This window comes from Neovison vison, chromosome 2 (assembly GCF_020171115.1).
Source record: "Neovison vison isolate M4711 chromosome 2, ASM_NN_V1, whole genome shotgun sequence".
NCBI classification, from domain to species: domain Eukaryota; kingdom Metazoa; phylum Chordata; class Mammalia; order Carnivora; family Mustelidae; genus Neogale; species Neogale vison.
This window is the reverse complement of record NC_058092.1, coordinates 227,226,976-227,297,405: the sequence shown is the minus strand read 5'-3', so window position 1 is coordinate 227,297,405 and position 70,430 is coordinate 227,226,976. Positions and strand designations below refer to the sequence as shown.

General features: G+C 51.6%; 1 protein-coding gene and 1 long non-coding RNA gene across 3 annotated transcripts; one reads left to right on the top strand and one right to left on the bottom strand.

The window, feature by feature from the left end:
- Positions 1–30,043: 30,043 nt before the first annotated feature.
- EMX2 (empty spiracles homeobox 2) lies at positions 30,044–37,129 on the bottom strand. Of its 2 annotated transcripts, XM_044240608.1 has the most exons (3): positions 35,933–37,114; positions 33,799–33,983; positions 30,044–31,575 (listed from the first exon to the last, which is right to left on the bottom strand). In XM_044240608.1, the coding sequence occupies exons 1-3, from the start codon at positions 36,339–36,341 to the stop codon at positions 31,408–31,410; spliced, it is 762 nt and encodes a 253-aa protein (XP_044096543.1). In that variant the 5' UTR covers positions 36,342–37,114; the 3' UTR covers positions 30,044–31,407. The 2 variants fall into 2 exon arrangements, with proteins under 2 accessions (XP_044096543.1, XP_044096544.1); XM_044240609.1 differs by lacking the exon at positions 33,799–33,983 and having other exon boundaries at positions 31,472–31,575; positions 35,933–37,129.
- Positions 37,130–37,296: 167 nt separating this feature from the next.
- On the top strand, positions 37,297–67,344 carry LOC122901150. Its single transcript, XR_006383372.1, has 2 exons — positions 37,297–37,524; positions 66,299–67,344. It is a non-coding gene; the product is annotated as an uncharacterized LOC122901150 (long non-coding RNA).
- The last annotated feature ends 3,086 nt before the right edge of the window (positions 67,345–70,430 follow it).

Sequence of the window (70,430 nt, the reverse complement as noted above, 5' to 3'; positions counted from 1 at the left end):
TCAACTTCCCACTTTGGGGATCAGAACCTCAGTTAGACTTTCAGGAGGGGTCTGCCCAGCCCAGGTTAGGTACTCAACTCAAATAATCCCTGGAGATCCCACAACGTTGAGACTATGATTATCAACACAAGAATTTTCTGAAAAGGAGAAGAATTTGCTGAACCAATCCATAAACGAAAATTCTAGACATTCTACGGCTCAGTTACCTTGAATATAATCGTATCCACAAACTATGAATGATTTGCAGGGGATTCTTATATTGCCAATCCCCTCTCCCCCACTTGACCCTGGAATAGCTAAGTGAGGGGTGCATGGTGGTAGTTAGAAGCAAAGCTTTGAGAGGTATACACCTGGCCTCCATCTCACACTCCTTCACTGAGTGGCTGAGACCTTGAGCGAGTTATTTACTGTCTGAGCCTGTTTCCTCAACCATAAAATGGGGATAAGACCACCTACCTCCCAGGGTTGTCATGAAAGTTTCAGTGGAACCAAGTACCACTTGGCACATGACGTTATCAATAACTGACTGATGTTACTATTACTGTTAAATCTACCAGACTTTCTCATGGCCTTGAGATGCTCCTTTCGTCTGGCAGTGTGCGGAGTCTCCTACCGTTCTGTGGTCCTATTTGCCCTCAGATCCGTTCTACATCCACTCCCCGCTCTGTATCGCAGCAGGAATGACCCCGCAGGCTGCATTTCCGGGACTCCAGTGCCAGCCAATGGGAGGCACCGGTGAGGAATTGGAGGGCGGGGACAAGGAAGAAGCCCGGGTATTTCTCCGTCTACCTCTCCACCTGGGACGTCTTCTCTAGTAGCTGCTCTGCCATAGCTCTAGCTTTCACTGAACAGGGCTGCCTGATTCCAGATCGCACTGGGCTCCAGGAACAGGGTCTCTTCCCTTTGTCTCTCCAGCTTTCACATAGAAGTGGCTTCCAGCCCCGACTAATCTGAGTTTCTTTGCTGAACCCTGTTTGTTACAAATTCCTGTATTACATTCCCTCTGTTATAAATGCCTGACGTGGTTTCTGCTTTCCCCGTCAGCCCCTGACCGCACAGGTGGCTGGTCACCTGGTATGCGGTACCCTTGGGATTTGCAGAACATTAATTGTCTTTGCCTGCGTGCTCATTCAGAGTCCAGTGTAAGTGCCAGTTCTCTATCAATCGCTTTGCTGGGGAAACTTTGCGTTCCTCCGACCCTTCTGTAAAATACCTGCTGCTAATTACTTATTACCCAAGGGGATGGCTTCTCTCTGCTTTCAAGCTCTTATGGCCAGATGGCTGGCTCTGTGTATTAGTTTCTGGGGGTCACCTCTGGTAGAGGAATGGGGGGAATATTTGATCTCTTTCCTTTAGTTGAGAAGAGTGAATTCCTGATTGAGATCTCATTTAGTAGTGGAATTTTTTCTTCTTTGCCATTGATAGTAAACCAGATCCTTTCCTATGTGACACCTCCACAAATCTTTGCCCTGCCCAGGCCACACCCCTCTGACAATGCCTGGCAACTTAGGCCTGTCTCTGTTGAACGGTTTCACATACAACATGGTGCAGGGTGAATTGGCACTATGCTCGGTGCAGTCGGGGATCCACAGGTTTGTCAGACAAAGGTGACCCCCTCCAGAATCAGCTACAGAATTATCAAGGCCCAGTGCTAAATGAAAATGCAGGGTACCTTGGTCAAAGAATATTAAGACAATGGCAGCAGAGTGTTAAAACCATGCAAAAGGGTCATGTGGCCGAGTCCCCAGCTCTCTCCCACCTCCCTGAGCCCAGCCCCATGGGATGGCAGCCTGCATTAGGGAGACCAGATTAAGGGAGACCTAAAACAGTGCCAAACGAGATGGGGTAAATGGCCATGCATGTGCTGTGCACAGTCCCAGAAGGTGCCTGCTTGAGGGATAAAGAACTTTGCTCTACCAAATGACCATCGTGCAGGGAAGACAGTGAGGGAAGAAGAAGGAAGATGTGTTGACCCTGAAATTCAGCCAGGGTCAGCAAGCCTATATGTTTTACTGAATAATCCAGCTGTGAGTCTGATTTCTGCACAGTGCCCACATTGCCCACCCTGCCCACCCTGCCCCAGCACTGTTTTGGTTCCCAAACCTTCCACAACTCAGTCACGTTCTTCATGTCCTTGAGACATGTGACCTGTGTTGTCCAAAAGAAGCCACCTAAGACCAGACCAAGCTAAGAGGAAGGGGGAATCCTTTAACCCAAGCCAATAGCCTAAAAGTAATCACAACCTATCTATGTAGAAAAAAAAAAAAAAAACAGAGTGATCTCCATATAGAGACAAGAATTGACAAGTCTCCAGATTGCATATAGTGGGAAAGATGGGCCTGGGAGACAAACCCAGCTGAGGGTAGCACGTAGTACAGGAGCCATAGACATGGTCTGGATGAGGTGTGAATTAGACCTCCGCCACCTGCTATGTGATTTTGGGATCAAAGATTTCATGTCTCTGATCCTCAGTTCTATCATCTAAAAATTGGGACAGTATCTACCCTATTTGAGGATTAATGCTAATATAGGTAAACATGCCTAGCCTAGAGCATGTGTACTAATGGATTCTCAAAAAATGATAGTTTTTATATATGGACACAGGTGTTACATATATGGCTAAATCCGCATGTACATATATTGATATAAATCTGTGTTATATATGTATATTTCTGTAAACGCTTTCCTTCGTCTCTGTAAATGTGGTCATACAGTCATTATACTACAGTCATTATACTAAACAACTTTTCCAGCCTCCCCCCACCAAGTCCAACTGTCCCTTCAAACCAGCTCTGCAGGGTGTCCTCCCCTGCCCCTGGGATAAAATCTCTGGCAGATGCCATCTGTCTCTGGTCACTCTTCAAAAAGAACCTTGTAGGGGCACCTGGGTGGCTCAATGGGTTAAGCCTCTGCCTTCGGCTCAGGTTATGATCCCAGTGTCCTAGGATCGAGCCCTGCATCAGGCTCTCTGCTCAGCAGGGAGCCTGCTTCCCCCCTCTCTCTCTGCCTGCCTCTCTGCCTACTTGTGATCTCTTTCTGTTAAATAAATAAATAAGATCTTTAAAAAAAAGTCTTGTAGTCACTTTTGGTCCCAAGCACAATCCCATTTTAGTAATTAAACTGTCAGGCCCAGGGTCGTAATCACTCACTGCCTACCCTCACCAAGTGTAGCACCTCATTCTCCTCCCCCCACCATCTCAGGCCAGCTCTAGCCAGGGAGGCCTGCTGTGGGCAAAGAGTATGGGGTAGCCTTTCCATGCCCCAGCCTTGAGCATCTTTACCCCTAACCCTCACCTGCTCAGGAGCCCACCAGGTGTAGAGGAGAGGAGGGAGAAGATGACTTCCTTGTTCCGATGTACTCACGTGCTGCCGGATGTTCAAAAGTCCTTCATCCTCTTGAGAGGGCGGGGAGGAAGGTGCTTTTCCTGGATTTGTGTAAGATTCTCCTGCTAGAAATTTCTCTTTCTCCTGCAACTTAGCACATCCCAGCCCTTCAAAGTTCTCCCCCACTCTGATGTCCACAGTTGGGGTCTCGTGTCCCCCCTCCTCCAGCCAATAGCATGTCCCCTTGTCTCATGGGAAAGCTCATGCACCAAGGGTCCCAATTCTACGGGACATATGTCAAGGTTTCTGAGTGGTCCCTCATGAGCCTGTCTCCCTCAGCTTGAAGCGAGAAGGAAATACTACACGGGGAGCAGCCAGACAGGGACAGAAAAGGTTGTGAAATGGGAAAAGGTACAACATTCCAACTACTCCCTTCAAAGAAATGCTCTGTCTTGGCTTCTTTAGTTCAGTCCTTTGCTGGTGAGTAGCTAGCGTTCTATCACATGCAGACGAATTCCCAGATATGGAAGCTAGAGAAAGAGTCTTCATAAAGGTCACCTGTGCCTTATAATTTAAAACCCTCAATTTATGAGAAAAATAATCTGAGGAGATCATTTAAAGGAAAATTGAAAAGAATATGCCACATGGTTCATTTATTCCACAGTTTTTGAGCACATGCTGTAGTGGGCTAGATCCTGGCCCTCCAGGAACCCCTGCCTGATCAAGGAGGTGCCCACCAATAGACAGCCAGTGGGAAGTGGCAAGGCATAAAACTCGAAAGGGAGGATCAAGCCAAGTATGTGAACCTTATAAGGCTCCAGGATAAAAGGTTCGCATTTTTCCCCTAATCACATGGTTTCTCCATCAGGTATCCCTGAGAGTCTGAGCCAGCAGTGATGGGAAGGGGGTATCTGTGAGCCTTCTTCAACAGTTCTAGAAGTTTAGCAGAAAACACACACTTACCCAAGGCAAATCTGCATAGGTAAGTAAGTTTCTTTCTTTTGAGCTGAAATTTTATTAGCACTTCTTATCTCCTGCTAATCACGGGTCCGCTTGGCAGCCATGTGGCTTTGATTATTTGTAAATGATCATTTGTAAATGATTATTTGTAAATTCATAAGCTGTGGAGTTTAGTCTATACATGGTCCATAGGGGAAAATTACTAAGAGTACCATGTGAGAGGTTTTCAAAAGGGAAGTGAGCAGGTCAGACCTTCTCACAAAGGTGAGATGCACATCATCTTTGCTGGTGCAGTTGAGGGAAATGGATGGAAGGGGTCAAGAATGGAGGTGGGAAGGTCTGACTGCTGTAGTCACCTGGGAGAGGCTGGTGAGGGACCCAGGCAGACCCTTATGCCCGTGCGTTCACTCACCTATCCATTCAACAAGTTCACTGAGCCGCTACGATGTGCCAGGCACTGCCCTTCATGCTCGGACTCAGCAGGGATGAGTCAGAGAGACAGAGCCCATCCTAACCAAGCTTGCCATCCACAAGGAAGCAGCTGATACACCATGGCCCAGCTGGATGTGTGGCTAAGGGTCAGGATGGGCACCGGGAAGATGAAGTCGGGGTGCTGAGATGCGGTCTTGATGTTGATCACAGCATTATGTGCTTAAGGTCTGGGGAGATAGATGGTGTGCTGGAAGAATGCATTAGCAGCAACCAGAAAATTTGCCACTTTTCATCACAAAGCGAGATGGGGCTGGGTCTGCCTTCTGCACCCCTGTATGGTCGTATACTTATGAGGGTTCCAGCAGCGGGATGAGTGTCATTTAGTAATCACTGAGTGCATGAATGGATAGACACCTACAACCCAGATCAGTATTTTATCTGTTTGACACTTACATTATACAGATTAACCATGAGCCACACACTGCTCTAAGACCTTTACGAATATGGGGTGCCTGGGGGGCTCAGTCAGTTAAGCATCTGCTTTCGGCTCAGGTCAAGATCCCGGAGTCCTGGGATCGAGCCCCTCATCGGGCTCCCTGTTCGGCGGGGAGTCTCCTTCGCCTTCTGCCCCTCCCCCTAGTTGCTTGCTCTCTCTTGCACTCTCTCTCTCTCTCTTTCTCAAATGAAAAACTAAAATGATTTTTTAAAATTTTTTATTTAATTTTTTTTTTAATTTAAAAACTTTACAAATACAACTCAGTCAATCCTCATAACAACCCTTAGGGAGTACCACACTACAGACCCAAAGCCTCACTGCAGACAAAGACACTGAGGTTTAAACAGCCTCAGCCCACCTCCGGGGTCTGTTGACATGCACCCAGTGGCCCTCAACCCATTGTCTCCACACACCAGCAGTATCCACATCCCCCCGGGAGTTTGTTGGAAAATGCAAATTCTCAGGCCCAGATAAGAAGGTCAGGGCTCTGGCTGATTCTCATAGCTGCCCGCAGTGGGAGAAGCGCCCCCACCGCTCCTGCAGAGCAGAGCCCATCGCCAGAATAGCCTGCGATCTTGTTAAAAGGACAGTTTCTTAACACCACCCACCAGCCTACTAAATCAGATTGCAGAGGCCCTGGGAATCTGTATTTTTTGAACAAGTTCCCCCATCGGACAAGTTCCGGAAACATGCATCCAGGTTGTAACAAAGATTGGGCTGGACACAGAGGGTAGGTGTGGCCACCGGATGGCAGGGTTATCTTTCCAGAACGTCTGGTGAGACGGGGCAGCTGTTCCTCCCAGAGCTGGTCAGCTAAGTCACGGGTATAAATCTCCTGGCGGGACCCCGGGTGCGGGCTGCACACCGCTTCCTGATCGCACAGGAATGTGAGCGCCGCCCCAGTCAGGTGCTCTCAGACCAGGCTCACAAGCCCCATGCTCCGGGCAAAAGTGCCTTTATTGCTATTTCTTGGAGAAGCATAGATCATCCTTGCCAGGGATTTCCTGTAATAAATACCTTTGTCATCCTGACCAAAGAAGTTGTTTACCTGAAATGCCCTGGGCTGAAATATTGCCCTCACCTCACTGAGTGCGGTCACCTGAGCTCTTGCCGTGTCGGGGTTTTGGGGAGACCAGGAGGGGAACAAAGGAATCACCTATCCACAGTGTCATTCTCCACCGCCACCTCCCTAAGATTTCTCCCCATTTTCACATACTACTGCAAACCAAGAGAAGAATGATGGGAAAAAAATGGGTCTAAGTTGGCAGAAATTTGGGGGCACCTGGGTGGCTCAGGGACTTAAGCCTCTGCCTTCAGCTCAGGTCGTGATATCAGGGTGCTGGGATCAAGCCCCGCATCGGGCTCCCTGCTCAGTGGGGAGCCTGCTTCCTCCTCTTTATCTGCCTACCTTTCTGCCTACTTGTGATCCCTCTCTCTCTGTCAAATAAATAAATAAAATCTTTTTTTAAAAGTTAGCAGAACTTAAAATGAATATCTCTACATTAAAAGGATAAATCCGGCCATGGCGGCTTTTAACCCAACTTTTAATTTATGATGCATTCTGGAATGTTCATGACGCTCCATCTGCCCAAAACAGATGGAACTGTGCTAAGCTGGGCTGCAGAGGCCTGGGTTTTGGTCCTGCTCTGCCACCAGTTACCAGGGAGTGTGGCCTTGAGCAAGCCTTGGAAGCTCCCCAAACCCTGGACTATTTAACTGTCGGATGATGATAATCACACTCACACGGCCTATCTCAAGAGCTTGTTGGGGGGCTATGTGAGAAAATGGCAGTGAAAATCGCTTTGCAAACTGTAAAGTGCTATCCACATGTTATCATGGCACCAGAGCAGGGGTGGAGAGAATGGGGGGGATGGGCAGCAAAATGTCCCAGAGTGGGGGTGGGGAGAGGTCCGCTTTGTGGAAACACCTGATTCCACAATGAAATCCGTGTCCTCAGCTTATCAGTATGACCCCCACCGGGCCACAGCCAAATGGACCCAGGGAATCGTTTCTCTTCCCAGAACGAGTTGGACCTTTAGAGTCCCACTCTGGCAAGAGACCTATGACTCCCTACAAGAGCCACCTGGGGACCTCTTCCCAACTCTGCCACCAGTGACATCACTCCAGTAGCATGAGGTGGCCGCAGCAGAAATGTTTACGCCATAGAATTGGCAACCACTGCAAGTCAGGGTGTTTTGGTTTGGGGGGTTTTTGTTTTGTTTTGGTTTGGTTTGGTTTGGTTTGGTTTCGTCCCCAGAGAGCAAGTTGTTAAACACGGACCAGTGCATCGCTGGGTAGCAACAGAGATGGGATATAGCTGGGGGAACCCAGAGGCCACTGTAGGTGTTGAAGAGTGAACAGGAAAGTTCTTCCTCCACTCCTGAGTAGGGGAACCATGAACCCATTAAACTTCTGATTAATATAGGAAGATCTTTCAGAGGAAAAAGCATTTATTTCGTAAACCATTTGCACGATGAGAGACTGCCTTCTCTCTATAAGACAATGAAGCAAATCCCACTCCCTCACACACATGCTCCAATATCAGACCCAGTGCCACCGCCTCCAGGCAGTCTTCCAATATTCCTTACCATACTCTACAGGGAATTCCAGCATCTTCTCAGCTCCTACACAGACAATAGAAGGTGGTTTGTCGGAGATGGGGCTTTAGAGTCAGAATGCTTGAGGTAAAAATTCCCATTGGAAGGGCACCTGGATGGTTCAGTAGGAGGAGCATGTGACTCTTGATCTCAGGGTTGTGAGTTCAAGCCCCATGTTGGGTGTAGAGATTACTTAAATAAATAAATACACTGTAAAAAAAATTCTGATTTGACTACTTACGAGCTATTTATGCGACAGTCAATGAGCCCATTTGTGAAATGAGGCTAAGACTCAAGAATTGCTTTGAGAGAGTAAAGAAATGCTTAGAAAGTACTTAGCATCATGTCTGACACACAGTAAGCTCACTGATCTTGATGATGGCAGTTCCTCTGAACTGTCGTTTCACATTTTGCAGGAAAAAGCCATGTCTATGCAACTGGGTGGAAGTTTGATTAGGACAGGGACCTTGCTTTCTCCCTGTGTCAGTCCCCTACAGTGCCTATAAAGGCCCAACCCAAAGGAAGGGCTCTAGAAATCACGTGGGCTTCAGTGGAACAGAAAGCAGGCACGTTTCCTTCCTACAACGTCTCTACTCCAAAATCGGATGAACCAGCCATAAGAACCAGCCAATGCCCAGGGACCAGACTATATAGGTATCTATTTTTTTCTAAGATTTTATTTATTTATTTGACAGAGAGAGATCACAAGCAGGCAGAGAGGCAGGCAGAGAGCGAGGAGGAAGCAGGCTCCCTGCTGAGCAGAGAGCCCGATGTAGGGCTCTATCCCAGGACTCTGAGATCATGACCCGAGCCGAAGGCAGCGGCTTAACCCACTGAGACACCCAGGCGCCCCCTATATGGGTATCTAAAGACCCCACTCTCAGCCTTGATTCGGGCCACCTCGAAAGGACCAGCCCAGCTCCAGAGATCCCCATAGGATTGGCTGGGGACTCTGTTAGGATTGTAGCGCAGCTCGTCCCCTTTGCCCAATCCTGCCTTCCTCGCTCCTTTGCAGGTTTGGTTCCCAAAGCTCTCACAGTAGAGGTCTTGCTTGCCTCACCTCTGTTTCAGACCCAAGTCAATACCCAGATGTCTGTGCCCCGGTCCAAGCCAGGACCACCCCCCAGCTGCCCACCTCCGTCATTTGGAAGAGTGGATGAGATTTCAGTCCTCTAAGCTCACTGTCCATTCTCCAACAGATTCTAGCACATTCTCAGATGACCTCTTTGCTGGCCACAGCTTCACTAAGTGGCCCCCACGAAGGTTGGACATTAGCAAAGGAATATGCCACCCCCTCCCCTTCTTCCCTGGTCCCATTTCTTTCCCCAGTCTTGATCCGTGGTCTTGTTCAGACCTGTGTGAGGTCAGGTTCAGAAGGAGACCTTGAGATGAAAATTCATTTACAAGGGATTTACTAAGGAGGTCCTCCCGGGAGAAAGCGGAGGAAGCAGTAGGTGAGGCAGGATGGGGAAGAGAGGGAAGCTAGGCAAAGGTGCCATTCCAGGTGAAGTCCCCGCGCCAGCTCCATCCCACAGGAGCTCTGCAGAATGAAGCCTGCTTTGGAGTTTGTCCTCTCTCCAGGCGAGGGAGCTGGGCTTCCATCCTCCCGCTCTAGTCAAATACTGGCTATGGACCACCCAGGGGATGCTAACTCCCAGGCATTTTCAGCACTGTGCTTGGACAAATGGCTCTGGTGCCTAGAAGCAGGCAGGCGGTCAGACACAGAGCGTAAAGGGAGCCCCATGGGTCTGGGCAAAATGCCCGCAGCACTCCCTGCCGCTTCACCGCTGATCGCTAACTTGAGGATGGAAAACAGAGAATTCGGGGGGATCCTGTGTTACTGGAAATCTCAGCTCTACCTGCTCCTTTTGCTGTGTGATCTTGCAGACTTGGTACGTCTCTGAGCTTCAGAACATAAAAGCAGGATAATAAGGCAAACAAGCAATTGCTACCTCTCCATGTTGTTGTGTGGCTTGAGTAGAATTATGTGGAGCAAAGTGTGTTGCAAACCGCGGGGGCTAGATTCCTGTCCTGCAAAATGCAGCCTGCTGTCACCAACATAATCAAGCTCCGATCCAAAACTCAGCTTGGGATTTCCTCCCTTCTCCCCAGCGCGCTCCCCCTTGCTGACTTCATTTGCTCTCTCTCCTTAAAGGCTTCTATGTTTGCCCTGCAGGCTGTTAAAACTCCTAATTCAAAATAACCCGATAAAATGCTCTGGAGGGCTTGCTGGTTCCAAATAGAAATACAAGGAGAAGGTTGGCCTGAAACACAAAACTCAGAGCTCCAACTAGGACAGAGGCAGAAGGACAGCCCCAGATCGCTGACCTCTCTACAGCCAGCTCATTAAATCCTGATCGTGGGGACACCCAGCCCAGGGGAGGAGGGTGAAGCCTGCCTGTCCATGGTGGTGTGGGAGGTGCTCAGGAAGCAAACTCTGCACACCTGACCTGGAAGCCAGCCTAGACAGGAGCCCTCGCCTGAGGTCCGGCTGTCCCCCTCCATGTTGCCCATCCGGCAGCTAGGGACCTCCTCCCTCTTCCCTGGAGCCCTCCTAAAGCTGTCCCAGATATGTGGGGCGGTAACCCAATGCACTATCAACTCAAAGGGCTGCTTATGCCTTGCGATGGAAGAGGCACCAGCTCCCCAAAGCAGGTGAAGAGGACTGAGAAACCGCTGACTTGGTCCATTTTATCCCTCTGTCTGTCAGCCTGCTGACTCGGGAACAGCACCGCAGCACAAGGACTGGCCCCGGAGCCCAGATATTTGGCCTGAGGCCCTCCCTAGCTTTGCTGAGGACCACCCGTGTGGGTCACTTCCCGTCTCAGGGCCTCAGTGTTCTCACCTGCACAATGGGGGTGAGACGTCTCCTATCAGCACACGAGGGAAGAAGGAGACTGTCCGTGCAGGTGGAGGCGGGAGGAGGCTCAGCAGCAGCTTCCAGTCCAGAATCACCTGCCAAAGGTTCTGCACACATTCCCCCAGTGAGCCCCTTGGGATACATATCACCCCTCCGCCGATGAAAAGCAAGCCAGCTGGCTCCAAAATTCACGCTCTCTCTGCCTTAAAGGGAAGCCCCAGAGTGGGTGGGTGGCCCAGGTCTGGAGAAATCAACAGGCAAGCATTCCATCATTCATTCGTTCAGTATCACACTCTGGAGCACAGCCACACTGCGTGACGACCATAATGACACCCGCCACGACCCTCGGGGAGCTCTTTCCCTCCTGCTGCAGTTTGGCCTCCCTGTAGCCTGGGGTCTGCTCTGCAGGACCTCTACTATTTAGTCCTGGGCCACGGGACAGAGCCTGAGCAGAGCCACCCCTGGGGGTCCTCCACCCAACTGCTATGGGACTTTTGCGGGCCATCTCACCAAGACAGAGAGAGGAATTCGCAAGCTAACGGGCCGCACTGCAAATCAGCAGGTCCCAGCCTAATGACAATAATGACAAGGATGGCAGTAGGGAGCTGATACCAGGCACAGGGCTGGGTGCCTTCGGTCAAGAGCTCGATCCCCCGCTGCCATCCTGGAAGGCATTTGCTGTTCAAGTTCACGCAGCTGTTGAGGAGCTGTGCAAGGCTCAGAGGCTCGAAGCTTCGTCTTTCTGCCCACAGATCCCCTGACCTACCCCACAACTGCTCTGTCCCTGACATGCTTATGACTTTCAGCATATCCCCCTCCACTCCCTAGGCCTCAGTTTCCCCATGTGTAAATTGCTGGAGCAGGATTGGCTGAGATCTCTTCCAACTCTGACAGTCAAGGGTCTTGATCTGGGAGATGCAAGGCGGAGGTTGGCCGCCAGGACCCAGGAAGGACCAGAGAAGGAGACCCCAAACCTGGCTGGACCATGCCTCTGCCAAATGGAAGGGGAAGCCTCAGAATGGAGGTCAGTCTGGCCAGACGGCTTCTCTCTGGGAGCCAGATTTCTCCAGGACATCCAAGTTAAAGCTCCTTTGTGACATCCCCATGGCAAGCTGCTTGCTGTAAGGGACGCCTGCCCTAATGAGCTCAGAATGTCGAGTCCCATCAATCAGGCAGCATGGACAGGAAGCAAGGAAACATCCCGTTCAGGGAGAAGGTATTGCTCTCTTGCCTTAGTCTGTTTTTTAGTAACATTTGTCACTGCTACACATGAAAATAAAAACCAGATGGAATCCTGAGCTGAAGAGAGGGTCTTCCCCATCCCTGAGCAGTAGGACAAAGTCCAAGGCAGGCACAGAGGATCACTGTGGCCCAGGAGAGGCCGCCTGTCCTCTTCTCAGCAGGACGGCCTCCCAGCCAGGACCACCTGATGGCAAACACCCGGGTCTTACCTGCCTCCTCTCTGCTGGGCCTCAGGAGGTTGTAGAACAGCTGATGAGATGAAGTTTCCCCAGCTCTTCCAAACTCCATCCACACCATGAATGCTCCTGTCCCCTTTTCTCCTCCTGGGAGTCTCTTTAGCCTCTGTTCAGCGAGGGCCACTCACAAGAAGCACACTCCTGCGAGGCCTACCAGCAAGCACGGGGCACTGAACAGGACACACTGGACCGAGACCCATCCAGGACCACAGTCTGAACCTCACCTCCTCCAGGAAGTCTTCCCTGACTACCACAGTCTTCTCCTTCAGAGTCATTCCATACTTTAAGACCAAGCCACATGACTTCCCACTCCGCATCTATTTGTCCTGCTTGCTAAATATGTCGTGTGTGGTTTGCAAAGATCCTCACTCAGACTGTTGGCAACTCCTAAGAGAGGAGAAGCACTTGATACTTGCCTTGAGGACCCTCTTGGTCCTTAGCACAGTGCCTGGTTTATTAAAGCTGTTCTGTAGATATGTGAGAAGAATGCGGTTGTAGCATCACTTGGATAGGCTATAAGCATTTAGACAACATTTGATAAGCTCATCTTCCCCGCTATCTACTATGCGCTGTGCACAGGGTTGAGTATTTCTTTTTCTTTTTTTTTTTAAGATTTTATTTATTTATTTGACAGAGAGAAAGAGAGATCACAAATGGGCAGAGAGTCAGGCAGAGAGAGGGGGAAGCAGGCTCCCTGCTGAGCAGAGAGCCCGATGCAAGACTCGATCCCAGGACCCTGAGATCATGACCTGAGCTGAAGGCAGAGGCTTTAACCCACTGAGCTACCCAGGCACCCAGGGCCGAGCATTTCAACTGCATGAACTCAATCCCACAACAGCCCTATCAGGTGCAATTCCTCCCACCTAACAGGTTGGAGAAGAGAACTGTGACCTGCCCAAAGAAGGAAATAAAGCAGGAATTTGCAGCTAAATCTTCCAAAACACCACTTCCTATCTGTGTATGATTGGAGGCCTGCCATACCTCTGAGGTACCTTGTTGAGAACAGCCCCCTCTCTGTTCTGATCCAGAAGGATACAAGGGAGGATAGAGTAGAGGGTTGGCAGTGCTCCCTCCCCAGGCCTCAGTTTGCCACACAGCTCATTTTTATTTCCTGCACACAGTGGTGCCAACTCAGTGAAGCTCCCGCCCTCATGGGTAGGCTACAACCCCGCAGGAGAGGAGACGTCAGTGGCCCCATCCTTGTTCCCCAGCAAACATCCCAGAGGCCAGGGCAGAATCTCCCTGGGCCTCAATGAACTCACCTGCGAAGTGGGAGGGTCCGTGTGCATTCAGAGGGTTGATGAACAAAGAATGAGAAAGAGGGCTGATGCTAGCTTAGGCACCCATGGAGGCTGAGATGGGATCAAAACTGGGTCATCCCCACCATCCCTTCTTTCTCTATGTCTGTTCCACCCCGGAATAGCAGCAGCACCCAGGGCAGCCACTACCACAACAGCAGGCCAGCACAGTGGTGAGCAGGCGCTGGACATTGGTCAGGGAACCAGATCTCAGAAGACTGTGCAGCCAAGCTCCCCATTCCCCAAAAAGTGCTAAGCAATGCCCTAGATGGTTTCCTGTATTTTCTCCCTTTTCCCCCAAGCTCCCAGTCTCAGAACATTCCAGATGAACTGCTTCTCTCCAAGCCCGGAAGCTCTCCAGAGTCTTCAGTCCAATTCGTCTCAACCCTGGGGCCCCCAGGATAGGGTTGCCAGGTGCCCTGTATCTCCAGACCTCGTCCACCTGCTGAACACGCCCCACACCCTGCGTGGGCCCTCAGGATGTCCTCTGTGTCAGCATTTGGCTTTTATCAACTGATTACGAACATTCAGCCCTTTTAGAGCTCCGTTCCTAGTTTTCCTGGGCATCCTTTATTTTTATTTGCTAAATCCGGCAATGTTACCCTGGGAGCCAGGCATTCTGAGACCACGAACCACACTGCACCACACCCTAGGTGAGGGCAAAGAGGATGGTTTATTTTCTTTTTTTCTTTTCTTTCTTTTTTTTTTTTTTAAGAGATTTTATTTATTTATTTGACAGAGAGAGACACAGCGAGAGAGGGAACACAAGCAAAGGGGGTGAGAGAGGGAGAAGCAGGCGTCCCACCTAGCAGGGAGCCCGATGCGGGGCTCGATCCCAGGACCCTGGGATCATGACTCAAGCTGAAGGTAGATGCTTAATGACTGAGCCACCCAGGTGCCCCAAAGGGGGTGGTTTCTACACAGAGCATGTGAACAGCTCTGTGTGTGTGTGTGCGTGCCCCAAGCCCACTGGGAATGTGCTGTCTGTGTGGGCTGGTATGAGCCTGTTCAACTTGGGGGTGTGGAGGGGACCATCTCCACCCATCTCTGAACAAAGCATGGGGGAGAGGGGAAGACTCCCCAGAACTTTCCTATCCCCTTTCACATGGACTTGAACCTCGAAGCTGAGGATCGCTCCCACGATCATGCTCCTCCCTCCACCTCAGAGGGCTGCTCAGGAGCTCCTCCCCAGCTGCTCTACACTTGCTGGCCAAGGAGCATCCCAGGCCTGTCAGGCTGAGGAGACCCTTTGGTCCAGCTCTTTCACAGCCCAGGCAAGAAAACTGAAGCCCAGAGAGAGGAAGGGACTTGCCCAAAGCTACACACAGCCATCAGAGAAAGAGCTGGGACTTGAGTCAGGGCTCCCAGGTTCAAGCCCAGGCTCCTTCCGCTGCATACACTGACTCTCTGACAGCCAGACTCGGTCACGGGAAAGCTGAGTTCTTGAGTAATCAACAGCAGCCACTCAATCCCCAAACCACGGAAATGACCCGAATAGTGGCTGGCATTCACGGAGCTCTGCTCGTACTGCGTGCTGGGCTCATTTAATGTCCACGGCAACTCCATGTCGGAAGTGTTATTACTGTCTGAATTTATGGATGAGCAAACCGAGGCCGAGAAACTTGCCCCGTGTCTCACAGCTGCTGGGTGAGCAGTGGGCACCTCGGTCACGGTCAGAAGCTGGGCTCCTCGTGCTTACTAAACTGTGCCCCATAGTCTGTTCTTCCGACGCCTCCATGGCCCGCGTGAGGGAGGGCCCATCAAGATAGGCCATCATCAAATCCCCAGGGTCCACACCTCCTCTCTCCAAGTCAAAGGCGGCTACGTCTCCCGGCCACTTCTCCTCTTGCCCACGTCATTCATTGCAGCTAAGACTTTTGAACCCACCTCACTAAGAGATTTTCCAAGACTCACGTCCTAGACAGGAGGTGGGAAACGATCGTGTTTCTAGCTTGTAAGCCCTGCCTTGCAACTCGCCCCTTGAGACAAGACACTTTCTCCTCTTTCCTTCTGAATAGCTCTTCCCTCTGCGTCCCCCATGCCCCGCCCCCATCTTCCCACCGTCCTCAGCTCGGGCCGGCCACTTAATTCAGCAGCCATTTGTCCCAGGGCCCCCGACACCACACAGGTGTACTGTGTACATACCTGCTTTCAGGAAAGTAAGTAGTTTTTTGGTGGGCAGCCAGTTAAGGGGACTGGATACGGACTGAGAGCAGAACACAGCCCCCTCCCCAGGGGACTGCCCAGGGCATGTTATCAGGCGCTCTTGAAACCCAATGCCTGGCCCTGTGGGGCAGCAGGTGTGCCCCAAGACAAGGCTGGTTTTCCTCTTCAGGAAGAAGCGTTCCTGTGGGGAGGGGGGAAGGGGCTCTGCTTCCTCCTGCCAGGTGGGATCTCACCTCTGAGGACCCTCTGGCTGGATCTGCTTGCTCTCTTCTCCCCCTCCCTACTCCATTATTCCCTTCATTGATCCTCATCTCCCTCCGGACATTTCTAGGTCATTCGGGGTTGACCTCTTCCCACCTTCCTCTCCGCCCTCCCCAACATCCTGCTCCCTAAGCCTTCCCTGATTGCCCCTTTCCCCTCCAGGCCAAGCCCCTCCCTCCTTTGTGCAGGATTACAAGATGCACACAGGCTTCTTCAAGGTCACATAGCTCCTCAGCTAAAATCCCTGCTCTGTCCTGTCTGGCTGTGTGACCTTGGGCAAGACTCTGAACCACTCTGAGCCCAGGTGCCCTCACCTGTAAAATGGGGATAAGAGAGTCCCCACATCTGAGGTCATTATTGAGAGGATTCAAGGAGATAAGGTACGTGAAGTTCCGAGCCCAGCACAGAGCACATTTAATAAGCATCGCTGCTAACACAGACACCATGATATCATCTTACAGCACGTCCATGTTCTAATGTCCCCCTGGTCTCGACTCTTAATTTATGGCTTCCCCACCAATGACGACAGAGGGTGACACGTGAGTCATAGATGATGAATTTGTGGCTTCCCCAATAAAAAGTATTGACTTTTTACAGCTTTATTTTTATATTATAATTTGTTTGTACTTCATATGTATCGTGAATTAAGCTTAATTGTCAAACATTTTTTGTCATGAGACACACAGAGCCACGGACACCAGCAGAAGTGACAGGGAAGGAGTCAACGGGAGGACTAATGAGGGGAGAGACGGAGGCAGGCGCTCGGGCCAGAGCCTGAGGCGGGCAAGGCCCAGCCCTGCTCTCACTTACATCTTAGGGCCCATCGCAGAGACTGGGTTTACTCACTTCGAGAGAGGAAAGCATCCAGGGCAGCAAGGGGGAGAAAGGGTGGCGTGGGGAGAGGCCCCAGAGGGCTGGCTCCGAAACCCGGGTAGAATTCCTGGAGGGGGAGGACCTGGAACCTGCCCTAAAAGCTCAAGGAAGGTGTGATGGGACAGTAAGGAGACACCGGAAGGCATTTTTGGCCCTTGTGAGCAAAGATTGAAATGAGGAACATAAAGGAATCCCCTGGGGGAAACTCTTTATGCTTTCCCCATTTCTCTCTCTCTCTCTCTCACACACACACAAACACACACACACACACACAGCTCTCTGAAGGGACCTCTCCCTCCCCTCAGCACCCACACTGTCATCCACACACACACCTGACAAAGCTCCTGGGTCCGGGTCCCCGGGGCGGCCCAACCGGCCTTCTCAAGCCAGGCCTGCTAGAGCTGCCACCTTGGCCTGCTTCTCAGAGGCTTCTGGGGGGACTCAAAACACCAAAGCAGGTGGAAGAAATTGAGGGGTGGTACCCTGGGGTGGCCGTGGGGAGACAGTGCTCAGCGAGGCACCGAGACATCCTGCCTGGAGGGTCCAGGGACTCCAGACAAACACCACAAGGGCTCTTTCCTCTCGCTCCCCTCCCCCACTGGGCCCCGTGTCTGGGGCACGGACAGAGACAGCAGATCTGTCTCCAGGGGGTCAGCCGAGGAAGTCCCCCAGCTCTGCTCATCCTGAGGCCCGCAAGGCCCCCCCCGAGCTCCCACCCCCCAGGCCAGCCCAGCCACACCACAGCCCAGATATCCATTTCCCCTCCACCTTCTCAGCACAGGGAACCACGGGGCTCTTGAAGAAACTCGAGAGGTCGGCTCCCTTGAAATGGAGAAGAAGGTCAAGAGACACATTTCCTAACTTTCAAAAAGAACTGTTGGGGATAATTAATCAACACATCACCAACACGGAGGGATTGTTTTATATCAGAAGACATATAATTAAGGAAACAATAGCAGGTTTGTTGTCTATTTTGTTCCTAAAGAATGCTAATTATGTTTAGCACCCTGACACATCCAAAGGTTCTCCCCAATATTTAGAAATCAACCAGAACTTGGCTGCGAGGCATCGATTTGCCTCGGCCGAGAGCAGGGAGCGCTGGAAAAGCAGACAGGCCTCCAGCAGGTCTTCCCGTTTGGGCCCCTGATTGCTACACCGGTGAGGAGGGGCATTTGTCATTGCAAAATCGCCCTCACTGTTGTTTAATGACCCCATCTGAGCAGCACCTAATTTGCTTAGGGTGCAAATGAGCTGCCGGCCATGGGCGGAGGGCTTGCCAGGACACTCCTTAGCAATGCAACCACAGGCTGAGGAAGTTAGAAGCCAGGCTCAGCTTTGCTCTGAGAGGCTCAGGCCTGTGGCAGTGGTTTCCAGGTCCCAGGACCCCCGCAGGCCAGAAGAGAAAAAAACAGCCCTAGCTATTCCCTAGAAGCAAGCTGAGGGTCAGGGAGCTCAGGAAGGTCCAACTGGAGGTGTTCAGAGAGCGAAAACTGCCCCCGCTCCTGGGATGACCCTCCCAGAAGAGCCCTGCCCAGTGGCCCCTCCAAGGAGGTGTAACAGCAGACCCTAGAATGTGACCGTAAACCCTGGCCGGGTGCTACTCAGCTCTCCTAGTAGCCCCTGCTGGAGCCTGGTTCCCAGGGGTACTCCGTGCTAGGACATAGCAGGAAAAGTAGTGTCTGATGGTGCCCAAGGCGACAGGCCTAGGACCACGGGCAGGCCCCAAGGCCCCGGATGAGGGAGAGAGCCCTTTCCTAAGATCCCTCAAGCCCTGCTGATGTCTGCAGTGCAGCCAACCTGGCAACATGGAGATCTTTGGTCCTCCCAAAGGAAGAGGGAGGCACCCACGTTTCCTCCCAAGTTGCACACGCAGGGATCTTCTTGGAAAGAAATTCTCCAAATGGGAGGAGGACCTCAGCGTGTGCAGACAGGCCTGCCCTGTGTCCCAGATGGGCTGCCTCTCCTACCCATAACCCCGGGGAGCCATCCCCCCATCCCTCTTGGGAGCATAGGTGTAGGCCCATATCTACTCACAAATCAGTGTGTGTGGCCTCGTGGAGAGTAGAATTATTAAAGAATCATATTGTTGTGGTTAAGCTTTTACAAGACTCCTGTCAGAGATACATCCTGAAACTGTTACTAGAGGAAAGGTATGAGGTTAGGAATTGGCTCAAAATAACAATGGAAAGGGGCGTGCCTGGGAATGAAAGCTGGAACACACTGACCTTGAGTTTATCGTGTGTATGAGTCTGCTCAGGCTGCTGTAACAAGTGCCACCAACAGGGAACCTTAAACAACAGAAGATTATTGTCTCACACTTCTGGAGGCTAGAAATCCAAGCTCAAGATGTCCACAGGGTTGATTCCTTCTGCGGCCTCTTTCCTGACTTGTAGATGGCTGTCTTCTCTCGGCGCCTTCATATCATCTCCCTTCTGGGTGGGAGATGTCTGGATCGTGTCTGGATCACACACACGAATTCCTCTTTTTATAAGAATGCCGGTCAAGTTGGATTTCATAAGAATACCAGCCCACCCTAATGACCTCATTGTAACTTGATGTCCTCTGTAAAGACCCCTGTCTCCAAACAAGGTCATGTTCTGAGGTCCTGGGGCTTAGGACATCCACATGTGAACTTGGAGGGGACAAAATTCAACTCATAGCATAATTTTTGAAGATAGAGTGTGTAATACATTATACTCTTCACTCTGAAGTCTATCAATCTGCATTTTTAAAAGATATTATTTATTTATTTATTTATTTATTTGAGAGAGAGCATGAGAGGGGAGAAGGTCAGAGGGAGAAAGAAACTCCCGGCAGAACTGGAAGCCTGATGCGGGAGTCAATCCTGGGACTACAGGATCATGACCTGAGCTGAAGGCAGTGGCTTAAAACTGAGCCACCCAAGTGCCCCTGCACTTTTTTTTTTTTCCATAATAATGGGAGAAAGGGGCACACCGGGGAAGTGATGCTCCAAACAATTGTCACATCACCAGATGACCTCCGGGGAGAGAAGATTTATTCTCCCAGGCCTCAGAGAAAATCCTAACACTCCCATCTGTTTCAGAAGAAGCACAGCAACTCTGACGGTCATGAGCTTCCCAACTCTGGAAACATCTAAACTCGGGCTGCATGACCGCTTGTGGGGCCCACTGTAGGAGTCCTTATCTGGGAGGAAGCTGGGCTTCCAACCCTTGGTTCCTCAAAAAGCCAACGCTGTCTTGGACCACAGTGATGGAAGTACAGCAGCCAAAACAAGGATGACAGAGTCTTACTCTACGGGGGACCAAAGGGAACCACTTGGCCCCAGGTGCTGTATTCCAGGAACCCCACTGCAAAGGGGACATTAAGCATCTCAGAGCTATAGGCTTACATCTGCAGCGGGGCAGCCAGGTGCTCAGGAAGGGAGAAAGCATGCCGCAGCATTCAAAAAAAGACTGCGGCATCTACTTCCATCCGTTTCTTTTGTATCCTCCTGAAAAGATTATAAGCAACTTCAAACAAATATACACACCCTTTATGTAATTCTTTTAAACTAATGGTATTCTATGCGCCTTCTTTTTGCTCTTATCAGTGGACATTTACATATCTTGGAGATCTTCCCATTTTAGACCACTCTTTTTAGCCGAGGCATAAATCCTATTCTGGGGTAAATCGTTTTACCAATCCCCTACTGATGGATATTTAAATTGCTTCAAATATTTCCCTATAGTGAACAATACTAATTAATCTCATACATATATCACTTCACCTATGAATGATTAAACCTGTGGAATAAATCCACGTAAGTAAAAGGAAGAAAGGAAGAAAAAGAGGGTATAGGGAGGAAAAGAGGGAGGGAAGAAGGGAGGGAGGAAGGGAGAGAAGAAATGCCTAGAGAAAGGGGCACCTGGGTGGCTCAGTGGATTAAAGCCTCTGTGTTCGGCTCAGGTCATGATCTCAGGGTCCTGGGATCGAGCCCCACATCGGGCTCTCTGCTTGGCAGGGAGCCTGCTTCCTTCTCTCTCTCTGCCTGCCTCTCTGCCTACTTGTGATCTGTCAAATAAATAAAAATCTTAAAAAAAAAAAAATTGCCTAGAGAAAGGGGCTGGGCTCCGGGGAATGGCTCTCCACCCTTCTTGGAGATAGAGAATGGAAACATGGGTAAGAAGCACAATCAGAGAGGCAGCAGAAAGGGCAGAGGGTCGGGATGAGTTATCTTCATTCCTATCTCTTTGGGTGACCCCAGCACCACCCCAGCTTGGCCTCTTCAACTGGTAGGAGAGAGTGGGTTCTGGACCTGGAAAGGAAGGACACAACGGCTTCTCCCACCCCAGGTGCCCTCCGTCTCCCTGTCGGTCTGCACTAGAAAGAGAGGCCAGAGAAAGCAAAGGGCAGGAGCCAGTAACACAAGCCTGACCTATGGCAGAGGGAAGGCAGAGGCTGACACTTCTCAGTGCTGACACATAGTAGGTACTTGAAGCAAAAACAATGGCTACTCACTCCCTGCTCACACTTGGCCTACGATCCAGCCCTGAGGCCAAAGAAGGGGTCAGAGATCCTGAGATGAGCATCAAGGTCAGTTGCAAACTCCCAGAGGCTCCTGGCCTTACCTGTTCCCTGGGACCTAGAATCCAGTAATTTCTCTGGGCTGTTCTTCTGGGGGTTACACTGAACTCACCCAGAAGAATCCTATTCAGACAGTTGATGGATGGTGACCAAGTGAGGACCTCACTCCTGGGTCTACACACACAGATCCCGCATGTGCAGGCTGGTCTAGCCACTCCTGCCCTCCTGAGGCTGCCCACTGGGTCTGGCCTGTAGTCCATGCTAAAGAAAATCTTCTCAGCTGGGAAAACTCAAGCCGGGGGAGTGCGGACGGGAACAGCTTGTGTCGGGTGGCAGGGGGTGGGCAGAGAAGGGCCTTGAAAGTGCTCTGGTCTTCCATCAGTTTCAGCACTGACCAGCCCCCACACACAGCCAGGAAGTCCTTGGAACAGAGTAAGTCGCCTCTGCACTGCCCCAGATGACAGGTGCCGAAGGTGACCTCTCAGTCGACAGGGCGCCGTTTCCACAGCAGTGGTCTTCCACTTGAACGACCACTTCTGTTTCCCACGAAAACCCAAGCGCGGTCATTTCGAGCAGGACACAAGTGGTGCGGGGTGAGCCCTCTGCAAGGCAGACCAAAGGGGGGGGTCCAGTGAGGCCAGGAGAGCCAGGGCAGTGAAGACCGCTGCACCCCCAACCCCTCACACGGTCCCCACCCACACACTTAGTCATTTCTTCTTGCCATGGTAACCCCGTGCTCCCCTACACACACACACACTCTCTCACAGGCTTTCACCCACAAAGTGTTCACACTCTTGCACTTCCAAGCAGTCACACACATGTGCCCAAGCACCCCCCCACACACAACATGCTTGTGGTCACCATCCCTCTACGTGGCGTGCAGTACGTCCATCGTGGTTGAGACCCAAGGCTGAGGCATCTGGAACCCCAGGCTGGGAAAAGGGCGGAGGGTGGGGGGGGCAGTCCCCCGATAAGTGCACAGCAGTGATGCGAGGACAGCTCAGAACAAAGCTGATTCTTAATAATAAAGTCACCCTCAATAATATTGAGCCAACACACAGAAACTCTGCCCGAACTCAAGTGTATGGAATACGGAGTGTGCACTGCCTAAAAGACGGGGGCCGGGGGGAGATTCTCCCTGACATCCAGCTTACACCTCATTCTCCAAGGCACAGGAGGGATGCCTCTTCCCTCAGTTTGCAGACACAGTGTGGGTTGCAACAGCCCCTGTTCCCCAAGGCTTCGTGCCCACTTACACATCCATGTGTGTGCACCACGTGCTGTGTGAGCACATTCAGGTACAGACACTCCGGCCTGCTGGGTACACAGTCAAACTGGGGCACAAAACTCTCTTCCTTATTATGTTCACTCCAAGGGATCCAAGCCCAGAGCCTTCCCCCCTTCCTTGTCCTGTGCCGCTGCTGCTGATACCCTCAACCCCCTGTCCCAGGCCTGGCACCCCACAGGCAGGCCCCCAGGAACCCTGGCTTGAGAACAGGATCCAGTGAGCAGGGTCTCGCACAAGTGACTCCACCTGTCCCCCGCTACCTGGCACTAGGATGAGGCCACTGCCTGCACAGTCCTAGCTGAGGGGAGAGGCTGGGCCTTGTGGGGGCCCTCTAGGTGGCCAAGGACATCCCCATCCACCTTCTGAGTAGGCCTGCAGCGGGTGTGTGGTGGGTATCTGGGGGGAAGGGAGGAGCTGTCTCCAGGAAGCCTTGACTCCCACCGCCTGAGACCTTGCAGCCTCTTGGAGCCAAACAGAGGGGAAGCTACGTCCAGGTCCATCATTTCTAAATAAACCAGGCCTTCTGTCCAGGCTGCAGAGTCTGACCAAACCCTGCCCCCCCACCCCCAGCCCCTAGGTGTGCCCAGGAAACCCAGGGGAAGGACAGGAGGTGGCCTTGAGATGCCTGGCTTTAATGACCTCACTGTACGGTGACTCCTGACTTCTTACTTTCCACGGGCCTCCCTGCAAGACAGAGGCTCTCAGACCTAAAGAGACCTTATGGGGGCCCCGAGCCCCCCCCCCGCCCCCGCCTCTGTCCAAGCACTGCACCCTGAAGAGAGGCAGGGGGAGGGGGGAAGGTGGTGCCCCAGGCCACACCGCCCGGTACCTTCAACACTCAACGGGGCAGGGTCCCGCCCAGAACCACCCGCTGACTGCTGGGGCGGGGGGCCGTCCTGGCCGCCTGCCGGCCCCCCAGCTCCAGGCTGGCTCCTCGGGTTTAGGGGGGAGGGGGAGGAGCATCCACATTCTCTGGGGAGCAGAGCGGAGCCCCGCGAAGTGACCCCGTTTCTGAATGAAATTGAGCTGCCATTTTCATCTTCTTCCCAAATGTCAGCTGCGTTAGATCAGATTAGGAGCTAATCTCTTGCCAAAATTCATTTCCGAACAAGAGAGGTGGCCGCGGGCGGGCGGGTGGAGGTTTGTTGTTTGTTTCGGTACCCCTCCCCCCGCCCGACTCACGCAGCCGCGCACACGCTTTCTCCGCGGCTGCTGCGCTGCGGTGCGGGTGGAGGCCGGGGGCCCGCACTGAGGGCCCGAGGGGAGCTGCGGGAGGTCCGGCCGCGGCGCCCCCGGGAGCAGCAGGTCGCCCGCGTGGGGTTGGGAGGGCAGCAACCCGGACCCTGAGCTCCGCAGTAGCGCCGAACCGGTGCGATTTCATCTCCGAAAGCTCGGACGACTGCGAGGCCCCAAGAGTCTTTTCCCGCCGGAGACGAAGGGGACCCGGGACCAGAAGGGGCAAGACACGAGGGACTGGCACGGAGAGGGCCTGCAAGCCTGCGCCGTATCTTTCCTGCGAGCCCGAGGTCCCTCCCCAAACCCCGCCTCCCCCTCCCCCAAGCCCCCATCCTCCTACCCTGCGGGCCAGGGTGGTAAAAGGGAAAGGAAAGGCAATTGCACCTAAAGAGAGAAGAGGAAAGGGAGGAAATAAATGCCCAAACGCAGTGGTCAGTACCTTGCAGGCCTCATTTGACAAGTGACCAGAACACAGCCGCTGGCCTGAATGCATAATTACCCCCAAGTGAAAATTCCCCATCTAATTTGATATTTGGTTCTTTGCAGAAGCTATAGCCTTCGTAAATAATATACAAAGTAAGAAACCTAATCCCGCCTGCTAGAATGTTTAATTCATCATTATGCGAGCTAATTGGAAGGTGATTATATGGTAATTGCTCATTAGTGGTGTATATTTATCGCTGTACCTTATGTCAAGGCCATGGGAATTGTGTAGAGTCTGTTCTCTCATTTCAAGGATCAGTTTCAGAAGCAGGAGCAAAGCAGCAAGATCAAGTTCTTCCTGACGTCAGGTCCAGCAGAGGGCTATGGAGACCCACGCTATATATAGGGCCTGAAGTGGGCTGGGGGCAGGGGTGGCCTGGGACCAGGCTGAGGCCGGGAGCTGGGAGGTACCAGGCAGCCAGAAGCCTGCCAGGAAAGCCGGTCTTCCCAGGGAAAGACGAAAGACATGGGGCTGGGGGCCCTGGACCCTTTTCCAAGCGCTACCCCATCCCCCCTCCAGGCTCTTCCCGGGTCCTTCAGGTGCGTCTGGACCTCTGGACTCATGCTGGGAGGAGCCCTTACCTCTGTGCTTCCTCTCGGACCCCTACGGTGTGCGGAGGGACAGTGGGTGTGGGGTAGAGGGGAGGATGTCTAAGGCTTGATGTGCACACTGGGTAGGAGATGGGAAGCGAGAAGGTAAGGTGTGACTGGAGAAAGAGCTAGAATTTGGAGCGCTGGAGGCTTGGGGTTCCTCTTCCATCTGATCCCAGAAGACTGGGGCATTGTTACTCTTAACTCCCTGCCCGGCCAAAATGTTCTCTCAATTTCCCATCCAGAGAAGCGGGGCACGCCCGACAGGACTGTGTTGTTGGTGGTGCCGAGGGAGGGGAACCCAGAGTCGCTCTGGGTAGGCGGCAAGACCAGGGCGAAAGAACTCTAGAAGCCCGAAGAAAGGCAGGACGTGAGCCCAGGCCAGCGCCAAGGCCAGTCAGTGCCTGAGCTGTGGGAAACAACTGAGTGCCAAGGAAATCGCGAGAGGCAGAAAGGCCTGTCTGAAATCCCGAGGGTGCAGAGGAAAGATGTGGGCTGGGTGAGGGCAAGGAAGGGGCGGTGGGCCTCCGGCAACTTGGAGGACCCCGCCGCGAGTCTAGAAGACCGGCTTCCCGCCGAGCATCCTCGCACGTGCGCGCGATCTTTGGCGCGCTCTGGCGCCCCCTCGGAGGAGTGCGACGCGCCCTGCCCTCCCCCGACCCCGGGCCCGGGGCGCCAAGCACCCCTGCTCGCAGCCCCCGGGGCCCTCCCAAACCCCCTTCCCACTCCCGCTGGGCAATAGGCACTAATGAACAAAAGGCCAATTAGACGCCGGGACGCGGCTGATGAATGGACCTTTCGCTTTCAAGCGTGGCACCGCCTCGGGTTTCCTGGCGTACAGGGTCGCTCCAGGAGAAGCTGCCTCCCGGAGCGGGGTCACGGCTGGGGTCAGCGGGTTCTCAAAACTCCCACTTCCCCCTCGCTGCGGGTTTGGTTGGGGGAGGTAAATCCGGCGGCCGAGCCCTGGGCCTACACCAGCGGCCTCCGCAGCCGGGCCTCGCCGCACCCCGACTTCACAGGCCCCTTGCCCCCGCCCGCCTCCACCCCGAGGCGGCACCCAAGGACATCTAAGGCTGATTGCGGGAATAATAAAGGCCGGCCTAGAAAAATGTGCAGGTATCCCAAAAAACCGGCTGTTTTTTACCAAACTCCGGGGCGAGGGGTGCGCTGTGGGAACAGTACGTGAACCCAGGCTTCTGCGGGACACACGCGCCTAGATTGCGAGGCTTACAAAAACTGCCCCGGTGCCGGGTAGGGACGCCAGCGCTCGGGGACCTCCACCCAAACACACAGAAATGTTCCCGCGGGTCACACACAGGCCGGGGGCCTTCCCGTTGCCTGCGATCCACAACTGGAGCGGAACTCCCAGATGCGCACTCTGCCAGCGGACGCTGGCACACACGCTCCCTACAGAAAGTGCATTTCTCCACCTCCGTAGACTAGAGAGCCACGCAGCTGCCCGTCCTCGTCCCACCTCGATATAATCTCGATGCCCAGGGCAAGCCGGACACCTTGACACGCTTACACAACCCACAATGGGCAACGCTGAGCTCTTCGGCCTCGAAGATGCCCTTAGCACCTTCAGCACCTACACATCATATCCTGACTTAAGTCCTGGCTCAGAGACACTCAATCACATCTCCGCACGAACACAACTGTTCCACGGACCTAACTCAGGCGCTCCACCTACACAAACACACGAGCCTAGCCTCTCGTTCTGGGGACTTCCACCCGCTTATTCCGACTTGGAACTGCACACGGGCGGGCAGCCCAGCCCAGATGCCCCCACCGCGGAGCGGGGCCCGGGGCCGAGCCGCCAGGGTCCCTCCCCAGCCGGCCTGCGCGACCGGAGACTTTGTTTCCTGCGACTCTGAGGCGGGGACGGGGAGGAGCCGAGGTTTCCAGAGCCGAACGCAGGCCCGAGCCCCCTTTCTGCCAGGCCCACTTGGCGCGGCTGTCTGCCTGCCACAATCCGCCCCTAGCACAAAAGTGGCTCGGCAGGTTCCGGGCCGCCGCCAACGCTCCCGCTCCGGCTCGGCTCGGCTGCCAGGAGCAGCGACGGAGGGAGATGGGGGCACCGGACACCCAGAAGGAAAGGCAGAAGGGGGGAACTTTCCGGAGGTCCCAAAGCTTCTCCCACCCCAGGAGTTTCTGGTGCCTTGAAATAGCCCAAGCCCGACCCCGACCCCTCCCGCCCCGCGCCTGCATAGGGGACCCTTGGCTGCGGAGGAGTAGGACCCCTAGCAAGAAACGCACACGGAGTCCACGGATACCTGGCGGGAGAACCTAGGGCGCACACTGGCACCGTACACTCCGCTTGACTTTCTCAGGGTAACGCAACCCACCCCAAATCCACTTGGCACAGGGGGGCTACAAGGGAAAGGCCCACCAGTAATTCACAAGGGAGCAGGATGCCAACGTAACCCATATCCTGGTTCGGGGTAACAGGCGGGACACAAGGCAACACTCGTGCACTTCCGCCATGTGCAGGGAAGAATGCAGGACCTGCCCTCGATGTCCGTAGAGCCCTTCCAGGGGCATCTAGGCCTGGCACCCGTATACCACGCAGGCGTACACAGACCTGGGGCGCACAGCTTCCACGTACCCCAGCCCAAAAGGCTCCAGGCCCGTGTGCGCCCACTGCGGAGTGCTCACTGCAGCCGCGAGGGCCACGCGCCCCGCACCGTGCCCCGCGCCCTGCGCCCCGCGCCCAGATAGTCATCGTGGGATGGCATCTCGCAAATATTTATATTCCTCAACGCCACGGCAGCCCGCGTCCACATTAGACGCTCTAATCCTGGCACTTTAAATAGATGAATTAATAAAGCAAACGAGCGGCTAATAAGCTGACTGTCCTGCCTTTTTGAGGCGGGGGAAGGACTCGAAAGTGCGCCAAATTTGTTTGCAGTGGATCAAGGCGAGCCGCCTCTGCTTCACTTTCTTTATCTTAATTCCGACTTGAAAAGATATAATTATCTAGTTTGAACAGAGCTGCTATCAAATCCTTCTTTGGGCCAGGAAGGGGGGCGTTGGAGTGGATTGCGGCTCTCTGAGCCGCTCGGTGCAGCCGGAGATAGCGCGTAATGAAGATGTGGAGGCCTGAGATACAAAGGGCATTAACCTCATTAGCATGAAACCTTTTCTTCTTACCATTGTGGGACCCTTTCAGCCGCCTAATCCCCCCTATTTTCAAAGCTTGGTTTGTAATAAAGCTTTTAGTTTTTTTTTTTAAGCTAATAGTATTCTCTGATGATTTTATTGCTGTTACACTACATAGGACGTTTACCAAAAAAGAAAAAAAGAAAAAAAATCTTGGTCACCCTCTCCCTTTTCTTGTACTTAAAAAAAGTATATAGTTTCTGCAGAAATAAGCCTTTTATTAAGATGGGGATTTTTTTTTTTTTTTCTGGAAAGGCCAGTTGGAATTTCGACATGGCTGTGCTCCGTGTTTGAGGCATTCTCCATTTGGGGGAATGAGTGGAAGGAAAAGGTAACTTGTTTAAAAGGGAAGAGGTTCTGTGGTTCTGTAGCAGCGACTGCAATGCACTCGGGACAGCCATCCGAAAGGGAGGTCTCGCTGTCAAAGCAGCTGAAAAGCCAACTTCAGTTTCCAGGATACCCAGGAGAGCACCTGTCCCTTTGAGAAGAAAGCCTGGAACTCTCCCTGCAGCTTGCTTCCCTCCAGCACCGTCCTGCAGGCAAGTGTCCCCCAAAATACATACACCTTCCTAGGGCAGCCTGTGTGAAAACGTGCCATGGACAGCCAGGGTTCTCCAGAGGAACCGAGACGGAGGAAAAAAGGAGAGATAGGCAGAGATAAAGAAGAAAGAAAAAAGAGAGAGAGAGAGAGAGAGAGAGAGGGAGAGAAACCAAGAATGAATTCTACTTTAGAAGAGAAGAGAGGAAGGAAAAAAGAAAGAAAGAAAGAAAGAAAAATTTCCATAGTGCCCTATAGTCCCCACACGTGCACGGAATGTCTAATCTTAACTTTTCAAGGCAGGGTGTTAACAAAGCTTGTATTTTTGCCCTGCATTGTAACTTGGCCTTATCACAGTGTAAAGGGTGGGGAGATTGTCCTAAATTATGTCCAGGCGGCCCCCCTGGATCCGTGGATTAAGAGATTAAAGGAGACCACTGGGCAAGGCCTCCTCTTTCCCCTTCATATTCCTGGTATGATAATTGCTTAAACTGATTTGCACTTTCACAAAAGCTCGCAGGACGCTTTGTAGCTCGAACAGAACAGACGAGGTTTCTCTATCAATGGAAATAAAACTGATTAATGCAGCCTATCAGGATAAGAAGCAAATGAAGCATGCAAAAACAACCTCGTACCCCCAGAAGGGGGAAGGAGGAGGGGAAAAAAGCTAAGTTTCCTCCAAGACTGGTTACAACTTTTTCTTTAACGTTAAAATTAAGAGTTGAAGGTTTCTCGGAATCCTTGCCTTATAAGGCTGCTGAGGGCCTTGTGCTTGCCCTCAGACTGGGTCCCGACAGGAAGGAAGGAAGCAAGCAAGCAAGCAAGCTCTGGAGGGGGATAGGAAGGGAAGGGAAGGGGGGGAGAGGAAGGGAAGGGAAGAAGGAAGAAGGAAGGAAGGAAGGGAGGAAGGGAGGGAGGGAGGGAGGGAGGGAGGGGAGGGGAGGGGAGGGAAGGGAAGGAGGGAGGAAAGGAAGGATGGGAAGGAAAGAAAAACTGGCGGTGGGGAGGAGCCTGTACTTCTGGGTTTGAAGTCAGAAGCACAGTTTAAAAGTCTTAGGATTCGGATTCCGCTAAGTGTTTCCTCCAATCCTAGGGGAATATTCTTCAATGCTTAACTATGTGTCCAGATTAAAACAACAACAACAACAACTAGTAATTAAGAGAAGTAAGCATTTTTTAACCTGAAATTCAAACTAAACTCCCTCAGGGAGCCTTGCAATGGCCAAGGTCTGGTTGGAAAACTTTCCTCTCACCCCTTTTCTGCAGGACTTAAGTTTTCCTAATCCTCTCCCTTTTCCACGCTCATCTCTCTTTAAAATGCCCAAGAATCCATCAGTCTGGCCCTTTTGTGGGTGAGGAGCCTGGGTCTCTTGAGCCTCCTTGGAGAAGGACCACACTCAAATTATAGATACTTTAAAAAAAAAAAAAAAACTCACTTCAGTTTCTCAAAACGACTACTCTGAGGGCATATTGATAAATCTTTATTGACAAAATATTGACATTGACATACTTCTTGGAAGTATATAGTGTGTTAGAATTCTAACAAATTAACACAAAACACAAAAATATTTACATTCTGGTATAGAAGACATTAAGGAAGCGTTTGTCACTCTCTTTAGTAAGTCTATGATCTTGGAATAGAAACTCAGTGCTTGAAAACTTGCCGCCATGTCCTTGGCCACACTTAACATCCTCCCCGCTAACTACAGTCCTTTAGTTTTTGCAACAGATAGATTTAAAGTTTGGGAATGGCCTTTACAGCGAATGGTTGAATCTGGCCAACCTCTCCAACCACCAAAAGGAGTTTACTTCGGGGTTTAAAGCCTTCGGGATGTTAGGAAAGGGAATGTTCAAGAAACAGAATTAATTTAGGGTTTTTTTGTTTTTTGTTTTTTTGTTTTTCCCAGCACAAGTCCTGACTCCTCTTGTGGGCACCCTCCCCCACCACCCCCAGCCCCCCATCCTGCTCCCCATTTCTCCGTAAGAGGACCACTATCGCGGAGCCTACTTCATTTACCTTTCACAATCACTTTGACATCAGAAGGTATCAAGAAGTGTTTACAGACTGCACATTTCTCGAAAAAAAATCAAAGTAAAAAGCACACAGAACCTGTCTTTCAAAGGAAAAGAAAATTACAATTCATTTTCTGTCTTTAGACACCATTCGCCCAACAACTGCAACATGCAATTTAAGTTTTTGAACAGGTGTGGGTTGGGGCTAGATACGGAATTTCGATTGCTAGTATTACTAATTATTTTTAAAGATTGGTAGGGGGGGGAGACTCTGCGAAGTGCAAAAGAAAAAGTCCTGTGCCTGGTTGGGGTTTTCTTTTACCATCATTATTATTACCATTATTATTATTATTTTTTTAAATCAGGACTGCGATAAATGGAATACCTGCCAATCATCTTGTCTCGCTGGGCTGGCGTTGACTGACAGCTTCCCTTGTTCAGAGCGCCTTCCACGGTGCCACATTTGGATCTCTCTCCCTCTCACTCTCTCTCTCTTTCTCTCTCTCACTCTCTTTCTCTCTCTCGCTCTCTCTCTCTCAGCTGCCTCTTTAGACAAGGGGTGCCTGTTGATCAAGTAGCCTGCGTCCTCTGCCATCTCCGTGCAGCCTGGGATCAGGACCCCGCGCCCTCGCTGCCCAAAGTCCGCGAAGCGCCGACACTCTCTCTGACTCCCTCTTCTTCTTCTCGGTGACTGTGTGTGTGTGCGGTTTGTTTTTGTTTTGTAGCTTGTTTCTGTTTTTCTTCTACCCCTCCTCTCCCTGTCTGTTTTGCTCCGTGGTGTCCATTTCTGTGGGGTTCGGTTTGTGTTTTTAATCGTCTGAGGTCACGTCTATTTCCTCGGGACTCGCCTGCTTGGTGGCAATTCTCCACCGGTTAATATGGTGCGTCCCTTTTTTCTTTTGTTGCGAATCTGAGCCTTCTTCCTCCAGCTTCTGTCTTTTGAACTTTGTCCTTCGGTTCTGAAACCATACTTTTACCTGTGGACAAGAGGCGGATGGGGCGTGTTAGTCCCTCCACAGCGTCCTCCTATTGCTTCCTCCTCCAGATGGTGCCTTCGAGAGAGCCCAGTACCCCAGCGGCACAGCAAAAGGGCTGGGCTCCCCCAGGCCTCACTTCTGGGGGCCGAGCTCCTTAGTGCTGTCAGCTAGGAAGCCTGGCTCCCTACCCTTCTGGGCCCTGGTGGGGTGTTTCCCCCAGACCAGGTGGCCCAGAGGGCACAGTGCCCCTGCCCTGCCTGGCCCTGGAAGGGACAGCCACCTCCTGCTGAGAGCAAAAGCCTTGCAAACCCTGGAAAACCACTACAACAATCATAAGTAAAGTAAAATAAAAAGAGACAAGTCCCTGACTCCCTCTGCCTCGTCAGAGCAGGGGAGACCTTACTGTCGTGGGCTGCTGGCAGCTTTCTGGTGCAAGGCCCAATGTGCTTTCTATTTTGTCTGTTTCCGCAGCCTTGCCTAAATATAGCGCCTCCTCTGCCAGGCCTCGGCCCTGGGTAGGCAGTCAGGATCTGTCTGAGCTTCCTCTTATTCGCCCAGGACTCCTGCAGGTGAGCAGGAGTTGGGGGGGGCGGGGGAGTACTGGAGGAAACCTGCGGGATGGTAGGACACCGAGGCCTGGGGACCAGCCCAACTGTACCTTTCCAGCTGGAAAATGAAGCTCAAAAGTGAAAGCTTCTGAAAGAACCGTGGGATAAAGAGGAAATGAGAGAGAAACTAAGAAAGAGGAAAGAAGAGAGGAGCTCCCTTCCTTCCCTCCTGCGGACCAGCCCCAGGACCCACCAGGCCCAAGCTCACAGCATTTCCCATCAGAGCTGGACTGGAGGCCTCATCTCCCCAGAGCAGCTGCTAGAGGTCCAGGGAGCAATGATGTGGGGCTGGGCTGCCATCCCCATCATCCCCTGGGGGTGCTGGGCAGTGGGTCCCCATTCAGCCACCATAGGAGACACCAACACTGTCTCAGCTTCTCTGCAGTGCTGTACAGTGAGGGAAATGCGGGTGACAGCACCTCCCCTGTCCCCAGGCCTGTCCCTTCCTGAAAGCAGCAGCCCAGGCCCCTGAAGCCCTCCCCACTCCCTCCTTTTCTAAGGCCGGCCCAGGTCCCGGCTTGCTCTCCCCAATGCCCCAGTCCCCCAAAGTGCCCCATGAAAAAGCCGAGCTGGAACAAGGCTGAGTTTAATTTGCTTTGAGTTTGCTAATTGAGGGGGAGGACGGTTCATTTCTCCCCGGCGCTCGCCCAAGGCGCGCGTCGGTGTGCTCGGGGCTTGACACGCACACAAAGACTCCAGGCAGCGTGGGCAGCGAGGCGGACAAAGACCACCGCGGCCTCCGCTATCCAGGAGAAATCAGCCGGGCCGCGCCTTGTGTCGGGCCCCGCACCAACCCGCGAGGCCCTCCTCGGTTTTGTCCAGGGGGACGTTTTAAAACAAAAGGCTCGACCTCTTTGCGCCTCCCAGAAAAAGTGTTACAACTTAATCTGCCCCAAAACGTTACTGTTCGCTGGGAACTTTGACCCCGCCCTGTGGCTCTGCGTACAGTAGCGCCTACTGTAGCCCTAAGCCCCCTCCCCGACCCCCGCTAGCCGGAGCCAGACCCGCCTCCGGAGCCCTGCTGCGCCGCAGGGGTCTGTCCCGGGAGGGAGCCCTTCCCAGCAGCCTTCCAGCTCTGTTTTGCTGATTTAGGGACGCACCTAGGATGTCTGGCCTCTCAGCCTTCTGATTCTCTGATCCCCTCAAGGGAAGTAACTAGAGCCCGTCGGTGTGAACCTTGGGTCTGCCGTGGCACAGAACTCCAGTTTAACCCACTCCCAGACATCTCCAGACTCGAGCCTCGAGCATCCAACACCTTGTCCCTCACCCTTCTGTGCTCTCCTTCTCCAGGCACCCAGCCCCGAGTCCCCAGACTCTAACCGAAAGAACCACCAAAAGCGCACAGGTGTCTTAACCGGGAACTCTAGGTCATGCCCAGCCGGACAGGAGGGAGCTACTCAGCCGGTCTCCCCAGAGCCTAGGGTGGGTGGGCTCCTACAATCCCTTGCTGGAACCCAAGGAAGCCAAGCACCTCAAAACTGATTCATTCTGAACCCAAGCGTGGAACCAGCTCCCGGGCTCTTTGCCAAAGGCCCTCTCTGAGCTCCGCACTTGCATGCCGCCTGCATGGGGCCAGAGATGTGGGATGGGATCGCGGGGTGCACGCAGTCCTCACCTGAGTTTCCGTGAGGCTGAGGCTGTGCGCCAGCTGCTTCCTCTCGGCGCCCACCACGTAGTGGTTCTTCTCAAAGGCGTGTTCCAGCCTCAGAAGCTGGGACGGGGAAAAGGCGGTTCGGATCCGCTTGGGCTTTCGGGCCAACGCGTTGTGCAAAAGGAAGCTCTCTGGGCTTGTGTCGTTCCCTGCCAGGGACATAGCAGAAGTCCCGTTAGAGGAGACCGCTCTGGCCGGCCGGGGCCGCGCGCTTCTCCTGAGCCGGGCTGGCGGGGATCATCGCTCATGGCCTTCGCGCCGCCTGTGCGGTTGGGCCCGTGGGAACGCGGGGCCCTCCGGAGGTGGGCGAAGAGGACGCCGACCCAGCTGTCCGCCCGGGGAACACGGAGCCCGTACCCGTGCAAAACCCACCCAGGCGCTGCCCGGGCGGGACAAGTCCCCAAGCTTCTGACCTCGGCGGGCTTCGCAGCCGCTCTGGACCACGGGGCTTACCACCCCCTCGCCCGGGCGCCCTGGGCAGAGGGGCAGCAGAGCCAGGCCCCGGGATTGGCGCCCAAGATCCAGAGAAACTTTCTCTTTTTTTCTGACCTCAGGGAACGGGAACATTAACCCCCGGGGCTGGAGAGGCGGCGGGCCGCTAAGCAGAGTTTTCTCGGGAACTTCATTTTGTATTAAGTCTCTTCCCCTCCGGGAAAGTACAGAGTCTAGGCGTGTGGTTGCGGCCCGGCCGGGGTCGAAATTTCGCCGCCGGGTGCCCAGGGTTTCCGCAGCCACTGCCTCCCGAGGACGTGGCTTCCGCACTGCCCGGCTCCAGAGAACTAGCAGACGGGAGCGAAGGGATCGAAACCCAGGGGCTGCCGAATTGCGGGCGCCCTATGGGGCTGTCCGCGGTCCCAGAAGATCCCGGCTACTTCGGGCCTGGTGGGGGCACCAAGGGCATAGCTGACAGAGAATGAGGAAAGGAGCCATAAACTTTGTGAGCAAAGCCAGAATAGTTTCGGGTTTACTCAGGAGGGTGGGAAATCGATTCACTAAAAACCCAAACAAAGAAAAACAAATCGAGTGTTTAGGAGAGAATGGAGGCAAATCCGGTCCCGGAATTAGGATGAAAGGCTGTTTTTGTTTTGTTTTGTTTGTAATTGGGGATGGTGGTGGTATCTACCGGATTTTAGGTTCTGATAGGAACGCAAAGGGTTAATGAACGGACAAGCGGCTGAGTATTGATCGGCTGTCGAGGGAGGTAGGTCTTTTCCCCCAAGCTCCGACCACTAAACTAATTACTCGTCCCCTTTTCTGGAGTTTTAACTTTCTTCCTACCCCCACTCAGAGAAAAAAAAGCAAACATTTTTTTTTTTTTAATGGCAAGGGAAAACACTTAGATCTTTTCGTCCAGCCCGTCTCCCGATAGGGTTCATTTCTTTTAAAAGAAAAAGAAAAACAAAAACAAAAACAAAAAAACCAGACAGAACCTGCCTTCCCGCCGCGGACACTCTGCCCCCATTTGAGCAGGTCTTAGCGAGCGTGCCGAGCCTCGGAGGTTACTACCCGCGAGGGTTCCAGGCCCCTCCCCAGGCCTCCAAAAAAAGGGAAAACAAACCCCTAGGCTACGCTCTGGGGACGCGAGGGTCTCCTCGCCGCCCGAAGAGGGTCGGAAACTGAGAAGTCGCGGGGCTAGGCTTGAAGGGACGAAGAGTGGGTGGCGAACAGTGTCTTATGCAAAGACGAACCTGGTGGCCTGGCCGTGGCCGTGGCCCCTCGGAGCTAGGGCAACCAGGGCACCGCGGAGGAGACCGAGAGCCTGGGTACCCCGCGGGCTCCGGGACTCCTTGGCGGCCGGCGCTCACAGAAGGCTGTCCTAGTCTGTCTCCACCCAGGAGCCTTCGGGGACAACTTCTCCCTTTGCGCCCCTCTTTAAGGGGTCCAGCAGCCCCTGACCAGCCCCAAAAGCGGCCGCAGCTTCAAAGACTGGGGACCAGCACCATGCCCGGCCCCTCGCCGCCCAGTTTCCGAACGGGGCTCGCGGGCCCGCGAGCCGGAGGAACCTCCTCCTCCCAGGCCTTGCCAAGCGCCCACCCGGCACGCAGACCGAGGGCAGTGCGGGACGCGGCGCGCTGCAGCCCCGCGACGTGGCACGTACCTTGGAAGCGGTGGCCCAGATATCGGTAGCGGTGGATGAGCCAGGGGTAGAAGGTGGACGGGTCCCGCTGCTGCGAGGCGAAGAGGGGGTGTGGCGAGTGCGAGGAGGGCAGGGGGTGGGCGGCCAGGGCGTGCGGCGGCGGCACCGGGTGCACGGGCACCGCGGGGTTGGGCGGGTGCGAGACCGCCTCGGCGAACACCAAGTCCGGGTTGGAGTAGACGCCCCTGCCGGCGGCGGCGGCAGCGGCGGCCGAGTGGAAGCCGTTGAGGAACGGGTTTATGGGGCTGGAGTTGGCGTAGCTGAGCGCCGCGGGACGGATGGGGTCCTCAGAGCGCGAGGCGGGCAGGGGACTGTCCTTGGCCACCAGCGACTCGATGGTGAAGCAGCGCTTGGGCGCCGGCTGGAACATGCTGCGCCGAGGAGCGGGCGCCCGAGGCTCCCGGCTCCCGGCGACCGCGGCACGCTGCCTCCGCCGCCCGCAGCCCGCGGCGAGGACGGACGAGAATTGGGGACTTGTTTGTTTGGGGTGGGGGTGGGGGGAGGAAAGGAAGAAAGAAAGGAAAGGAAAAGGAAAGGAGGGGGGAGGGGGAGGGAGAGACAACGCCGAGGATCCCGAGAATCTTGCACCAAACGCGCCCAACCTGGAGAGAGGGGGAAAAATCCTTCCAGAAGAATTTGCAGGCGTGGATTGGGGTAATTTTTTTCTTTTTTTTTTTTCTTTCTTTTTTTTTTTCTTTTTTTTTCTTTTTTTTTTTTTTTTTTTGGCGAGATGGCGTGGGGGGATCGGAGTTAGAGGCGGGGGGGGGGAGTTTCTCGGGGGAGGCAAAAAAAAGTTTTCTCTCCTCTGCAAAAGGCGGGCAGGGCGCCCTAAGTCCAAGGACAATCCATGGAAGTGTTCGCTTCTTCACAAGTTGTGCAAACGATTTGTTAGTTCATGAGCCTAATTAGTGCGGGGATCACATAAACAGCTTCCTCCGAAGCCTGGTAAATGGCTTGATGATTGGTCGCTATTACTCGCCCTGAGGTGGAAGGGGGGAGACTCTTTAAAGTGCGTCAGAGGGAGGCGAGCGCCTGGGAACCCGGAGGCCTGGATCCCGGCCGAGTGTGGAACGGAGTCGGCGCCGCGGCCTCGGCCGAGCCTCCCGTGCCCGCCGGGCCGCTGGCCTCGCCGCGCCTTCGCCCCGCGCTCCTAGCTCCTCGCTCCCGCGTCGCCCGCCGCGGCTTCTCCTCCTTCTCTTTCGCCTCCTCCTCTTCCTTCGGCCTCCTTTCCTCCTCCTCTTCTTCCTCCTCCTCTTCCTCCTCCTCCTCCTCTTCCTCCTTCTTCTCCTCCTCCTCTTCTTCCTCCTCCTCTTTCCCCACCTCCTCCCCCTCTGCCACCGCCTCCTCCTTCACCACCACCACTCCCTCCGGGGCACCCCGGTCCCTGCAGAGTCCCCGGCCCGCGCCGCCTCTGCTGCGGCCCCCCGCATCCCGAGCTGGAGGGACAGACGGACAAACGGACACGCAGATCCCTCGCGCCTAGCTCTCGGCCGCCGCTGCCCCTGTGGCCCCGCGTCCGGGAAGCTGGGATCGCCCCCCGGAGCACGGCGAGGGTAAGTGGATTCCGGGCGTGGGCTAACGGAGCCGCTCGGTTTCAGCAGTCCCCACCCCCCGGGCAGAACTCCTGGCGGTTTCCCAGGTGAGGATGGAGCCTGGGCTGGAGGTTGGGGGTGGGGTGGGGGTCATCCAACCACGCGTAGCGTCGAGGTTCCTGGGTTGCTGCGTTAGCGATTCTTGGCCCAGTTTGTTCGTTTGCAAGTTGAGGCACGAGTAAACGACCCTGCCCAGGCCACGGGCTTCCCACCAGACCCACAGGCTCCGGGCTTTTTCTCTCTGGGAGGGCGCTCACCTCCTTCCCCCAAACTGTTCCTAAGGGTAGAATCTGGGATAAGAGGTGTCCAAGGTCAGGGGAAAGGTAGACGTGGTGTTCCTATTACCGTTACACTGTCCTTAGGACTTGCGTTAATTTTGTCATTATTATTATTATTATTATTATTGCTGTTGTTGTTATTATTATTTCTATTATTATTCCGCCATCTGTCGTCCCAGGGGCGGGTTGCTGTGCAGGGCTTGCAACTAGGGACTGCAGATCGCGTCTCCGGTCCCAGGCCGTGTCCGCATTTTCGAGCTCGCCTTCGGTTTTGGGATGATTTTAGGGCCGAGTTCCCTCGTCCCTATTGGCTCACGCAGCAGCATAATTATGATCACGTCCCCAGGCTGCTGGCGCTGCTCTCTGTTTATTGGTGGTTAAAGATCTATTATCTATTCATCAGCCGCTTCTTTTTTCCTTTTTTTTTTCTTCTTGCCAATTGCATTCTTCTAAAGTGAAGTACCAGCAGGTATTTTGCACGTTTACAATTAATGAGGGAAAAAATCTGGCATCCTTTAAATCTATTACTTAGAGGTCCATGCCATTTCTCTTAAGGAGGAAGAAATGCCTGTGTTTGGTGACTAGGTTGCCGTGAGATCCGAGAAAAGTCGATTGGGAGGGGGGAGAAGAGCGAAGTCTGAGAGCCAGACTGCTTCCCCCACTAGCTTCATCAGTGGACGGTCTGGGTCTTTGGACATACGCCCCTGCTTGCCCAACTGCCCACCTTCTTGCCCTGGGGGTCTCCCCTGATCTTCTCTGGTTTCATTTGATGTATTTTTCTGTACACGTCAATTTCTCAACTTCTTTATTCCAGGCATAACTTGTTTGGGGGTGGGGAGGAGAAACCCTTTAGGAAAACCCTCCAGGCAAGAAAGGTTAGAAATGTGTTTTCTGGGGTTGTCTGGGTACCTGACCCTAGCTAACAGAGATCATCTGAGCTAGCAGAGATCATCTGAGCTGCACACCGCCCCCCTCACCAGAGGGTGCACACCTATACACATTCACACACAAGACAGGTGTGGGCCTTGGCCTTGCAGTCCTGCCCGGAGAAACCTGACCCTGTCTCAAGCTTCAGACCTCTGACGCCAGCTCTGGGCTTGGGTGGTGGCTGGGTTTTCACCCTTCCCAGGTTCTTGTGGTCTTGTTTTGTAGCATTCCCCCCTCCCCCCATCCTTTCTCCCAGGCCTAAGGATGCAGGGTGTTTAGTCCAGCCTCTTGTGGTGGGGTGGCTTTAGAGATGTACCTCCCAGTGGCCTGAACCGCTGACTTCCAGAAATACTGGCTCCTGTTCAGAAATCCCTCCCTCCATTAAGCTGTAGGGACACAAGCCCCATGGTGCCCAGGCTGGCAGGGAACCTGAGGCCACCTGGTAAGGGGGTTGGCTGTTGCTTGTCCGCCAGCCTGGGGAGGAGGTGCAGGGCAGACCTTCATTTCCAAAGCCAAAAAGAAGCACCCAATTTAGGTGGGCTTAGATCATGGATCCTGGATCCTGGAACCAGAGGGAAAGGTTCTTCTCCTTGAAAGGCTCTCCAGGATGGATGGAGGGTCAAAACTAGGGGTACTAGAACCCCTGCCCTGGCTGTAGGGTTGGGAATGACCATTTATTTCCCAGTATGAGTGATCTTGGCGGGGGGCGTGATAGCAGATGACCTTGAGGGCAAAGAGGTCCACTTAGCGTCTGGGAGGTGTAGTGAACCCCGCCATGGTGTCTAAAACATAACGGAGTTCAACCTTTTTTAAAAGTCAGAGGCTGGGCGCTAAAGTGTTGTTGGTACGCCCTTAAATCCTTTCCTGCCTTTGGCTGGGAGTGTCCAGAGTGCCCAAGGGGGTGAGCAACAGTCTGGAGCCCAGATCCCCTCCTCTTCCTGCCAGAGGCCGGAAAGTCTGGCTGGGGCAAAGGGCCCAGATTGCTCAGAGCCTTGTCTCCCTTCCTGCAAGATCGTCTGCAGCCCATCCGCCCCTTGCAAAGCGCCTGGAGGTTGGCTCCGGGTCCCTTGTGGCTGGCAGGTGGGCAAGGGTGAGGGATCGTCAGGGTCGGTTTCCTCTGCCCCAAGTGCTGCCAGCCCCAAGTCTCGCTCAGGCCCATGAGAGAAAGAAATGGGCTTGGGCCACGCAGAAGCCCTGGAAGCCAGATAATCTATGCTAATTCATGCGGCCAGGGACCTGAGGAACTCGGGAAGGTTCGAACTGGGCCCCTACGTGCAGGAGAATTAACTAGGACAGTAACTCATTAACCAGACTGGTGGATGAGGCTCTGGGTACTGGGCACTCTGGTCTGGACTCAGACCCTGGGCCAACTCTACCCCTGCTCCTTGTGCCTCAGAGCTGCCCCTCACTTTATTTGTGTCTTAGGCCTTTGCAGAATCTGGCCCCTCTTTGTTCCGGAGCTGCCCTAGAAGGATGGGTGTTTAGTTAAATAGGGGAGCAGGCAGTGAGCTGCGAGGGGGTTTCTGAAGCTCCATCTTACAGCAAAGGGCCCTCCCTCCTACACACCCCAAATCACCTCTACTTGGGCTCTGTAGGTTCAGGAATCTGCATTGAACAGGCAGCTGGCCTTGCAGACCCAAGATGAAGGTTTGAATCTGGGATCTGTCATTTACTGGCTGAGTGATCTTAGGCAAATGCCACAACCTCTCCTCACCTCATCTTGTCATTTGTAAAAATCTGGCCAATGCTGCCCATGAGGCAGTGGAGGGCAGAAGTCAGGCCTGTTTTTTGAGGAGTGATAGAACTCTTCTATTTCTTGGTTATGGCAGTAATTACACCTCTATGAGCGTTTTTCCAAACTCACAGAACTGTGCACTGTGGTGGGTGAATTTCACTGTATATTCTATGGTAATGAACCTGCCCCACCCAAAAAATGCCGGTTAGATCTGGGTGACCTTGAGCAAATTGCCTGACCTCTCCATGCCTTTCTCTTCTGTGAACTGGAGATCAATAATAATATCTTGGCCCTTGGGGTTGTTTAAGGAGATATGCCAAGAAAAGTGCTTAGACTGTTAGATTAGCACATAATGAACTGTAATAAAAGTTAGCTCCTGCCCCCATGTTCCTGTTGTTATTATCTGCCCACTTCCAGGGCTCATTGCTGGGCTTCAAAACTGAACAACATAGATCGTAAGCTATTCCTTGTCTCACAGTCCTGCCACTAGCTTCTCCGTGCTCCCCGCAAAGGCCCAGGACTTCCTGGGCAGGTGCTGAGGGGAGAGAAGCATGGATTCCTGGCTAGTGGGAGGCATCAAAGGGCAGAATTTGGCGGGATCTCTCATAACTCTCTGCTCTGAGTTTCCTGCCTGGGACACATTCATCACCTCCTGCAACTCCGGTTAGATGCCTAGGCGCTCCCTGGGGTCACTACCTTTGCCACCACCTTCTTGAGTCTCAGTTTTCTTATCGGTGAAAAAGAAATATCAATATCTTCACAGTTGAGAGCAGCAAGTGAGCTAATGTTTGGCATAGTCCCCGTTCATCAAATATTACAGTGGTCCAGTTTCCCTGGTGCACTCCGCCACATCCAGGACCCTTCTGGTGAGCAGGTACCGGTTGTGTGAGCCCGAACTGTGAGCCCTCCAGGAAGCGTGGGGAGCGTGGACGTCAGCAAAGAGGGAGCCCTTTCTGCCGCCCAAGGCGAGAAAAGGAGGAAAGGTGTTTGGGGATGGGGAGACCCGGGGGGTCGGTTAAGAATTCCTCCAACTCACTGTGATTCCTAGTCACCCGGCCTCTCCGAACGCGCATGGAGAGGATGGGAAAATGAAACCAAAAAATCTTATCTTTAAAACATGTTTTTTAAAAAATTGTTATTAGAGCAAAATCCCTTCCTGGCGTCCTCCCTGGAGGCAGCTCTCTGGGCCCGGATCCGCGTGCGCGCAGCGGCGCCTAGTGGCGAGGGCGGGAGCCGGCGGGATAGCCGCGGAGCCCGCGGGATAGCCGCGGAGCCCCTGAGCCGGGGACGCAGGGGAGTGCTGGGGTGGCGTCTCCAGAGCCAAACTCTTGCGGTGACCGCAATCTGGGCGAGAAGAGGAAGTCTATGGAGGCTCACTGACTACAGAGTAGAGAGGACGACTTGGAAATGCGTTCCTCCCCACCCCCACTCCCATCAGTTCTTGGAATCCCAGCCCCAGAAGGAGTCGGGCTCCTTTCTCCCGAGTGCAAGGAAAGAGGAAGGAGTTCAGTTCTAAAAATGACTAGGCGGCCCTGTGATCACCTGTGCCAGGGCGATGGCCAGCTACCGCGCAAATGCAACCACAGATCCATGCCTGAGGTCCCAGATCCCTCTTTCCAGCCACGGTAGTTCAAGGAATGGACCCCTGTTGCCCGGCGCTGGCCCCAAGTAGGGTGGAGTCAGAGGAGCTGGGGGTCACGCCCAGCTCTCCCAGCTTTGCGCCCCCTCCTGAGCGGCCAATGTTCTAGTGGTTATTGCTGAGGTGGGGATTGGGCGGCCACTGCCGGCCGGTGACTGTCCCCTTCCTCTTGGAGCCCACAGACCCCATCTGCCTCAGGGCAGGCTAGCCTCTCCCTTGAAGTGAGGCCGTGGAATCCTCTTGAGGTTTGCTGGAAATGCAGCGGCATCCTCCAGGTAACTGTTCAAAGAGTCCACCTGCGGGCCAAGCCCTCCCAGGAGTGTCTGGACCCTAGTCTGAGTCTTTGCTTTCCCAGGTGACTGCAGGAAACTGGTCCTGTCCTTCTCTGGATGTTAGCAGGAGCTTGTGAACTCCTGGGGCTTCCGAGATCTGTCCGATTTTATACCTAACATTTCAGAGCCAGGAACTGGCACTGACCCGTTTGAGCTATAGGCAGGAAGTGACCCTAGAGTTTTAACTCCTTCATCACGTTGAAACGCATCAGTCCCTCAACACACAGGCTGTCTGGATTCACTACTGAAAGCAAAGACACAGAATCAGAGCAGGCCCCTGTTTCTTTCTCCCTCAGCTGCCTTCAGGTGAGTCTAAGGCAAAGCAAAGATCAGTGAGGGACAGACTGATGGACACAGGCAAGCAGGAATTAGGAACCACTGGCCTTGCTCAGGCAACGGCTCCACGGGGGTGGAGAGGGTTCTGTCTCTCCTGCACTCGCCCCTCCCAGCCTAGGCAGTGTTGTCACACTCTCCGACACCCACCCCTAAAACTATAGCTCCACTGGGCCTCAAGAGCAGTGACTGTTGCCAGGTGCTCGGAGAGGCTGGGCAAGATGTCTAGCAAGCCACAGGACCAGCATGGAAGGTGGGGGACACACCTTCTGATTCCCCTACTACCTTCTTCGGCATCTTTTCGTTAGAGACTCTGCTCTTGCCACGTGTGAGCAACTTTGTAAATTGGGGTTCAGTCCTTTTAGGAGCTCCTTGGGATCGTCTTCACTAAGGAGCCATCAAACCTGGGGATGGCTTCGGAAACACTGGTGCCCCACCAGCCCCTCTTTCAAGAACTGAATTGTTTCTTCTTTCAGTACTTTTCCTTTTTTTTTCTTTTTTTTTTTTGTGGGGGCGACCTGGGGGCCAGGCTAGGGCTTAGAAGTGGATCCTGGCCACTTGAAGAAAGAAAGAAACTGGAGACTTTCTCATAGAGGCTGCAGCTCTCCTTGAAACCTGGAGAGGATGACTGGAAGGTTTAGAAGAAATTGTGGGATTTAAAAGCCCGTTTGCTCACACTCCTGATCCCAGTGAAATTCAGAATCAGAAATTCAGAATCTCCGATGTCGAAGGAGTCATACATAATACCCATTTTCCAGATAAGAAAACTGAGGCTCAAAGAGGTAACACAACGCACTCTCACCTACTGGCTGTGCCTGCTGTGGACATCCCACGAGGGGCCCTGGGACGGCCCCGCCCCCCCTCCAGGTTTGCCAAACGCCTACTTTTGAGCCAATGAGAAAAGAAAGGAAGAGCCCCCGCAGGCGGACGGGGGCGCCCAAACCGTCGCTAGCATCGAGGTTCATCCAGGCGGCCCCGCATAGTGGAACTCAGGCGCTAGCCTGGAGTCCACTTGCCCACGGTCTTTCTCCAGGCCACCTTTTCCGTCCACAGGCCTCGCCCCACACCCCTTTTCTCTTTCCCCGCGCCCCTCCCGCGGATTCAAGCCCGAGGTTTAGAACAAGAGGGCCATCCACGGCCTAACTTCGGCTAGGGAGCTGAAGAGCCGGCGGGGCAACACTCGGTGGCTTGGGCACTCGGAAGCCCCGGCCGAGACTCGGTAGCCCCGGCCGAGACTCGGTGGCCCCGCACCCCGGCGTTGCTCTCGTGGGCGACTCAGAGCGACCCTGAACCCGCAGAGCAGCGCCTGCGCCTGCGGACGGAAAAAGTGGAGGGGGTCCGAGCTCCCTTCCCAGGCAGCAGGGCGGCCCGAAGGCCCCTCGTGCCCCAGCCTGCGGGGACCTAGCTGGAGACGGAGAGTGCACAGGGACAGGGAGCTTCCGAGGAGGCACGCAGCCGTGGTCTTCCCCCGGCCCCCGTCCTGATGAGACCTCCTCCCGGAGCCTGGACCCCGGCGGCCTTTAATTAAAGACAGCGGCCAGGCTGCCTCCAGGGCAACCCCCCCGGTTGGGAGCCCCACCAGTGGGGGCCACGCAGCTGTACCCCTGCCCACCACACTCACAGTCCGGGGCTCCTAGCGTCCGGGGGTTGGACGCGCCAGGCCCCGCTCCCCTGTTTGAGTCCCTTCAGCTCCTGGGCGCGGGGACACGCCGAGCGCCCAGCTTCCGCGGCCGGCAGAGAGGCCGAGCGGGGCCCGAGGGGACCTCCGGATCGGGCCTCCGAGGCCTCCGCGCCGGGTCCTCCCGTCTCCCCCACTCGGAGAGGCCCGACCGCAGCCGCCCTCCGCTTAGCCGGCCGCCCGCGGCTCACCCGGAGCAGCGCCACAAAGGGTGGCATCGCGGCGGCGCGGGCAGGGACCTCATTGGTTCAATATTAGCTTTTCATTCCAGTCTATTGTGCCCATCTGAGATAATATTGACTCTGAGGTGAGAGCCCACAGACGACAGAGCTTGTCTGACACTCGGCGGCAGGGCGCTCGGGAGGCAAGAGAACCAGAAATGGAAAGTTAAAGGGACGGCAAACAGAAGCGGCGGGCGCGGCGGCGCGCCCCCGGGCCGCGGACGGCCCCGCCGCAGTGCGCTCTCCGCCGAGTGCGCCCGGGCCTGCGGCCGGGAAAGCGGGCTTCGGGGCAGGGTCTCCGCGTCCGGAGCCCGCCCTGAGCAGGGGGCCCCGCGCGTTCCCATCGGAAACAGCCCTCGCTTAACACACACTCCCTTCTTCCAGACGACTGGTTTTGAGGTCCCGCTTCTAGGTAACTGGAGCAAAACTGACTCCCCTACACCCTGTTTTAGCTTGCCAGGAAGCCAACGGCGGCCTTGGGATATTTTCCCCTTTTAAAAAGGTGAAACTCTTCAGGGTAACTTCTCTGTCAAAGCGTTTCTCCTATTACCCCAGCACGAGAAGAGTAAACGCCGCAATTACCATGAAACTGCATGACTTGGAAGCGCGCGGTTAATATCGAATTTCGAGCTGTGCATTTTGCTTTGCTTTGAGTCGTCTCCCCGCAGCCCATGCACGGGTTTCTTAACTGCTTTTCTAACCGCAGCTTTAAAGGGCCTCTGAAACGTCAGGTCTTGCATATAAAGATTCGTTTCAGTTTCCAAATTGCCTCTAAATGCCCACATTGGAAAATGGCACTTTAAGTTGTCTTATATGTCTGAGACAGAACACTTAGGTTTACACTCGGGGGGACCAAACGTCAAATGTCCAGGGCTTGCAGTGGGCGTGGGGAAGGATGCCCTAGGGTCTCATTGAGGAAATTTGTGTCTCCCCACACCCCTCATTGGAGACTGACCTCTGTAAGAGATAGTCGGTTAACTTCATTACTCCAGTGAGGAGCTGGCTAGTCATTTGGAATATTTATGTCTGTCCCAAGACACGTGGGCCGGTGGGGAGCTGGGGTGGGGCAAGGACTGGGGTGGTGCCACCAGCACCTGGGGACCGTTGTGTGCCTGCCTCCTTCTCAGGCTCCCTGGGGCTGCGAGCTACCCGGCCCCTTGGATATTTCAGAGGAGCACATGCTGTTTAGTATAATGACCTATAATGTATCATATCATGTATGGCCTGCTGGTATTATTTATATAATTTGCTGTATACTATATATAATTAGGTATTATATATTATTTAACATATAGCATGTATTATATAGTTTCATCATATTATATGCTGTTTGACATATTTAACATCTAGTTCCTATATTACATTATTATATTACTTATTAACACATAACATGTTTAATTAATTATGCACTACATATTGTATGCTGCGTACAGTTCTGGATGTATGTGTACATATACATATATTTGTCACGTCCGTGTTGTGTGTGCAGAAGTATTTGGGGGAGCCTATAATCTCCCTGAAAGTCTATATTTGATTGCTTAACGCATTATAAAGTCCTGATCGAAACCACGTTGGCACCAGCTCTGTCTTTATGACAAATAACCCTGGTGTCCAATGTTGGCCCCAGGGAAAGGCGGGGCGGGGGTAACTGACGGGAGGGACAGCAGGTCCCTCTCTGGAAAGTGCTTTTCCAAATGGCCCTTCCCTGGAACGGAGGAGCCCACGTTCTGGACCTGGAGGCCGCCTCCTTTTTCTTTCCTGGTTGTGTTGGTTTTGAGAGAGGCTGTTTAGAGGCTCCGACGGTCCCTAAACTGATGTCATGAATTAAAAATGAATTTGGGGGAGTGCAGCATCTGCTCGGCTAAGGCGTCTGGCCGGGCAGCGGAGGCCTGTCGGAGGCTCTGGGCTCCAGACGCTGGGGCGGCGGGCTCGGGCCTCGCCGTTCGATGCGGCCGCGTAGCCGCGCTCCGGGCTCCCGCCGCCGCCGGCCTCCCCTCCCCGCGCTCGGGGAAGCGGCCCGGGGCTCGGAGCGCTCGCTGATCGGGTGCTGTCGACTGCAGTCCGCTTCTACTGCGGGTCGAGGGCTGAAATGAGCAGGTAGTCGCCCGCTCCCGCAGGAAGGCCGGGGCGGTGTGGCCCGAAGAAAAGCAAATCGGGATCTCCCAGGACGCACGTGTTCGTCCCTTTCAAAACCAAGAACCGCGCGAGAGATCCAGTTGATGGCGGGGGCGGAGGAGTGGGGGGAGGGCGGAGGAGGGAAAGGAATTGCCGATCTAAGTCAGGTATGGCCGGAGACAGCGTCAGAAATGAGAAACGCCCTCGCTTTCGGCCGGGGAAACGGGACGCGCTGCTCCTTACCCCTCTGAGGCCTGGGAGTCTGGAAGAGGGGCTGGGGGGAAAGGGGGTCCCGGAAGCCCTAGCGAAGGGGGGCGGTTCAGAGACTGCCACGGTGCGGTGGGCTATTTCTTAAAAAGAACTCCTCCCCTCACTGGCTACCTGGTCTTGTGGGACAAAACAGTGAAAGTTGCAAGGGGAAAATAAACAAAACCCCCAAACCAAAAAACAACCCCTCACCAAGAGGTTTGGGTTTCCCACTTCCAGCAAAAACCCTGAGCTCTTCAAGACCGAGCTCACCTCCGATATGGGTCCAATTGCCAGCCTTGGGGAAAAGTTCGGACATCACAGGGGTGGGGACTGCAGGGGCCTCCCTGTTCTGACCCTGAGGGGAGTCCCAGGATGAGCTGGCCACTGGAAAGTGGGAGAAAGTCTTCTGTTGCTAAAAATAAAATCAGCCAACCTCCCCCCTCCCCAGCGGTTGCCGTCTGCAGGCCTGGCTGCATGGCCAGGCCTCTGAACACGCACACGATGCCAAGCCTTCCAGATGAAGAAGGGATCCCAGTGCCAACCATGTGGCCGTGGATCTCCCCCAGATGGGCGTTGGCACATCTGGCCCATCTGTAGTGCTGCCTCCATCCAGGTGATCCATCTTGCCTCTGCCCAGCGCGGTTGGAAAACTTGATTCCCATTGTGGAAGCATGAGCGTTCCCTATTTTTGGCCCTTGCTCTGAGCCCCGCTGATGGTTTTAAGGGGCGGCTGCTCAGGTGTGCTGGGAAGAAGATAGGGTCTGTTTCATCGCTCACTTGCTGCTGGGCATCTTGTGTGAGAGACAGTTCATTTCTATCTCTGATGGCACCTGGGCAAAGCGTCTATTACCAGGTTCTAGCTTCTCCCATCTTCTCAGAAATCCATGGAATTCTCAAACTATTTCCACCTTCCAAATGTGAAAACTGAGACTCTGAAGTAAAGGGTTTCACCCCAAGGTCACTCACGCATGGCTAGTAAGTGAAGGAGTCTGGCTTCCAACCCACATGTGTCTGACCCCAACCACTTGTCCTCTTCGCCCCAACTCCTGCATCCTATCAGAAGCTCCCCTTCTCCCCAGCGAGGAAGTCGGGCCCATAGTGTAAGGAAAGAGACAACACTCAGCTCTGAGTCCCCCCAAAAGTCAATGACTGCAGAATTCAGAGCCTGGATCCCATATTCTCTAGGTCTGAAAGAGACGAGAGCCAGCATGTGGATAGAAGGTGTGGGTTACAGAGAGCCTGTTCCCACACACCCAGTGAGGTGGCCAGTGCTGTTGTTACCCCATGAGAGAGGCAGAGATAGGCTCAGCAAGGCTGAACAACTTGTTCACTGCCCAGCCAGTCCACGCAGAGCCCTGGCACTGGCCTGGGCCAGCCGGTTCCAAGCCTCCCAGCTCCGCACACCACATATGGGACCATTTAACCAACAGAGTCAGGCCTTGCACTCTGTTGTGAAATTGCTAGGTTGTTTTCCCTTTAAGTGTTCCTGCAAATATTATTTGGGGATTCAAAACTTTCCCTTCATGTATGCCCCTCTTGTGCTCATTCCTTCTTCACCACATGCTCTTCTGTGTCACAGGGATTTCAGGGAAACAAAACAAGGAGTTACCCCTCTTCTGTGTTCAGTGATACTCAGAGACCAGAGTGTATAGATTTTACCTACGATTGTATATTTTGCCCTATAGCCATTCGCTTTATGGTCATCACTAAAATGCAAATGTGTCATCAAGGATTTGAAGTTTTGTGTGTTTTTCATGATTTTAATGGAATTTTTAACCCTTGCTTTAGACAATGTTTTCTATTTGCTAAGATCCAAGGGGGAGAGTTTGAGGTAGGAGGAATTCTTTGCTCAAATGGCCCCATATCCAAAAGCATCATCAGGAATCCAGACCGAGACTGGCTAGAGAGGTCTCTAACTGGAGGGGATGTACCAAACACCTATCATGGAGATGAGCCTTCCGACAGCCCGAGCTCCATCTCTATGCCCAACTGAACCCCACTTCTTCACTGCTCCACAAGAACCGTGTCTTTCCAGTCCAAGGAAAGCTTTATTTCGTATTATAAAATTATATGTATATTTTCATACAATTATAAAATTATATGTATATTTTCATACTAGACCAGAATGTGTGAAGAAGTAAGTAGCAGTCACTTGAATTTCTCCTAGCCAGAGACCACCCTTTGGGTCAAACATTTGGGAATGTTAACTTTTGACACCTTGGAAAAGAAAAGAAATTCTATTATGTCTACACATGTTCGTTATTGTTGTTCTAGTAAAGAAAGAAAGAAACCTGCTCTGTAGTTCTGTTTATATGAAATTCATAAGTAGTTATAGAAGTCAAAACAGTGGTTGCCTCCGGCAGAGTGTTGGCTACAAAGGAAGGCAAGAGAACTAGAAAAGTTAGAAATGTCCTCTATCTTGACTAGGGTGATGGTAACACGTAGGATACAATTGCAAAAGCTCACTGAACTTAAGACTTGTGGGTTTGACTATACATTTTTATACCTCAATAAGGAAAAAGAAGGAAAAGGAAGAATCTTGGGCAAATATTATAGCCAAAGACCAAGCTGGGCAGGGGGATGAAGGGGAAAAAAAAAAAAAGAAAAGCCTAAGATGCCCAACTAAGATAAGGACACACAGACCCAGGGCTTTACAGAGAGTGATACAGGCTTGGCTTGATATACTGGCCTCCCCCAGCACCTCCCTGTGGCAGGCCTGTACTTAAATCCAAGAGGACTGGATCCTTAAAAGGCCAATGCAGTCCTGAGAGCCTGCTGGGGCTCACCAACTACCAAACTCTCTTCTCCCCGATGCTGTGACTCCTCCCCACTAGTCAGACTCTGCATTTCCTGGTAGGGGCAGGGTGTCCCTCAGAGCCTAACAAAAATCTGTGCTGAGTCTGGAAGGAAGCTGGAAAGCCTTAAGTTTCAAATAGGTTAGGTTCCAAAAATTTCTTTCTTCATCGCTGTCTAGGACTCAGAATGTTGTCTCTCACAGTGACAACATTAAAAATGTTCAAGGCTTCCAGTTTCTCCTCCCCCCAAAATCTATTAAATGTCTACTCATAAGATAAAGAATTATAGGCTTGGTAGGAATATAAGGGTGTTGAATTATACTGGCTATGTGCCACAAAAAGCAAATTCCTCCCCTCCCCGCCTCCAAAATGTACCTGCTATCTGCCAGACACTGTTTTAGCATTTGGGATTCAAAAACGACAAAATCTCATGATCTCTTCCCCCAAGCAACTCACTGTCTAGTAGAGGAAGACCTTGTAAATATGTAAGTGCACTAAGATTCATAGGCATTGTGATAGAGGTTGTCATAATTAAAGAAAACAAAAATATAGAAGTGAATGTTAGTTGGCAGGGGAGAATGTATACATTTTGAAGTGGGGTGAGTTGTTGTGCCAAGGAATTAGGTGAAACTATGGAGAGACTCTAACATCCTGGGGCACTTGAATGGCAGTGGTCCTAGATCTGATTTTACTATAAAATGTATATCTTCCTCCACCCCTTCCCCCATTTTTAAAAAAAGATTTTTTTTATTTATTTATTTGACAGAGAGAGAGAGAGAGAGAGAGAGCACACACAAGCAGGCAGAATAGCAGGTAGAGGGAGAGAGAGAAGCAGTCTCCCTCCTGAGCAGGAAACCTGACATGGGCTCGATCCCAGCACCCTAGGATCACGACCCCAGCTGAAGGCAGACACTTAACGACTGAGTCACCCAGGTGCCCCCAAGATATTATTTATTTATTTGGGACAGAGAGCATGAGAAAGGGGAGGAGGTTGGAGAGGGAGAAGCAGACCTCTGGCTGAGCAGGAGGTCTAAATTTGGCCTTGATCTCAGGACTCTGGGATCATGACTTGAGCCAAAGGCAGACACTTAGCTGACTGAGCCACCCAGGAAATGGAAATGGAAATGACAGTTGGACTTCTCAGTCATGTTTGAGGTTGGTTGGCTTTGACTTTCAAATTATTTGAAGGGAGTAGAGATGGGCAATACTTAAAATTCCAAAGAGCAAAGGAACAAAAATTTAGGAGGTATATAAACCTTGGACAAGTCTTGTCAGAGGTAAATGTGACCTCGTGATGAGAGGAAAAACCATAACCCCCAACACTGAGGAAGAGAGAAAGGCCATTGCCCACACCAATCACCGGAGGGTGAAGTTGGGACAGGATAGCTTGGTTGCCTTCTGGAAAGCAGACTGGGTTAGTAGACTGTGCCCTCAGAAGTAGGGCACCACTTAAAATCACATATAGTACTTGGGGATCACGTAGTCATTCAACCAACACAGAGCCTTTACCATTTATGAGGAAATTTGCAACTGACCAGCAATTAACAGGGTTAAAAGATCTAGTGGATCATGATCCTTGCCCTCAAGGATTATTTGGGGAACTGGGTAAGTGTTATTTAATGTGCCCAGACATAAAATCCCCTATGTTTTTTTCCTCCTGACACTGCTCTATCAGCAAGTTGGGGGTAATAACAATGCAAGATCTACTGACCTCACACAGTTGTTCTGAGGACAGAATGTGATTAGGAAGTAAACATGTGTTTGTCAAGTTCTGGCATTAGACAAGCATTAATCGTTAAAATGGTTTTCAGCTGTGTGCTCCCCTTGCTGGTCAATTTTTCATTCAATGAATAAATACTGTGCGTTTCTGCTGAGCAGGCACTGTTAGGGGTACTGGGAACATGGCAGTAAAGAAAACAGACAAGATCTCTGCCCTCATGGAGCTGACGTTCCCCAACAAGACAGTCTGCTGACACTAATAAAAAAATCTCATCAGCCATGTGAGAGAGGCAGGAAGCTTCAAGCTGAACAAAGCTTTATATTATAACAAAGCTTTATATATAAAGCTGAACAAAGATATATATTCACTGTGTAGATTATTGAAAAAACTGGAAACAACCCATGTGTCCTTTAATGGGGAACTGGTAAAAAAATGGGTTACTTCTGTACAGAGAAAATTGTATCACTATAAAAAGGTAGGAGGAGCGATCTCTCTATAGTATGACAAGAAGATCTCTAAGACCTTTTAAAGGGGGATAAAGCAAGTTTCAGAACAATACACAATATGATCACAAACACTTGCCCGTTTGCTTTATTCACAGGCTAACATACAGTGATGTGTATATACATAAATGAGGTCTTAGAGAAAAATTCTGAAAAGATACAAAGTGACAACAGTGCTACTTCAAATGCACATTCAAGGGAGCAGAGGGGGCTGGTGGGGGGATGGTGTGGACCAGGCACGTTTATTGACTCTGATGTATACAAGTATCCAATGTATACTTCTTGCTTCTTCCAGTTCTGGCAATAAGAGCATTGGTGTGTGGCTTGTGTAATTAAACAAGGTGTATGCATGTGGGTACACCTGAGTTAGAGCAATAGGATTATGTATGACAGTTGTTGCTCTTTTAATCTCCCTTAATGTTTTAATGTATTTATAGAGAGAGATATATACACATAGATGAGAGGAAGCCAAAACATAAAAGGTGGAATGAAAACATTGTGCCCTGGCTCGGAAGTCTTGCCTCTCCCCATCCCACCTGCAGTTTATAGTGAAACCCTTTTTTAAGAGCATCATGAGATGTTGGATAAAAATGCTTGATCTCCTAGTTCTGAGACACATGTAATTATTTCACAGGTAAGTAGCCTCAAGGATCTTTTCGATAGATATGTCCTCATTGTGAAAGCATCACGCCTGTCCCAGCAATAACTGAGCTTTGGCTGGAGCCAATGTGGGGGTTCTGGTATGTGCTGGGTGACTCCCAATTAGGCTCCGCTGGCTCCCAACCCAAGCCACGTGAGTTGGCCTTGGCTTTGGCCGATCTCTGCAACCCAACCCATTCATGCCATCCAGATCTCTTCCATTGCCACTCCCACCCCACTCCGCCCAACCGGGGACCACAGGCAGATCTTCAGGGTCTCTAAAGGAGGTAGCTGGCCTGCGTGGCCTATAATGTTATGGCCTGCGTGGCCTATAATGTTATTTATACTCCCACACTTCTCATTTCTATGGGGGCAAATTGTTACAAGAGACTGTTACACAGTTCATTCACATGTACCTGCCCTATGCTGAGGACAAACAGAAGCAGAAAAGCAAGGATTCTGGTTTTAAGGGGTTGCTGTTGGTGGACTCAAAGGCTATGGGAAGTTGAAGCCAATGAAACCACTGGAGAGGTGGACTCCAAATAGCCCTTTGGAGACCCTCCGGCACTTCTTTCCAGCCTCTGGCTCTAAATCTCTTGCATTAAGCTGGCCTCTGCTCCTCCAGTCCCTTTATTCTGAAAGGCAGCTGATTGCGCCCCTAGCCAGGAGGTATTGCTTCCGATCCCTGAGACTGGCCCACACCTGTGTTACAGCGGGGGAACAAGAGTCTCAGTGTGGGGACAGGGATAGCCGGAGGTCAGGGTGAGATCCAAAAACCTGGAGCGGGGACCCAGGACCTTACAGCCAGTCTGTTGGCTCAGCAAATCTTTAGTGCGCACTCGCTGTGTGCCTGGCACTGTGCTAGATTGCAGGAGCACAGGTATGAATCAAGGGCACTTGGAGCTTCCAGACCAAGCTCTATGGTTAAAAGTCTTTCCTGGCAGCCTGACATCCTCTGTTGGAGAACATTCAGGTCTGTGCCCTTCTGCAGTGCCCCCCGCCCCCCACCAGTCAGCTTCACCGTCTTAGCCGCCAAGGAGCAAAAAGCTGCCAGAGGAGACCATGAGGAGGCATGCTAGACACTGGGTCTAAAAGGGGCTAGGGGTCAGAAGTCATCCTAGGCTGTGCAGAAAACTCCGCAGCGCCCTTAATCGAGGCCAGTCTCCAGCAAGGGGAACTTGCTTCCCTGCACTGAGGGCTGATGGTGTTTTCCCAGACGTGTGGCAGGAGCTGAGAATGAGCAGGACCTCTCTCATTCTTTCTTCCCTCCTCCCAGCTGTGTGACCTGGCCGGGGTCTCAACCTCTCAAGTCTCAGTTGTTTCTTCTGTGAAATGGGAATGATAACAGTCCTGCTGATTCTTCTTCTTTCAGATGATTCTGGAGATCAAATGAGGTCATGGATGGAAAAGGAAATTACAAAGCACTTTACCATACAAGCAGGTGTTGTCATCCTCTTTGAGGCCTTCCCCCATCCCCCTCCACCACCCCATCAGGAAGGCCCTCGGCCACCAACTGTGTGAGGTTTTCCCATGTAGGGAATGCAGGAACATTCATGTGGGCGGCAGCAGGAATCCCTAGCCGGCTCCTGCTATTGGCTCAAGGGGTCTTTCTAGAACCCACAGATGCCCTCCCAGGGTTTCCCTTAGAAGCCAAGTAGACAAGCCAAACCGGCCCTGGCCCTGGCTGAGCCATCCCGTTTCTACTGCTGGCTCAGGCCCCACCCTGAAACCCATTAAACCAATGCCATGGATGCCCGACAGGTGGCGACAAGTGGCGTTTTCAGGGTGCTTCATGGGCACCCCGAGGGAGATGCTCTTTTTGAGCAGGAACAAGGAACTGTGGGGGCAGCAAGGGAGCCAGCACCTCTGGTTCTCACGTGCTGTCAACTTTGGGCACGTCGCCTCACCTCTCTGGGCACTGCTGTCAGATGGGCATTGTTTTTTGTTTTTTTTATTATAAAAGTGACACATGATTATAAAAAATGTAAATGTGACAGAAGAGGAAAGCATCCCTAAAGATGCCTCCCCAACTCCTTTACCAATGACGGTCTGCTATAGAAATTCTTCTCAACACACAAATAGTTACGTGTGTATCTTGAACAGAAACTGGAATCACAAAGTTACCTTGTCTCTTGGACTTTTCTTTTTCCTACGGTTTTGTAAGTAGGTCTGCCTCCTTCCTTTAACCACCTGCAGCGTGTTCCAGCATCTCTTGGGCTATTTTGTGACATTTCCATAGGATAAATTCCCCGGCATGAAATGACTGGATCAAAAATATTTCTCCACATCCTCAGTACATACTATTTTCTTCTCATTTTAAACTGCTCCTTAGCGAGGTTGAGCATCTTCTTTTGTACGTTTAGTGGCTATTTGTATTTCTTCTGTAAAAAGCTTTCTTACATCTCCCAATTTTTCTATTGGCACAATAATCATTTTCTTATCTGAAAGCAGCACTTTATATAGCAAGGCTCTTAATCAACGCTTGTCATATGTTACGTTAGTTCCCTAGTTTGTCATGTGTTTTTAGTGTGTATCTCCCATACCAAAGATCTGAATATTTATGCAGGTAAAATTGTTAGCTTTTTTTTTATAAAGATTTTATTTATTTATTTGACAGACAGAGATCACAAGTAGGCAGAGAGACAGGCAGAGAAAGAGGAAGAAGCAGGATCTCTGCTAGGCAGAAAGCCTGATGCGGGGCTCGATCCCAGGACCCTGGGTCACGACCTGAGCCAAAGGCAGAGGCTTTAACCCACTGAGCCACTCAGGCACCCCAAATTGTTAGCTTTTTTCCTTTATAGATTCTGAGGCTTATCTGTTGTCAAGAAAGGCTCTTCACAGTCTCAAGATTATGCAATTATTTGTATCTGGTTTCTTTTGCAGCTTTTGTCACTTTAAAAAAGTGTGCATCTTGAATACATCTGGAGTTTCTTTCTCTGTGAATGTGGCATGAGGTCCAGACCCACTTTCTTCCCCCTCTTCAAGGAATAACTGATGATTCTAGCACCACTGATGCACCAATGTAGCCTTTCTCGGCAAACCCAAATTACAATCTTTATCACATAACTTACACTTTACTCCATTAGCCTATTTTATTCTATTCTACATTCTACTTTTTAAAAAAGATTTTATTTATTTATTTGACAGAGAGAGAGATCACAAGTAGGCAGAGAGGCAGGCAGAGAGAGGGGGAAGCAGGCTCCCCACTGAGCAGAGAGCCCGACATGGGGCTCGATCCCAGGACCCTGAGATCATGACCTGAGCGAAGACAGGCTGAACCCACTGAGCCACCCAGGTGCCCTTATTTGTTTATCTGTTTGATAAACAAATTATTAGTGGTATTAGCATACCACTTAATTATTCTGACTTTTGTAGTATCTTTTCAAATTCAATGGGGCAAGCCCCATGTCATTTTTCTTCTTTTACAGAAATTGTCTATCCTCGTGGATCTTTCCTCCTGGATAATATTGGAAGTCAACTTGCCAGTTCTTCTAATCAGAAATTTTATTGAAGTTGCAATTTATAAACTAACTTGGGGGAAGAATTGAGATCTTAACAATATTTAGACATCCCAAGCAAAAAGACAGTTCTTTATTTTGTTTAGGTTTTCTTCAGTGTAATCAAACTTGCTTCTAAACAGGTCTTAGATATTTCTTACATAAGTTAGTGTGTTTTCAGTTTTATGGTGATTTATGCTTTGTTTTGTTCTGTTTTTGCTGTAAGGAAAGGAATAATTTTTATATTTTCAACTCGCTATTTCTATTATATGAGAAAACTGGGAATCTTTGTGTCTGGAAATCCTTGCAAACTCTCTTGTTGTTTCTTAAGTAATCTGTTGAGTCTCTTGGATTTTCCACTTAATAACTGCTTTACTTATTACCAAAGGAAAACATGTCTATTATAGAACATGAAAACCCACAAAAGAAAAGGGACAAACAGTACCTGTAAAATCCAGTTTAGAAAAAGTTATTCTTAACACTTTGATGAATGTCCCATCCCCAAAAAAGATACATGCATATACTGTACATGCTATATATCTTTGTATATATATACACAAACACATATAAAACAGTGTAATTTATATGACATTGACATACATCTACTGAGGGATATAATACATAGCTCTAAGAATTAAGGCAATACATGTGTACAGAGTTGTTTAAACAGCTTCATACTATGCATAATATTTTCTAACCCACTTTTCCTGTTTAATAAACCATCACAAACCTTTTTCCACAATGTTACTATTCTACATTATCAACAGCTGCATTAAAGATATGAGTTTATTTAAGCAACCCCCAGTGGCAGACATTTAGAGAGTCAATTTTTTTTTTTTAGAAATCTAAAGTGAACCTCTCATTACTCAAAGGTCTGTGAATTTCATGATTATTTCTTTAGAAGAACTTTCTAAGAGTGGAATTCTGGGTCCACAGATGTGCAGAAATCGAAGGCTCTGGTGACAAGTTGACAAACTGCCCTCCAAAAAACTTGTACCAATTGATTCTTCTACTTCCACTCTCCAATACATTTTTCTTCTTCAGATCCCCCTTTCTTCAGTAAACATGGTACTATAGGCATTTCTCAAGTCTTAATCTCACTGGCAACGTCATTTCAATGGTAACAGAATGTTTTGTCAGCCACCAGCCCTCTGTCGGAGTCCCCGCATTTCCGTTTCTGAGATAAACCCAAGAAGTTCCCAGTTTCCACACCAAGCCCCTTTGTGTGACAATGAGGAACCCCAGCTTTGGGCTCCAGTTTCCAAAGGAGAAATAAAATGGTTAACTCCGCCTCGATTTCCTTTGCTCTCTGCTGACAGAAGCTGGCCAGGGGCTCCATGACATGTTAATCATTCTAGAAGATCACTAGCTACTTAGCAGAAGATCCATTTGTGCTGCAAATAAAAATGCCCCTTCCCTGTCTTTTTTTTTTTTTTAATCCGTGAAAAAGGTGTCCTGTTTCTCCCCATCAGGTGTTCAGTTGGCAAGAAACTCCTAATCCAGAAACCCTTCCAGCCAGGGGATAAGTTTTTCTAAGCAGCAAATGACTACAAACACATCTGCATTGACAAGTCACAACTTATATCCTTCTATGGTGTTTCTGCTCTTTTGAAAATGTTAATAAAAACTTAATGTGGAAAAAAAACAACTTTTTCCAAATATGTGTACCAATAAGCCCGAGGCAACTCATACTTTCTTATAAAATAAAGTAGGTCACTCACATCAATCATGTTGTCTTAGCACATTTTTTCCAAATTAGGAATTCTCAATCCATCATACCACGTTATGGCATCTCTTTTCCAAACATTTCCTTTTAATATGCTCTTTAACATGATAAGCAAATCTAATAGAATACATTAGTGTCACTTCTCAGTGATGGAGTGTTTCCTCCTGCTGCAATTCACGATGAGTTCAGGGGAACATTTCAACTAGCTCACCCTCTAACGGCAATCACTTGTGGAAAATACGACAGTGACCCTGAAACTGCCAAGGCCACCCATGGGTGTGAGTGACAGGATGGGACGGCTGCCTCACCTCTCCACGTGTCGCGTATGTAGGAAACGCCAAGAGATGTGTGTGTCCCAAAGCAAACTAATAAACCCCGATTCTGTGTGCGAAAGGAAGGTTTATATTCAGCCTGTCGATTCAGGAAGGTTCCACACGCACATAGTGTCCTGTATAGATCAAAAGCTTGTACTGGGCTTCGTTTTAAAACCACATTGCTAAAGCACATTGCCAACTCTCCTGGATCACGCAGAAAGGGAGGATCCTTGGCTTTATGTGTGTGAGATTCTCCAAAACCCGTTACCATCTTTTTGTAAGTGAACTTGGACCCCGCGGGAGGTGCATGCTTTGTTTACGATCCACCAGAGATAAATATATTTGCATGTTCCTATATCTGACAACATGTACCTGGCAAAAACAGGGTATTTATTTCCACTCGGATCTCTGGTTCTCGGACTCATGTGTTCAGTGTTAGCACTTGTGTTTCTTTAGGGATTTTTTATTTGGACAGAGTTTTGGAATAAACTATTTGGGAAAGTTGGAGATGGGAGAGGTTTGTAGAGCGCCCAGGAATTCAGCTGTTTCAGACTTTTGGCCACCCAACAGGAAAACATCTGAGTGGAAAGGGGTAAGTTCAGTCTGTTCTCCGGACCTTTCGACTGGACACATAGGGTCCTGTGGGCACTGGTTTAGATTCCCCAGTCTAAGGGGAAGTTAAGTTGTGGATTTTGCTCAGCATAGTTTCCTGACACTGTCCCATTCTTACGCAGAGCTAATGACGTGAGGCTGTGTGCCCAGGAAACGTCATGAACTCATTCATTGCAAAAAATGAGGCAAAGCTCCTGCCCATATGGGGCATGAAGTCAGGCTTGATATTGAGCTGAACATGATGAGAAAAAGGAAAAAAAAAAAAAGGGCCCAGGTTGTTCAGAGGAGGGAGAGATCACTGCCACGTGGGGTAGACATAATAAAAGTCTGAGAAGCAGATTATCTTTGAACCAGACCCTGACCAGTGAGTAGGCTTTGGATCTACAAGGTGGGTCAGGAGCGGTCTAGGTCAAGGGCTCCTTGGGAGTCAAGGGACAGGCACAGGGAAAACACGGAGGGAATGGGATGCATGACAAATAATTCAGGACTCATGGGACAGAGGCTGCACAAAGAGAGGCAGGAGAAGGACTTGAAGGAGGAGTTTAAAGCAAGCATGTGAGAGGTCTTGAATGTCGAGCTAGGGTGCCAGGGTTCCAGGGAGGGCTTCCTCTCGCGTGCTTCAGAATCCTTCTCATCACATGGTGCATTTACCAGGAATAGTGAGATTATTGGGGTGACGATATTGATGTTGGTGCGTTTGAACACCCTCCATATTCCATCTCATTTACACATCCCCTGCTACATGTAAGCAACAGTTATAGAAAAGTGAAGCTTTCCATTGCTAAGATGTGGAGCCGTCCTGGAAAACCCTGCCGGCCTCAAAACCATTGCCCACAGAGGTCTAAAATTCTCCCAAGTTTCGGTGTTGTCCATGAGTTGACTAAAATGTGTAGAAGCTGCCCCTTTCCTTCTGGCCCATGGACCCAGAGGGGGCTCAGCTATGGCAGGCATCAGGTACTTCAGTAAACTCATTACTTTGTTCCACAAATATTTATTGAGCAACTACTGTGTGCCCCAACATTGCTCTATCTGCCTGCCACAAAGTGAGTCAACGAAGCCCAACAGGATCCCTGTCTTCATGGGGCTTACTTTCTAGTGGGGAAGACAGACGGTGAACAGTAATTTCAGAGTGAGATGGAAACAGAAGAAATCAGCCAAGCCCTGGGAGGCTAAAGGAGCACATCCCACATCAGCGAAGGTGGCCAGAGCCGGCCGGAAGGATGAAGGCTGCAAAGGACCAGTGAGATGAGGAGCCCGGGAGAAACACAAAGGCAGAGGACGGACGTAGCCAGTGAAAGTGCGGGGAGCTAGAAGAACCCAGCAAGCCAGGGGCGAGGCAGCAGGTGGGCTGGAGTGCGGCAGGAGTCGATCCGGGATTTGAGGTGCCATGGGAAGTTCTTGCAGGGTTTTAAGCGGAAGAGCGGCCCGGCTGTGAATGTTGAGGGACCCACCATCGACCCCCCACTGGCCACCATTTGCTCCGGCCCCACCATCACTAACTTGCCCTGCAAAGTCAAAACAAGCACTCGAAGTGCATCAGCTTTTATTTTTACAGCAATCTTTGTACCCAAACCACCGTAGCATTTTTAATAACAAACTGGCAGGGAGTCAGACATCTGTACTTTAAAAAAACAGCACAAGCCAAGTATTTCTAAATGTTTTATATTTACTTGTAACATTAGAATAACCATGAGGTTGCTTTTTGCATAATCGGAACCATTCTCATTAGGGTTCGACAGATCTCGTCCTTCATGGGCTTGGGCGGTGGTTTTCATTAGGGCACTGACATTGATCTGATGGGAGTGAATCTTTCCTTGAGCGTTTGTGGAAAAAAGGGAAGAAGTTGAGAGAAGCCAGGACAAGCTAGGAAAATAAGAACTCTGCAAAGATAACCATCGGCTTGGAATTGGGGTGCCCTGGAAAAAGCCCAGGCTGGGCAACCTTAGCCAAGTGACTTAACCTTTCTGAGCTACCATCTATTCATAGGCAAAATGGGGATGATAACAGAACCAATTTCCTGGAGTCATGGTGGGGTCTAGATGAAATAACATAGGTAAAGGGGCCTGGTACGAGGTCATGTTCTGGTTACCTTCCTCCAAAGTCAGTATTTAACATGCAAGAAGGAGATGCTAACCCCCCATCGATTTGTATCTTTTTTTCTAAAGTAGGGTTGTCAGATTTATCAAATAAAAATACAGGGTACCCAGCTGAATTCGAACTTCAGGTAAGCAACAATTATTTAGTAAAAGCATGCAATATTTGGGATGTCTTTACAGTCAATAAGTATTTGTTGTTTATCCGAAATTAAAATTTAGCTAAGCATTCTGTGTTTTATCTGGAAACCCTATTCTAAAGATTTAATGGTCCTTAAGAACCTTAAGAAAAGTGTTTTTTGAGAGCCGGTCCAGGGTTAGTGTGCCAGGATCAGATGTGGCTTAATATCCTTGCCAAGACCGTGTCTTTCTTGCTCATGGAATCCCCAGTGTCTAGAACAGAACCCACCACCCAGTGGGTGCCCAATAAAGAACATACTGAGTGGGCAGCTACAAGCCCACGGACCTTGTTGTAAGTCAGATTTGGTAAGGCTGTCTGTTTAAACATGTCTGATGGACCAAGCATTTCCTTTACCTGAAGGAGGTGAGAAGGCAGACCCATTGGCCACTCCAGCCCTCGCTCCCCACCCCCAGAGTAGACCTGGATTCGAAAAGGAGGGCAGGATCCACGCTCCTGTCTTCTCTCTCAGCCACCTGCAGCCAGGGTAGAGCCACATCTGTACATCTGTACGTTTGTACACGCAACATACATACAGCTCAGCCCCTACCCCAAGCTCCCCTCCAGGGCTTCCTGCACAACAACGTGGGCTGCGAGAGTATTTCCCACCAACTCACTTCATCCTTCATTTATTTTATTAAAAAAGAAGATAAAACTTCAGGTTCAGCACCCTGTCTTTTTTTCCCTCTTCCTTCTGGTGTCCAGGAGACATCTGGGCTGGGCACTGGGGAACGGGGGAACGGTGGGCTTTCAGGCTGGGAGAAGTTGCAGCAGGGGTGGGGAGAGAGGGGGAGGGGATCGTGCAGGTAGTCAGGTGTGGCCCCTCCTGGGCTTCCCAGGCCCCCAGAATGTCTGCATTCCCCAGGAAGTCATGAGCACAGAGGATTTCCCCAGGAATCTGGGTTGGGCTTGTAAAGATACGATCCCAACATCAAGAAAAGAAACCAGCCAGTAAATTCCTAGTTAGTTCATTTTCTAAGACTTCTGAATGTGTTTTGAATTTTCTCTAAATTAAGATAATCATAAAAGGTTAAGATATTTAAACAGAGCTCCACCTGATCCCAGGGTTTGATTTGTATGCTTAATTAGTTCCCGAACATATGGTTCAGAGCTTCTTATAAAAACAGGGTAATGACTCGAGGTATATTTGGGTATTAGATTGAACGATGTTAAAGGGACATTCAGACCCATCTCAAAGGCCTTAACCTGCCCTTGATCTGTGCTGGAAGCTTTTGCTGACATCTGTTTCAAAGAGATATTAAAAAAAAAAAAAAACTTTCCAGTGGCCTCATGATAAAACAAAAATCCATACGGAGATAGATATCAGACATTAAAATACTTAGGATTCAGCATCGCCTGAGGAATGTGTGGCCCCAGAGTCTAGCAGCGGGCGGGGGGGGGGGGGGGCGGTGAGGAGAGGCTCATGCGAAGAGGAGGCACCGTCTCTGGTCTCTGAGCTGAGCGCGGGGCTGACGGTGCGGGGCCTGGGCTCAGCATGGAGATGGAGCAGCTGCGTCACAAATGTCCCCAGGGCCCTTTGTTCTTTCTGGTGTTTCACTCCCTGCTAATAAATCAGGTGCTCCTGGGGGTGGAACAAGATTCGGGTCACCAGCAGCCATTTCCCCAGCTCCTAGGCAACCCCACCGTTGCCCACCCCCTCCCGCAAAGGCACTATTGGAGACTCCCACCCGTCGGATGGCTGAGGGAGGTATGGCCCTGACTCCTCCCCACCCTCCCCAGGTCTGGGTGCATGACCAGTTCCCCCCCGCCCCCTCCACCCACAGGGTCCAGAAAGGGACGATCTATGTATTTGCTCTGCTCTGTGTAAGACGGCTTTCCGGACGAGTCCCCGCTGGCTCCAACCGCCAGTCAGATTTCTGCCCTAAGCCCTTCCTATACAGGCACTCGGGGTCCATTCTAGTGGTGGAAATTTGGGCCACAGGTAGAAAATGGTTTTGGGGGTTAGAGCCATCTGGGGCCAAACTGCGCATGGCACGGGGGATGGGGCCCATCTCTGACGTCAGGGCTCCATCGCTCTGCCCAAATTCACGCATTCCTCCTCACAGTCACCTGCCCTCTCAAGCAGCACACGCCAAGTCCCTGTCGTGTGGGCTGGGGTGCGGTGGGAAAACCAGAGCTGGTTTCCGCGCAGCCCCACTCTCCAGGCGCTCAGGGTCCCAGAAGCTAGGGCAGCCACAGGAAGATGGCGTTGACCCGAGACCGTCCCGGACGTGGCAGAGCGGTCGGTGGAAGCAACACCGGACAGAAAACCCGAGAGGAAGAGATCATCTCCGGCAGGGCGGCGAGGGAGGCTTCTCAGGGAATGTGGCGTTTGCCCTGGGTTCTGAAGCTGTTCCCATTTGTATGATGTTAACCGAGGGGTGACGAGGCCCTCCAGGTGGAGGGGAGGGCGAGAACAAAGACCCAGAGAAAGGAAACCACCATGGGGTGCCCAAACAGTGAGTCATCGCATTCCAAGGGGACACATGCCGCTCATCTGCCCCTCAGATATCCTTGGGAAGTCGAGGAGGCAGGCATAATTATTTCCTTTTTATAGATAAGAAAATCAAGATGCAGAGAAGGTATTTTCATCCCAAGTTTTCACAGCCAGATACAGGGGAGACCGGATTCAAACCCAGGCTTACACTGCCTGGATTCACCGTTGGCCGGAAAGTTCAGGAAGGGTCCGATGGCCAAGGGTCTGAGAAGCTGCGGAGAGCTGGGCGGTTGCCCCTCCCCCTGCCATCACAGGAGGCCCCCATGGAGGACCCGGAGCAGGGCTGGACCATCCTCAGGGCAGCTGGGAGCAGGAGGAGCCCCAGCAAATACAGACTGGGTGCAGGAAGGTGAAGGAGGAATCGGGGCCAGTCCCCCGGAGCTTGTTCCAACCAAGCCGGACCAGGAGTCAGAGGACAAGGGATGGCACAGTTCGAGAAAGGGGAGTTGACACTCCTGCAGAAGGCAGAAGAGTGTCCAAGGACCAATGTAACTGTGCATCTGGCGTGCTGGCTCTGGGTCCTCCCCAAGCCAGCTGAGACCAAGACATCCACGACAGCTCGCGTAGAGTGGTACCACGAGCCACCCGCTGTCACATACTTGCCTTCGCTCCATCCCCGAACAACCACAGGAAGCGGTTTATCTTCTCATCTCCATTTTACAGATGAGCAAACTGAGGTGCACAGTGGTTAAGGAAAGTGGCCATGATCACCCAGGGAGGAAATGGCTTAGACTGGTATGTGAACAGGACTCTCCTTCACCCCCCACCTTGAACCCCTGACTACTGCCCCTCCCCCAACCCAGCCTGAACCCCTGACGACTACCCATGACCTCCCCATTACATATCAGCCAGAGGGTCACGAAGGGCGTGGCTCTCGTGGCCCACTGAAGTCCTTCTACCCAGCTGTCCTTGGCCTGCAAACCCCTCCCCAAAATCTGGCCCAAGGTCCCGTTTCCCCCTTGTTCCCTCCCCCTGGGTCCTGAGGGAGGCTGCTGCCACAGCCCAGCAAGCAGGAGGCCAGATCCAGGCTGTGATACAGATAGACAGAGAAGGTCCCTGCGAGCTGGGGACCCAGCCCGGGGCATCACAGCAGGAGACCTCAAAGCTGGGCCAAGCTCCCTGGGAGCGAGATCAAAGCCAGAGGGGGTGGCAGAGCAACGAGGAACAGAAATGTGCAGGGGTGGGACGGGTCCCATATCATTCCTGTGGCTGGATCCCTGGGCTGGGGCTGCTTTGAAGGCCTGGGACACCCCCTACCCAGAGTGCAAGGCGAAGACGTCCTCCTCCCTGGGGTCCCACGGCAGGGACTTGGGGAGGACCACTGACCGGGGGGGTTGAGAAGTTGTCTGTGAGCAGGTGAGAGTTCATTCTCCCAGCCTGGCTGCACTGACCTCTCCTCCCGGGGCTCCCTTCAACGTGCTGCCTGTCACGGGTCGCCCAGGGTGCTGAGGCCGCCTTCAGGCTCTCGGGTGTAGCCCGTTGCATTGTGCCGCGTGGGTGTGGAGGCCTCACGGCTCAGTCTGTTACACTTTCCGTGGCTGTGGGCACAGCATCATGCACATTGTAGGCCTTCCAGAAATTCCAGAGAGCCTCCTGCAGAAGAGGCACAGCCTTTGTGTGGCCCTAGGTCGGCAAAGCACTTAGAAGACAGCTTACTGAGAGCCAGGGTCGTCCACAGCCTGGGAAGAGCACCGTCCAGGGGGCCCATACCCAAGGCTCTATCCCGGCTTTGCCACCAGCTTCCAGAACAAACCACGTCTGCAGCACTAAAGGAAGGTTATCTGGTCCTGAAGTTTCCACGAAACTCCTGCCAAGCTGGACCTTCTCTCAATGCATCCTCGTCTTTCTCTTGCTGTTGACAAACGGTCAAATGCAGGGCTTCCTCATCGTCACCTGCTGGCCACCTCTTGGTCAGTTCTTAGTCCTGGGTCGCCTCCTTTGAGACCACTCAGCCTACAGTGTTCCCCCCCCCCCCACAACCCGGCAGTCTCTACCATCACCCTCTTTGTTCTGACATTTCCTGTGTGGATATTTTTCCACTTATTTATAAACTGTCCCCTGAATGGGATATACGTTCTAGGACTGCAGGGATCCTGTCTGGAGCTTTGCCTCTGCCACTCCCTGCTCAGTCTGCGGAGCCCAGGAGAGAACCTGGCAGACGGGTACTCCACGAATGTTTGCTAAATGAATGAATGAACCATGAGCACTTTTGTGTCATTATAGTTCTTCAAAACCGTGTTAGAAATGGATACAAAATAGTTCACAGCGTGGGTGCGTTAAAATGTATTAAACCAATCCCCTCTTGGGATGTTTAAACTGTTTCTTATTAATAACGATCATTTATTAAGTGCCTAAGAAAGTCCCTTTCGTTTCTCTACTTGCTGGCCATCTCCTGCAGTGGGCGCCCGAGCTTATGGAGTGGGGACCCTCTCTTCTTGTGAATCACTGTCCCCAGCCCCAAGGGCATGCCCTGACACACTGGCTGTTCAAAGCTATTTTTTATTAAATTAAGTAAGGGCTTTCCTCCCCCAAGAACACTTTCAGTTATTTTTCCTCCTCCCTACCGTTCTCCATTTTGGAAAATTGCCTGTTTACTACACGAATGTATTTTATGATGTACTAACTGCTTTCCTGTCTTACAAAATCCTTTCTAGCTGCCGTCTTCCCATTTGGGCAGCTTGTGACCACCGTGGGAGAGTCAGCATCTCTATGTCCTGCTGATGTCATTCCAGATCACTGCCAAGGAATGCAAAGTGTCCGACAGCCCAAGTGACATTTTTGTGAGTCACTACACCGTTCCACGAGGCTCTTAGAAATTGCAAAGATGCTCAGGAATCCACGGAAGCTTCTCGGCTAACCTTGGAGCCCTGGGGCCCCGGACTGTACTCCTGCACTCCCGCTAGGGCTGCTGGTGCGTGAGGGCCCGGCAAGCTTTCCTCTCTATCCCTTCCCACCGCTGCCAGCCACGGCAGAGACCCACTGACCCAGCTCAGCACTGAGGCCACACTGGCAGGGAAAGCAGGACAGCTTCTGGGGAGTTGTCTGGCCCCAAACCCATGGAGGGCAGAAGCCTGGCCACACACAGAGGACCCCTGGGACTGGACGAAGCAAGTCCAGATGGCACAGTATGCTGAGACATCATGGGGGTGTCCCTGAGAGTGCCCCTCAGTGCAGTGAGGAGGACACAGGGCGCTTCGGGATGGACGGCTGAATGGGCACAGAACCCCCAGCCTGTGAAGGAAATATGTCAACACTGCTACATTCTGTTAACTTTAATGTGTGTCCATAGTATTTGTAACACTTCTTTGAGGTTCATTTTGACTCTTCAAAGGCTGGTATCTCTTTGAGCCCTATACAGGAGGAAGACGGAGCAGACAGCATGGAGGCCAAGAAGGATACAGTGACAAATCTGAAATGAACAAATGAACCAGCAAGATGGGAGTGGAGAGGCCAGGACTGGAGCCTATTCACACCAGGCTTCCTCCAGAGGGTACAGATGGGGGCTGTGGACCCTGGAGGGGCTGTCTGAATAAGACCAGGGTCACCACGTTCAGTTGGGCGGGTTGTGCACTGCATCAGGGCAGCCTCCCTAAAGGAGTCCCAGTCCCATCTTGGATAGCATAGACATGTATATATATTCCATTTCTCTGGCTTATAATAAAGTGTCTATTCTAATAAAATCAGCATGTTATAACACTTTTCCAACAGACAGAAGCAACATGTTTTGGGGAAGAGGCCCCTTTTCTAAATATGTTCAGATGTCCTGTATGACGATCCCGATAGAAGCCACTTACATTGGGGAAGACTGTGCTTTTCTGGGCAAACAGAAAGGAAGAGGGATGGTCTCCTCATGCCTAAAAATAAAGCTGCCCTCAAGGTAGGGGAATTTGGAAAAGTAGCATGGAGGATAAAGGAATCTGCAAATAAATAAGACAAAAGACAAACTAAGAAGAAAATGGGCCAAGAGCGTGATCCATTGACTAACAGGTGAAGAAAAGGGCATTGGCGTGTGGAGGTGGCTTATGGACATCTGTCATTGTTTGTCCCACACAACAATCCAACCTAACCCTGGGCTGACCTTGGATTGCACAATGGCCTTTTCCCCTTTGCAAGTTATCACGGGGAGAGGCAGGTCCCCCTTCTACTATGGAAAGCTAAGGAGGCAATTCTTTCTTCTCTATGCCCCTGGCACCACATGTACTAGCTGACAGAGTCCATAGAAGTCTCCCAATGCAAGGTTCAACTTCATGTAATCAAGGGAACGAATCAACAAAGATTATGTCTGTACCCATGAGAATAACAAACTGTGGTAACTGATAAAAACCACTGTGGGGAGATTGCAGGGAAACACACACTCCAGACGCCCACGACGACGTGTCAATTGAGCAGCCTCCTTGGAGAAGAACTGGACCACCTTTCTTCAAAAGCACCTGTTCTGGGGCACCTGGGTGGCTCAGTGGGTTAAAGCCTCTGCCTTCGGCTCAGGTCATGATCCCAGGGTCCTGGGATCAAGCCCCGAATTGGGCTTTCACTCAGCAGGGAGCCTGCTTCCTCCTCTCTGCCTGCCTCTCTGCCTACTTGTGATCTCTGTCTGTCAAATAAATAAATAAAATCTTTAAAAAAAAAAAAAAGCACCTGTTCTCCCACTCAGTACACACTTCCAGTGATCTGCCCCGGAGAAGGGGTCACACATGCCCAAAGACACAAATAGAGAAATATTCATTATAATAGTGAAAATTTAGAAATGGACCCAACATCTAGAAATGGCCAGGAGATGTAAACAGGAGTAGCCTGTGGTAGGGCTACCTGAGGGGTCACCAGGCAGGGGTTAGAGACAAATGGTGCTATGTGCACAGACAGAAAAATATGTCAGAGAAACACCGGTAAGGGCACAAACACAATAGAGGATCTTTCTTTCTTTCTTTCTTTCTTTCTTTCTTTCTTTCTTTCTTTCTTTCTTTCTTTCTTTTTTTTAAGTTTCTATTTACTTATTTGACATACGGGGGCGGGGGAGCTCAAGTAGGGAGAGCAGCAGGCAGAGGGAGAAGCAGAAGTGAGCTCCCCCCTGAGTAGGGATCCCGATGTCGGGTTCAATCTCAGGACCCTGGGATCATGACCTGAGCTGAAAGCAGACACTTAATTGACTGAGCCACGCAGGCGCCCCCTAGTCCAACTGTATCCAAGTTCTAAACACAGGGAGAGAGGTCTGAACACACGTTTTACAAACTGTTGACAATAGTTGAGCCTAGGAGGAAAAGTGCAATGTTCTATTTATTCAAACATTCACAAATGAACCTCCCCTCCATCTACCCATACGTTCCTGGGGAACCAAATGGTGAAGCCCTTTGACTCTGGGGTAGAGCCCCTTTGAGTTCAAATCCTGATCTTGCTGTTCTCTTAACTGGCCAACTTTGGGCACATGATCTGAGTGTTAATTTTCTTAACAGAGAAAATCCACATGACATGCTCAGCTCAAGGCCTGTTCTAGGAGAATGGCTTTCTAAATGTTACTTATTATCTTGATATCTCTGCTCTCTCTTAGCCCCCAGTCTCTCAGAGCGATAGGAGATGCTAAGAAATATTAGCTAGATGGGTGACGTTTCTGATCATAAGACTGTTTTTCTGAGGTCTACAAATGAAAGAGAATACGCTAGAAGCCAGACCTTTCTATTTTCACATTTCCTCCAATTCAGTGTTTTTCAAACTGTAGGTTATAATCAACTAGGGGGTCAGTTTAGAGGGTAGTAAGAAGCATTTAAAAACTATAAAATAGAAAATATCAAAGCATGGGTAAGAACAAGCATTGTTTCATGAAATTCATTTTGTGGCTGTGTATATGAGGTTGCGATGTAAAATGAATTTCTTACTGCTGAAGACAGTCAAAATTACATAAGGAAACCCTGTGTCCAATGCAGCCTTCCTGAACAGCCTGGGGGTGCTACCCAACTCCGTGCTCGATGTCATGGGCCAGGGAAAGGCTGAGTCTGCTGTAGCGGCCTCGCGAGCCGGTGTGGTGGACCAAGGAGACTGGGGCGCACGTGACAACCTACTTCTTCCCTTCTTGCCGGGCTCTTCCCCTCATCAAGATTATGCTGGCACTTGGGGGACCAGAAACCTCACGCCCTATATTAGATTCTCAGGGCTGCCATAGCAAAGTACCAGAAACTGGATGCCCTAACATAAGAGAAATTGATTCTCTCACTTGTAGGAAGCCAGAAGTTCAAGGTTGAAGTGTTCTCAGGACCGGTTCCTTCCAGAGGCTCTGAGGGAGAGTCTGTGCTCTGCTTCTCTCCTAGTCACTGTGGCTGCTGGAAATCCTAGGCATCCTTGGGCTTGTGGGCGATGTCTGTCTCTGCTTCACATGACATTTGTCTATGTCCCTAGGTGTCTCTGTTCCCAAATTTTCTTCTTCTTAGAAGGCTACCTTAGTCCAGTATGACCCTGTCTTAACTTGATTATAACTCCAAAGACCCTATTTTCTGTTTCTCTCTCTTCCTTCCTTCCTTCCTTCCTTCCTTTTGAGAGAGAGAGAGAGAGAGAGAGAGAGAGCATGAGCAGGGGGAAGAAGGGAATGGGGAGAAGCAGAGGGAGAGGGAGCGTCTCAAGCAGGTTCCACACCCAGCACAGAGCCTGACACGGCGCTTGCTCACTCTCACAACCCTGAGATCAGAACCTGAGCCAAAATCAAGAGTCAGGTGCTCAACCAACTGAGCCACCCAGGGGCGTCCCTCCAAAGACTCTTTTCAAGTAAGTTTGCATTCACAGGTTTTGATGGGTGTGACTAGT

Bases quoted from the DNA above. Each gene is read 5' to 3' on its own strand.
- EMX2 (XM_044240608.1), bottom strand. From the start codon at position 36,341: ATGTTCCAGCCGGCGCCCAAGCGCTGCTTCACCATCGAGTCGCTGGTG. The intron at 33,984-35,932 runs GTACGTGCCACG...TGTCCCTGGCAG, and splicing joins TCTGGGCCACCGCTTCCAAG to GGAACGACACAAGCCCAGAG. The intron at 31,576-33,798 runs GTGAGGACTGCG...TCTTGTCCACAG, and splicing joins TCAGCCTCACGGAAACTCAG to GTAAAAGTATGGTTTCAGAA.